At 35.9% G+C, this 72089-nt stretch overlaps 4 protein-coding genes across 4 annotated transcripts; 1 reads left to right on the top strand and 3 right to left on the bottom strand.

Moving 5' to 3' along the window:
* Window positions 1–4655: 4655 nt before the first annotated feature.
* LOC127079905 (uncharacterized) lies at window positions 4656–12516 on the bottom strand. Its single transcript, XM_051020257.1, has 5 exons — window positions 12417–12516; window positions 5443–6048; window positions 5296–5399; window positions 4901–5135; window positions 4656–4678 (listed from the first exon to the last, which is right to left on the bottom strand). Exons 1-5 carry the CDS (start codon window positions 12514–12516, stop codon window positions 4656–4658), a joined length of 1068 nt encoding a protein of 355 aa, XP_050876214.1.
* Window positions 12517–40015: 27499 nt separating this feature from the next.
* LOC127083197 (uncharacterized) lies at window positions 40016–45341 on the top strand. Its single transcript, XM_051023451.1, has 12 exons — window positions 40016–40183; window positions 40266–40368; window positions 40459–40522; window positions 40601–40702; window positions 40783–40817; window positions 41235–41318; window positions 41516–41595; window positions 41674–41890; window positions 43390–43445; window positions 43552–43647; window positions 43732–43912; window positions 44984–45341. The coding sequence occupies exons 1-12, from the start codon at window positions 40158–40160 to the stop codon at window positions 45104–45106; spliced, it is 1167 nt and encodes a 388-aa protein (XP_050879408.1). The 5' UTR covers window positions 40016–40157; the 3' UTR covers window positions 45107–45341.
* A 239-nt stretch (window positions 45342–45580) lies between these two features.
* LOC127083196 (chalcone synthase 1B-like) lies at window positions 45581–47592 on the bottom strand. Its single transcript, XM_051023450.1, has 2 exons — window positions 46945–47592; window positions 45581–46808 (listed from the first exon to the last, which is right to left on the bottom strand). Exons 1-2 carry the CDS (start codon window positions 47120–47122, stop codon window positions 45817–45819), a joined length of 1170 nt encoding a protein of 389 aa, XP_050879407.1. The 5' UTR covers window positions 47123–47592; the 3' UTR covers window positions 45581–45816.
* Window positions 47593–48839: 1247 nt separating this feature from the next.
* On the bottom strand, window positions 48840–50785 carry LOC127083195 (chalcone synthase 1A). The gene is made up of 2 exons (NM_001426883.1): window positions 50235–50785; window positions 48840–50124 (listed from the first exon to the last, which is right to left on the bottom strand). The coding sequence occupies exons 1-2, from the start codon at window positions 50410–50412 to the stop codon at window positions 49133–49135; spliced, it is 1170 nt and encodes a 389-aa protein (NP_001413812.1). The 5' UTR covers window positions 50413–50785; the 3' UTR covers window positions 48840–49132.
* Window positions 50786–72089: the final 21304 nt, after the last annotated feature.

Below are 72089 nucleotides of genomic sequence, written 5' to 3'. Positions count from 1 at the left end.
GAGACGAGACCATGTAGTTTCCTGAGTCAAGGGAGAGTAAAGATTTGAGATTTATATCCGCCAACCAAGCAGAGATGTCCTTGAGGCAGGATGCTCAAGTGCTCATGATGTCTGCTTCCCTAAAAGTAGAGAGTGAAGTTGACCTTGTTAATCTTCCTATTGTTTGTGAGTTACCAAATGTTTTCCCTAATGATATTGGTGATTTGCCTCTTGATCGCAAAGTCGAGTTTGCATTAGATTTAGTACTTGGTACTAGACCTATATCTATGTCACTGTATAGAATGTTTGCATTAGAGTTGAGCGAGTTGAAGAAGAAGCTAGAAGATATGTTAGAGAAGAAGTTTATTAGACATAATGTATAGCCTTGGAGAGCACCAATGTTATTGGTTAAGAAGAAAGATGGAAGCATGAGATTGTGTGTGGATTATCGACAGTTGAATAAGGTTACTATTAAGAACTGATATCCTCTCCCACTTATTGGTGATCTCATGGATGAGTTAGTAGAAGCTCGTGTATTCAGTAAGATTGATCTGAGGTTAGGTTATCATCATATTAAGGTGAAGACGGAGGATATACCTAAGACTGCATTTAGAACCCGTTATGGACATTATGAATATTCAATTATGCCTTTCGGCGTGTCTAATGCAACATGATTATTCATGGAGTATATGCATAGGATTTTTTACCCTTACTTAGATCAGTTGGTCATGGTGTTTGTTAGGTTTGTCTTTTGGTGATTGGCTGCTTTTTGGAAAAACACGTATTTGCAAGATGTTAAACAAGATGTCCTGACATGTTGCTTCAACATTCGGCATAATCCAACTTGTGTTAGTTGTGAGATTTAGTCTCCTTAATTGTGTTTCCTATAGATTCTCTTAAGATTTAGTTATTTCATTGTATTGCACGTTTTCCCCTGTGATTGAAGAATATTGTATCTTGACTTATACACGAAGGAACAATGTTAGGACATATTAGGAAACATTTGATTTAATGAGAGTCATATCTTCAGAAGATTGGGAGGAGATCTTGGGTATGCTTCATATTAAAGACTGAGGCCTATGCGTATCACTTCTATATAGAGAGGAGTTCTTAACCTAGGAATGCATCAAAGCAGTGTAGTATTGTGTTATCATTAGGGTTTCATGTGTGTTTTATGTGAGCCATTCGAGTATTACATTGATACTTGAATTGGACTGGGTGTATTGAGTTGTAATTTACTATCCCTCAGAAGCTTTTAAGCAAGAGTGGATTGTGTTTTTCCGGTGTGTGTCATCGTGTGATTGAGGGAATTAAGAAGCTTTTAAGCAGAGATTAGGAAAGAAGTCTGTAAACACTAAGGGTTTTCAGGACTTCAAACTAATTCTGTGATAATGGATTTCCTTCTTAGCTTGGTAGCCCCCAGATGTAGGAGATGTTGCACCGAACTGAGTTAATAATTGTTTGTGTTATTTACTGTTTTATTTACCCTACTATTATTTGTTGTGTGATAACGTGAATACCCTGAGGCCGTGACATCATGTTCGACATCAGGGATCTGCTTGCCAGAATTTCAATTGGTATCAGAGTAGGCATCATGCTCTGTCTCTGGGTGAGATTCAGGGAAGATACTTTCTGGCACCATGGACAAGGAAAGAGGATTTATCAACAGATCCCCCATCTTAGATGGATCCAACTATGACTACTAGAAGGAAATGATGGTGGTTTTCTTAAAATCTATGGACAACAAGACATGGAAAGTTGTCATTAGAGGATGGGAGCATCCTGTTGTGAATGACAAGGATGGAAAGGCAACTACTGAACGGAAACCTGAAGAGGACTGGTCCAAGGAAGAACTGAACAAAGCTACACACAAATATCATTTTCTTATTCCATTCATTAATCAGATGCTAGATAGATTGGCGAATAAGGAGTTTTATTTCTTTTTGGATGGCTACTCAGGCGATAATCAAATTACCATCGCTCCTAAAGACCAAGAAAAGGCAACCTTCGCATGTCCCTTTGGTACTTTTTATTTTACAAGAATGCCATTTGGATTATGTAACACACCAACCACATTTCAAAGGTGTATGATGGCTATTCTTTCATATTTAATTGAGAATTCCATGGAAGTCTTCATGGATGATTTTTCTGTCTTTGGAGAATCATTTAAGAAGTGATTAGAAAACTTGGAATTGATGTTGAAAAGGTGCAAGGAAAGCAACTTGGTACTGAATTGGGAGAAGTGTCACTTCATGGTTAAGGAAGGAGTAGTCTTGGGGCACACAATTTATAAGGAAGGGTTAGAGATTGATCAAGCCAAGATTGAGGTTATTGAAAGTTTACCTTCTCCTACCAACATCAAGGGAGTTATAAGTTTTATGGTCCATGTTGGGTTTTATTGTAGATTCATTAAGGATTTTTCAAGGATTACTAAGCCATTATGCCAGCTGTTGCAGCATGCCATGCGCCTTCAGCAAGGAATGTGACAAAGCGTTTAGATTATTGAAGGAAGCTTTGATTTCAAATTCCATGGTGAAACTTTATGATTGGTCTAAACCTTTTGAACTCATGTGTGATGATAGTGATTTCGCCATTGGAGTTTCCATAGGGTAAAGGCCCAACAAAGTCTTCCATACAATTTATTATGCAAGTAGGACACTCATTGAGGCTCAAGTCAACTATACAACCATAGAAAAGGAACTGTTGGCAGTGGTGTTTGCGTTTGATAAGTTTATATCATACTTGGTGGGCACCAAGGTGATATTTTACACAAATCATGCAGCAATCAAGTACCTTATTGAGAAGAAATACGCAAAACCAAGATTGATAAAATGAATACTTTTGTTACAAGAATTTGACCTAGAGATTAGAGACAAGAAGGGGGTAGAAAACTTGGTCGTTGGCCACTTGTCTAGGCTGCCCGAAGAGGTCTAGACCCCTAGTGAAAGAGATATAAAGGAGGAATTTGCTGATGAGAAATTATTTCTGATGTCATCTGTCATGACACCCTGATATGCTGACATAATGAATTATTTTGTGAGTGGGTATGTTCCACATGAGTTCAACTCACAACAAAGGAAGAGTTTTTTCCATTCATGCAAGAGCTATTATTGGGATGAATCGATCATGTACAAGAAATGTGTTAATCAATTACTCAAAAGATGTGTTGACTACTGACAGCGTGCCACAATGCTCCTTATGGAGGTCACTTTGGTGGAACCAGGACAGCAACTAAGGTGCTACAATCAGGTTATTTTTTGGCCATTTGTATTTAATGATGTTAATGATTTAGTTAAGGCTTGTGATAGATGCCAAAGGACGAGAAATATTTCTATGAGACAAGAGATACACCTTACTAACATTTTAAAAATAAAAATATGTATGGGGTATAGATTTCATGGGACCTTTTCCCCAATCCTTTGGAAATATCTATATTTTGGTAGTTGTTGATTTTGTTTCCAAATGGACAGAGGCAGTGGCAACCCCCACTAATGATGCAAAGGTTATGACCAAGTTTTTAGTCAAAAATATATTTTCAAGGTATGGCACCCCAAGAGCCATCATTAGTGATAAAGGAACACATTTTTGTAACAAATGTTATGAAGGTTTATTGATCAAATATGGGGCGAAACACAAGGTTGCCACAACCTACCATCTTCAAACAAGTGGGAAAGTTGAATTGTATAATAGGGAGATCAAAAGAATTTTAGAAAAGATGGTGAATGTTACAATAAAAGATTGGTCTAGACATCTTGATGATGCTTTTTGGGCCTATAGAACTGCTTTTAAAACACCATTTGGAATGTCTCCCTATAGGCTTGTGTATGGAAAGGCTTGTCACTTACCAATTGAATTGGAACATATGGCTTTTTGGGCTATGAAAAGATTCAATTTCAACTTGCCATCTGTTGGGCAAGCAAGGATGTTGCAACTTAATGAGTTAGAAGAACACATATTATTTTCCTATGAAAATGCTGAACTATACAAGGAGAAAACCAAAACATGGCACGACAGAAGGTGCCAGAAAAGGGAGTTAGTGGAAGTACAAAAAGTAGTCTTATTCAATTCCATATTAAAACTATTTCTAGGAAAATTGAAGTCAAGATGGTCAGGTCCCTTTAAACTTTTGAAAACTATCCTTATGGGGTTGTGGATCTCTTGAATGAACAAAATGGAAATGAGTTTAAAGTGAACGGATAAAGAGTCAAGGCTTACCATGATGAACCCTCTAACAACACTAGGGTTACCATAAATTTTGATGATTAATTGTATGATTAAGTCAGGCTATAAGACTAAAAAATAGCGCTACAGGGAGGCACCCAACTTAATGCAATTTTTGTTTAATAATTTTCTTTGTTTCAGATGATTAGTGTAGAAGAAATAATTAAGGGAGGATCTAACCAGCTCTGTCATAACTGTGACAAGTCTTAAAAAGTGACCTGAACGCAATTACATGAAAAAGGGAAAAAAGACTGATGGGAAATTTGAATTTGAATTGGTTTGGCCAAGAAGGAAAGGTTGAAGAGAGAGATGTTGGGTAGGCGTGCAACAGACAATTATCCTTAAGCCATGTGCATGCTATGCCTATGTCTGATGCAATCATGACACGTCAGCAGAGCAACTACTTTGTATGGGAAAATGCCTCTTTTTTCGCTTTGCTTGTCTTTGATCCCTCTTTATATTGGATGCTCATTAGACCCTGAAATTAGCAAGAAAGCATAAACCAAAACATAAAACATGACAATTGAAAGTAAATTGAACGAAATGCAATAAATGATAAGAGAAAACGACTATAATAATGATGCAAACACCACTTATCATCGAACAAACTTCTTCTCCAGCAACTCTTCCAACTACTTATTCACTTCATTCAACTCTGAAGTATATATCCTATAAGGATCCATCTACATCGGAATAGTACCTGGTACTAAGTCTATAACAAACTCAACCTCGCACTTCAGTTGTAAATCACTGATATCGTCTGGAAACACTTTCATGAACTCACACACTAGTAGTAACTCATCAATCACAACTTTACCTTCATACTTCATAGAAGCAAATATCATAAACACCTTAACTTCATCCTTCATGAACTCATCTACTTGCTTGGGTGACACAAACAACTTCGTCACTTGCATCAAACTCTTGAAATGATACTGACTTATCGAAATAGTTGATATTAACATGGTTGAACTCCAACAAGTTCATTCCAAGGATAACATCCAGTTTATTCAACGGTAATCAAACTAAGTACATCCCAAAACTCTTACCATAGATCGTCAGAAGACAATTCAAACAAACCCACGAAGTGGTTACCAGACCCAGAGTTGGGGTATCAACAATCATACTGCCAACCATAGAAGACAATTTTAAACCCAATTTCTCAACACATTCAAGCGAAACAAAAGAATGTGTTGCATCTGTGTCAATAATAGCAATCAATACCAATAATAAAACACGTACCTCTAATCAATATGTATGAAATAGTAATCTTTGACCTAGTCAAAGCAAAAACTTCCCCTTCAGATTGAACCTTCTTTAGTTTATGGCAATGAGTGCTAATGTGACCCTGTTCGACGCAATTATAACAAGTCGACCCAACACTCTTACAATCTGCAATGCGGTGACCTATCTTTCCATATTTCAAGCACCTTAAGAAGTTATTTTTGCATTCATTAGCACAATAACTTAACTCACCACACTTGAAACATTTGACAGAAGCAAATGTCTCTCCTCTACTTGGCTTTTTCTCATCAGAAGCTTTTTGCTTCCCTTTGTCAGTTGGAGCAATATACGGTTTTCCACAATATTGATTCTTCCCTTTCTTCTCACTAAGACTCTTATAGTGAGCAGAATGAGCCCTGATATCCTCATCATAAATTCTACACTTATTTTCTAGCATAAGAAATTGGTGAATCTCATGATAACCAATACCTTGCTTGATTTCAGGATGCAGTCCACTTTCGGACTTGATGCACTTCGACTCTTCAGCAACCACACCATTGTAGCATGGATAAAACTTCACCAGTTCTTTGAACTTAGTAGCTGTTACACTTGGATTTTTAGCTACTATAAAGTCAACAAAGAATGTCAATGAAAAGATGTTTATTGTGAGAAAACATTAATGAAGTGTCTTTAAATGAGCATTAACGGTAAGTCGTCGACATACCAATAATGAAGGATCGACCGAGATGTCGACACATCGAGACATGGTTTGGAGGACTTAGGGATAAACCCATAAGACCCAAATCACTGGGAAATATGTCTAAAATGTCGAGAAGGACAATCGACAGAAGTCTTCATTCCATCAAAAAGGACCGGTCGACTAAACAACATGGTATAAAAAACTTGGTAGTTTTATAAGTCGTGGGTTCGTGATAAGCATCCTCGACAACATGTTAGATCAGTTATCATTGAACGTTCTTGAAGAGGTGGGAAGTATTTACCACTCAACATGGGTTGCTAGCAGAGCATCTTGGAAGACATGTAAGCACACTAGTGGGAACTTGAAAGATTGAACGTGGAATAAATGCAACAAATCTCCTAGTGATCATAACCATTGTCGACAAATACTTTTAAATAGAATAGATAGCCAACTCATACATGGGATCAGAGGTCACAAAATTTCATACATACTCTCCATACCACTGGAGTACCCAAGTCAAAGAGCGAAATAATTGAGCGAGAACATGTATGCGTCTGTGTCCACCCTTTTTTCTTAGTTTTTTTGTCTCCGTAAATGGAACATGTACTTTTTCTTTTGCTTTATTTAATGTTATTTACTTCATTTTACCTTATTATTTATCACAACTTGACTTCATTTAAATTCTTTTGCTACACTGCATTCAATTCACACACACGTGTGTTCAAACAAATTATTTGTATAAATTGCTTTGGAGAATTTTCAAGTTAATCTCACAGACTTTCAAACTCGTGATTGTTTACCAAAAACACCAGTAAACAACAACATACTCAACAAAATTCATATTTCCTGCTTTAGTTTAAGGAACTTTATCACCTTCTTACTACACACATCCTGGGAAAGTACATCTCAAGAAAATGGGTGTTGAATATAGACCAAGTAACCTTAGTACCAACCACTTCCAATCTCTGGCGTGTGTTATCCCACCAGTCTTCAGCCTCTTCCGACAACATGTGAGAACTTAACTACACCTTCTGAACTTCAGTGCAAGCCATCACTCAAAAATTCTTCTCAATCTCTTTGAGCCCTGCTTGTGCACCCTCCAGATAATAACTGTCCTTGAAAGTCGGTGGATTGTTTCTTAGAAATTTCCCTAATCCACGAAACTCATTACCGACTTGATTATGCTGACCCTACAGCATTTAAGCCATAACCTTCAATGCATCAACAATCGCCCAGTCGTTTCTTCCAACCATTATGCACACCAATAAACAAACATTATAAGAAACAATGCATCTACAGTGTTCACATACTCGTCGCATACAAGGGATCAATTAACATGTCAAAACCTGGCCGGATGAATCGACCTGCTCTGATACCACTATGTAACACCATAAACCCAAAAACTTTTTTAAAAAGGTTTACATGAAAATTTAAGGTGTCACCAAGGACAACCCTTCGAAACACATCAAATCATTTGAAAATATGCAGCGAAAAAACATTTAATAGCAACTTCATAAACAAAGTAGTAAACTTCAAAACAAAAAAAAACCAATATCAACTCAAATCATAACAATTCTCGTCCCTAATGTTACATGATCAGAGCACTAAACCCCACTAATTTATGATAAAGCAATAAATAACAAAACAAAGAGTAGCTCCAACAAGCCACCTTCCACACACAACAATAATTATCAGTTCTGAGTATCACCAAGATGTTCATGGTGGACAACATAAAGCAAAGGGGTGAGAAATAACACTCGAAACGAATAGTGTAAAGAATGTAAAGGTTGAGAAACATACAACATAACACACACTCAATTCACAATCAATGTCACCATAGTCTCACACTGATTCATAACAACATGTACACACACACACACACACACATATATATATATATATATATATATATATATATATATATATATATATATATATATATATATATATATATATATATATATATATATATATATATATATATATATATATATATATATATATATATATATATATATATATATATATATATATATATATATATATATGAAATGCGACTCACGATATGACGTGACACCTATGCATGTGGTACCTGTCATACCCCAAAATTTGCCCCACTTTTTCATTTTTATGTTTGGCTTATTGCTGCTTTCCTCTATATACACAGTGCTCTTATTAACCAGTTATTTAGATACTTTCATCTTCATACTCATGCCAGGTTCATTGCATATCATCCATTTGCATTTACATATTCAAGGATAGGAATCATGGATTCAAAGTTTTTCTAATTATAACTGACCATGAAACCCTAATTGCTTGGTCTTTTAGCATTTATGGGACATGTGTGTGGCATTTTGGTGTGGATTTAATTAGGACTTGCAAAGGCCCACTAGGGTCAACTATGGAGGTTTGCATTGGATTCATTGGCCTCTAGATGGATTTTCTTCCATATTTTAGACTTTTAAGTGCTTGATTTGGTTTTAAGGCAATGCATGAAAGAAATTCAAAAGCCATGATTCAAGGTCAAGGGTCAAGCTCATATGGCAAGGGATCAACACAAGGTCACAAATTAGAGGAAAATTCATTAAGATCAAGTTACAAGTTCATTTTCACTTGCAATCATACAAGGGTTCATATCCAATTACACTATACAAATCTAAACCTACACACAAAAATATCACAACTTTGACCTATAGTTGACTTTGGTCAACTATTGACTTTTTGGTCAACCAGATGACCAAAGTCAACTCTACTAATCCTAATCCTAGTTACATAACTTTCTTCATTCTCAAGTTATGCATGGCCTTGTTCTTCATAACTCTTGATTTTGTTGCCAAAGCTCCAAGTCTTCAATCCATGCTCAACCTTGCCCTTCCACCCGACATAAATATTCCACCATTAACAAATCAAGCCCATTTCAAAACAGTTCAAGCAATTGTCCAACTCATGGCATGCAATAGTTAACATTCACTAACTCAATGATGTTTCAAACTACAACTTAACAAGCCATGCTAACATAACATGAATTGATAACACCATTACATGTTAAACCAAACAATATGGAGGGGTACATAAACTTAGTTCTAATTAGGAGCATCCATAATTTAGCAAGCATGGCATAATGAAATATTAACCAATTACAATCCAATACTCGTTAAGCATCCTAGTAAGCATCTGAGAACTAACTAATCCAAACCACATAATAATTAGCATGACAGATTTCATTCAATTAACCAACTAAACCATTCAATAAACTAACTTCAACTAACTATTTCACAATTAATTATTAACTAGTTCATCTTGGATAACAGTTCCATTCGAATACACTACCATAATAGATTAAATAATTCCAAATCAGTTAGCAGCTAAACGAAGCCAATTGCCCTAACCAATTAAACCAGCCCCTAACTGTCGGTTTAGTTGACACCCAATCTAACTAACTTACCATCCAAGTTAGTTGCAAATTAACTTATAACTGCCAATAACTAACCTGGCAGCTAACTCCTACTAACATAACAATACAAACATTCACTAACAATTCAAAAAGAATAAGCCTAATATCAATAACTATCACATTTCTAACTATCAAACATTAACTAATAATAACTAAATCCTACTTGCTTACTAATTATCACAGTTAACAAGTCAATTAATAGTTCAAAATAACATCAAATATAAATAACAACTAACTTATCCTAACTAACATCTAATTATCATTCCAACTGATCCATAAACTAACTGACTAACACTCTCACTACAGTTAACGCAACATGTAACACCCTTCTAAAATACCCCAAATATTTAATTAAAATAACAACATATCAATCAGAGTAATATGCAATCAAGGGTGTCACACAATTATTTCACACCATTCATCATAATATTTAGTCATGCTCATTATTTAACTCAAAACATAAAGTATTGCACAATACGCAGCGGATAGAGATCAAATCTATCATTCAAAACATGTAACACATTACATGTAAAATGGTTCACAACCAACAATAAAACAATTAAAAACATCCCGTCCCGATGTTACATCTATCAGAGCATGACCCACTAAGGAGACTACCCTAGACTCCAAGCATTAGCTTCTACTCAACTCATTGCTCGTTACCTGAAAAATAGTTGTAAGGGTGAGTTCCTCAATCGATATAATAAGCATTATAAAATCTCATGTAATGTTAAGTAAATAACACATTAATCACCCTAATCGTATCACACATTCAGTAACGGCACATCAACTCAAATATCATATTCAATACCAACACAATTCATACTCATACTCAATGCCAACACAAACACACAACACACGTATAATACTGGAATACATCCATTCATATTATACGCCATACATAATTTATGCAATGAGACTCCACACATGCGGTACCGACTATTCTTGAACATATAGTTCAAGCTCACCGATCAATCCAGATACGGCTACTAAGCTCACTAGTCCCACTCATTTGAGACCTAGTGACTCACTCACTAATTCCTCACTATGGGAATTAGCTACAGCCCCAAAGGCTATGCTATGCACACTAATCACCTAGCATGCAAACATCAACAACAACTCCACAATGATTCACTCACTAATTCCTCACTATGGGAATCAGCTACAACCCCAAGGGCTATGCTATGCACGTTAATCATCTAGCAATGCAACATCAACGACAATCCACAATGGACATATGCTCACACTCTAAGCCATACAATAGTCCATTCACAAATACATGCATAATATATACATTCACAGCATTATGCATACCATCAGACATCATCAACACATGTATCAAAACATCATATCATGTCAAATAATTAATCACAGTATTAGCACACTCTACTAATACCCTTACTGCTCAAGACAACGGGAAATAATCCCTATTACATCGTACACCAATATAGGCAACCATCAATTTGGCACACAACATTTTAAATAACAATTTTTCCACTTTGCAACAGTGTTAACCGGTTAACGCCTTGGGTTAACCGGTTAACGCAGGCAGAACACGCTTCCTGGCAATTCACAACAGTGTTAACCGGTTAACGCCCTGGGTTAACCGGTTAACGCAAACAGAACAGCAGATTCTCAGAAACACAACAGTGCTAACCGGTTAACACCCTGGGTTAACCGGTTAACGCAGACAAAACAGCAATTTTACACAACTCAAAACAGTGTTAACCGGTTAACACCCTGGGTTAACCGGTTAACGCAAGACAGAAAGCTGTTCCTGCGCTAACACAAGGCAGAATGCAGAATTTCCGCATTTTCCGCCGTTGGAGGACTTCCGGACCTCCGATTCCAATTCCGTGAAAAGCTATACGTTCGGGAAATCACTACCCATCCGATTTCCGATTAAATTTCAGATTTAACACAACTTATTCATCACAATTTTCAGCATTCCTAATCCCAATTAGGGTCAATTCAACGGTTTATCACTACCCATTACATGCTAACCCATAATACCCATTAAACGACGATAAACCCCCCTTACCTGAGTTAATCCGGCAACTTTGAGCTTTCAAGCTTTTCCGTTCTCCAACCCTTGCTCTCTAGCTCTTCCTCTTGCTCTGCCTCTTTCAGCCGCTTCTCTGAGTTTCACGTGAAAACCTTATTTTCCAAAATGAACTCTTTTTACTTATTCCAGCTTATATATATTTTCAACTAATTATTATTCCAATAATAATAATAATTCAATAATTCCAAAATAATAATAATAATAATCCAATTATCTAATTAAATTAATAAATATATTATTAACTTAATTCAAATAATTACCATATTATTATCGGGGTGTTACACAACAAGCCTACAACTAACTAAATCTCAAATTCTTAACAGTGTTAATTAACACTAACTAACTATTACTCGTTCTAGAAACAATTTCCATCCATCTTACAGCTGCCCTAAAACCTCTAACTACCATGCCCTAACAACTGACGAAAATAGTTATGAAAATCTCTCTAAATAAGACATTGTAAATCATTGGTCAATATCTTAATCATCAATTCATCACTCTCAAATCACTTTCCTTACACTTTGCAACACTCTCTTCCTCTCATCTCACAAACTACTTAGAGTTCGCAATTACCATTGTTGAGCAAAACTTCACCTTGAAGTTTTGCTTCAACAGAGCTTGGCCTTTCACTCATCCCATCTCTCTATGCAGAATGTTTCTCTGCATTTCTACATTCTCCTCACATCAACAACACCACTATCCATATCCTACAGACTAACATTGAAGAAGCATAAGAGATTATTGCAAAAAGTTGAAGAATTAGAAGTATTTACCTGATTCTTCTTCCTCTGGTCGTCTATCTTCATCAACATCTTCATCTTCAACAAAATCCCAGGGTGAACCTCGACCCTGTAGGTTGGTGACATCTTCCATTTCTTCTTCTTTTACCTCAAACTAGTTACCACAATGTAGTTTCATAGGATGTGAATCAAAGCCTCATGCTTGCTTGCTCTGATTCCCCTTCATGGCCATTTAATTCATGTTTAGAGTTTTGGGGTTCTTGAGTGGATTTTTGGGTTTTAATAATTGCATAAGGTTTTGAAGGAAATTGATAGTAGAAATGGAAAGGGGAGAATGAGACGGGCATGTTGGTGTTAGTTTGGAGTGATTTTGGGTTGCTCCGCTGCCTCTGGCGCGACAGAGCGATTTTTGGTTAGGTTAGGTCATAAGAGAGAGGGAAAGAGCTTTGATGGAAGTGAATTGGAAATGAGAGTGATTTGAGCTTCTCCGTGCTTTCCCCTTTCATGCATTAGGCCTCACTAAGGGTCAAGCCTGTGTGGCTTTGCTGAATGCACATTCATTTTACTAACAAATCCCTCATTTTGAACACAAGAACCACAAAACCATGGGCCTTCTAGCCTTGATAGGCATGCGCCTCATATACAATGCACACACCCTTGTTACACTCTGGACCTCTGGTTTTTTTAGTTTTGATTTGTCTTTTATATATCATTTTGGTTTTTTTTCTTTCTAATACTTTTTAAAACTTTTGTTAACATATTGTCGCATACGCGAAAAACAACCGGCGGGAAAAAGACACAGAGCCGCCACCGTGCGTTATTTATCCCAAAGGAGGGAAAGGAAACGCTCGAAGTAAACTTCGAAAGGAAATGGTCTTACGACCAGAGATTGCAAGAATCGGGAGTCGGTTACGCAAGGGGAAGGTATTAACACCCCCTCACGTCCGTCGTACTCGACGGGATCCACGCTCGAAAAGAATAGAAGAAAGGTTGCTAAATAACTGCTCAAAAACTGCACAAAACTGGAGTGAAACACGGGAAAGACGGAAGAAGCGGACTCGGCAGGATATCGCATCCTGGGCCTACGTAGTTTGTCAGACATAAACATCAGAGTCGACGTAGTTCGGGGGAACGGGAAACGTGCTCGCTAGGACATCGCGTCCTATGCATACATATCTTCCCTAACCAGAGGAAGAATCAGAGCACTCGTAGCTCGACTAACACACGCCGAAACAAGACGCTGAAAGGACACTGAGACGTCAAACGAAATACACAACTGGAAACTGAATGCCAATCGCTGGACTTACATCAGACTCCAAACAAACAACAAACAAACGGGAAACCGAATGCCAATCGCTGGACTTACATCAGACTCCAAACAAAGAAACACGAACAGGAAACCGAATTTCAATCGCTGGACTTACATCAGACTCCAAACAAACGCACGAACAGAAGAAGGGTCTCGATTACAACTAGGGCAAGAGAAAAGGGAGGTCTCGATCGCAACGAGGGCGAGAGAACAGAATCAAAGTTAGTGGTTAGTCAAACTCGACAAGACATCGCATCTCGTGCCTACGTATCTCATCTGGACACGAGAATCAGAGTTGTCGTAGTTCGGCTAAACTATTTCTATTTGTTTTGTGTTTTTTAGGTGAACGACGTTACTACACAATCTACCGGATGCTCGACCTTTGGAGACTTACTCACCTGTAGTAGAAGGAGTCAACGTGTCCTTAAGAGGGGATAAAGTTTGTTTGTGTTTTAGGAAAGCTCACGCAAGAAAGGAAGTCCTAAACGAAGGAACTGTGCTACCTTAATTGTCATGCAAACTAGACTATGCGAAGTCTAGCAATCCTATGGGGATACAATCACACCATACAAACGCATACAGCATGAAGTAAACATACCAACAAGGGGCTCAAACATCAAGGGTGAGGCTTTAGTCAAGGGGTCATATCAACCTCGACAAACAAGCCGGCTGTAGGGTATCTGAGGGCTCTTAACCACTGACATTGACCGTCAGGGTGAGCAAATGAAAGATAATGAGGATTGGCCCTCATAGCTCTTAACCCGGGCCTGGGTGAGCTTGAATCAATGAAAATGTGGGAGTCCAGAATGTGGGACTCTACTCCACTTGACTGACTCTATATACAAGGATCTTGGGTGTTTATTCAAATGCATCAGCACGTAGTGCGAGCAAGATGAAAGACTCAACTGAATAGCAGAGGATTGATTGCAAATCCCTTCTATCTGCCAATTGCCTCTTCGCTTAGGAGGACTTGAAGTACATGGCACAAAAGTAAACAAACACAGTCATTGCCTCTTAAGGAGGACTTCAGCCAAATGCCTGCCAAACAGAAACGACAGGGCTTCCAGACTACATGGAGTTAGAGGATGATTACCTAAGTGGTATGCCAACCACAAGCAAAGCAAAGCAACTCAAGCAATGAGTTAAAGCTACTAAAGTACCTGTAAGAAAATCAAACAAGTCAATATTCACATTCAGACAAACCAAACAGACAGTCAACAGTGAGACAACCAATATACACAATGCAAGTCAACAACTCAAATGAGTTCATCACCAAGGAACCTACAACACAAGAAATGTTAGTGGACAAAGAATTTTGCATCTCAATTCATGAGATCAACATAAACCATTGGGACTAGGAGCTTGAACCTGAAATGCAAAACTCAAAAGATGAGTACAAACCACTAGCACCAAGGCTAGGGTCAAAGGCTAAGTAAAAAGTCAAAACAGCAACCAATATTCAACATGAAGCATATTTATTCAATCAAGAACATGTCCTAAAAAGGACCAAGCCTAAATCAAATGGCAAAGTCATCTCATGAGCAAGATATGGCAAAGGCAATTACAAAGCTCACAATTGGACATCAAGAATCAAAATTCCATATTAAAACATAAATGAATCAAATAATCATGAAAATTTTTATGAGCACACAACATGTCAAACACAATCATCATGCCAAAAATTAGAATCAACAGAGCTCAATTGACCTAGAAATGAAAATGAACAAGTATGACATCAAATTGTGTGACACACATTGTCACACCATGCGTTCATGTGTCTAAAACAGAAATGACAAATGCTAAAAATACCAAACCAAGCCTCAAAAATCATGCAACATGTTGGGAATCAGCATACCAAATTTCAAATCAATTGGCCAATGTATGAGCATTCACAATAGAATGAATGAAGCATGTCACATTTGCATACATGTTCAAATAACAATTCACCATCCAAAATCCAGAAATGATAAAATCAGGAAAATCACATCATAAAATAATAGACATCTCAATGAATATGTGAGAAAACATTTGGAATTATTTGGATTTGTTTTCAATTTATTATGATTTTTTGAAGTTGGATGCAATAAAATGGAATTAAATGTGAAGCATGGAAATAATGTTATTGAATGGAAGTTGGAGGAATGCTACAGGCAAGAATCGAACCACGTATGCATCAAAACGACCGCGTTTTGGATAAAGGAAATAATGTGAAGATATTTAACGACCGCGTTTTGGATAAAGGAAATAATGTGAAGATATTTCTGCATTCGCTGGGAAACGAAGGAGGTATGGCGCGCTATACAAAACGACGTCGTTTCAGCATGCGAGTCCTAGGGTTTTCAGACGGCGGCGACACTGTTCACGCACGGTGGTTTCCACCGTCTTCTTCGTGAAGACGGTGGCTGTACAGTAATGCTCAACAATTTTTTTGCATAAACGTGCGAAAATTATATGGTTGAAATCGTCTTGAAACCAGGAACACAAATCTACCATTAATTTCGGCTAAAACTCCATGGATCATGAGAATCGAACAAGAACATTTTCATGCATCAAACTTTAAACATTCATATCTCATGCAATTCTTGTCCGTTTTCAATGAATTTTATATCAGTGTAATCAGCAATCCAAGATTTACAAGTCTATGCACAGAAAAAGAAGAATTAAGAGGTTCGAATTTCCAACCTCTTGAAAAACAATCAATGGCAGCAGTGGATTCAAAGGCCTAGCAATGTCCAAATCTCCTCTATCAGTTGTATATTGAAGCTTCAAACACGAATAGAAGCCTGAAATGGCTTGGATCTTGATCAAATTGCAACTTCCATCTTCATGTTCTTGAGCTTGATGTGCTTGAATCTTGATGAAAATCTTCAATTCAGAGCTTGATCCTTCATCAATAACACTTGCTGAACACAATTATGCAATAAAAATCATATGCAATATGGAGAATTTTTGAATTTGGAATGAGAGAAAAAATGGAGGGAAATCTCAAATCTAGATCTAGAAGTTGTTAGAATGAAAATTCTGTTATGATTAAGGCTTTATACTATCTCCTAATTACTTTGCTAATGATGATTTGCAATGGCTAATGAAATTTTAATGCAAAATGAGGTGTAATGCAAAATTGGAAAATTCACCCTATGCATGGCAAATATGAACGTGAACAGTAGCATGCATGGTCCAATTACACTTAAAATGAGCTTATGAACATGTTGGAATGGTTAAAAAACTCATATGATCAACCAAATTCAAATTTGGGATTTTCCCTCCAAAATGGGCATGCATGAACAAATGATTATATGAGATAATTTCATGCAATGCAATGATGTATTTGGAAAATATGAGTCATAAGGAGCATAATGCAAAAAGATGCACTCAAATTGGAGTTTTGAATCAAAAGTTATGGCATTTTGAAGTTCCATGCACACTTGACAATGATTTGATCATAACTCCTTAACCATTCATCAGATGCTCATGATCTTGGACTTTTTGGAAATGGGAGAGAGAGATCTTCAACTTTAATGTGGAAAAAATTTTCATTTGAAGCTTCTTTGATGTTGGAAAGTCAAGTTGAAAATGGTCCAAAAACTTGCCATTTTTGGAAACTTGAAATTACAGGTCATTTTCCATTTTGGGAAACTTTTAATCTGGCTTCAAAATCTTCAAGGTAGATGTTTGACATGATGAATAAACCTCTTTTGGACATGAATGAAGTGTCTCAAACCATTTCTCCACCTCCTAGCCCTCAGTTGACTTTCAGTTGACTTTCATGGGCCTCAAATGACTTGAGAATGCACTGTGGACTTTGGGCCTCTAATACTTGGTCAAGTTGCTTCAAAATGAACCCTTGGTTCATATAAGCTCTTTAGAATACCCATGTGGCCTTCAACTCAAGGAGAACCTTGCCTTTTGCACTGATGATTCTCTTGATGCCAATGTGGAATGCAATGATGCAATGCAAGATGCAATGTTAATGTAATGTTAATGACCTAAGAATGAAATGAATGCATGAATGGGGGGTGCAAATTTGAGGTGCTACACATATTAGGTATAGATAATTCTTGGTTTTTCTAAGTCGAATTCCATTTTACATTTTAGAAAACACATGCCATGATTCATTTTAATTCTAGATCATTTTTAATTTTAGAATTTTTAAGCATGATGACATCTTGATTTTCTTCTTGATTTAAATCCATAAAAATCTATGTGTTTAATTTACATCCCTGATTGGTGGACTGATCAAAATACTCTTTGATTAGGTAATCATTTGATACATGACTACCTCTTGTCCAATCAAGTGACCATAAGCCTCTTGATCACTTTAGGGGACTATACCCTGATACTGGCACTTATTTGATCCATCAATTCAAGTCAAGTTAAGTTTCACCCTCAAGGCTTTGAAGACTTTAGACATTAATACTGGAGCACTATTCAAAGCATAACAAAAGTTCTTCTTCAACGCTTGTAGATCATGAGGAGTATTACACACCACGAGCCTTAAGAAGTAGAGAAGGGGTGAGAGGGATAATTCATATCCTTATTCTGAATATCTTTGGATACGAGATGAATGACCCAATTGTTCAAAGTATTCTCCTGTACTCATAAAAGTTAGTGCAATTCGAATCAAATAATTGTCAATTCTCCTTCTTCACAAGCAACATTTCATCACCAGGATCCATAAAAAGAATCTAATTCAACACTTGTCAATCATGATGAGTGTTATGTGCCAAGAGCCTTAAGCAACGGAGAAAGATGAGAGGGAATTTTTCTTATCCTTTCCTAGAGTACCTTTACGTATGAGGTGTAAGCCCTAGTTATTAAGAGTATTCGCCTCCGTTCATAGACTTTAGTTCATCGAATCAAACAATTGTTAAGTCTGCCTAAATAATCTTCATCAACAATACACTTTATCTTTGGATCAAACACAACCATCCTCTTTGATATCCATACATTCTTTGGGTTAATCACCTCATGGTTAAACACTCATGTACGAATCAATATCTTCATGAATTGCCTTATCGAGTTACAGACTCTAACAACTTCTCATCTTGCCCTGTAGAGTTACAGACTCTAGCAAATCCCTTTTCCTTTGTTTGCCCTGTAGAGTTACAAACTCTAGCAAACATTCATGCATTTTTTCCCTGTAGAGTTACAGACTATGACAACCTTTATTTTTTCCTTATAGAGTTATAGACTCTGGCAAAGCCCTTTTCCTTTGTCTGCCATGTAGAGTTACAGACTCTAGAAAACATTCATGCATTTTTTCCCTGTAGAGTTCCAAACTCTGGCAACCTCTCTTTTTGCCCTGTAAAGTTACAAACTATGATAACCTCTCTTTTTGCCTTGTAGAGTTACAAACTCTGGCAAACTTTCATGCACTACCTTATAGAGTTACAAACTCTGGTAACTTTTTATCCTGCCTTGTAGAGTTACATACTCTGGAAAATCTTCATACATTTCCCCGTGGAGTTACAAATTATGGCAAACCTCTTTTCTTTCATTCTTCCTTGTAGAGTTATAGACTCTGGCAAAATCCTGCAATCCTTGTATTGGCCATGCCATCTATTGGTTAACACCATATTATTTGATTCAAATACCACTTTCTCTTTCTCTTTTGGGATAAACATCACCTATTGGTTAATGGCACACTCATTTGTTCTTATTTGGCCAATTACCATCTATTGGTTAATGTCGTACTCTTTTTATTCAAGCAATTTTCTTCGCCTTTTGGAAACCTAATCAACTCTTTTTTCCTTTTTCATCCTTAGTTTCACGAACTATGGAGCTCTGACTTCCTTATTGCACAATGAGGATACGTAGGCACAAGAGTTCGAACCATTGTCCAACACACTAACTATTAAACCTTTTTCCCCTTATTCCCTTTTTGCAAGTAATCTTTAGATATCACATCCATTCGAGCAAAGAACAATCAAAATGATTCCCGTTGAGTACAACGAATGTGAGGGGTGATAATACCTTCCCCATGCATAACCGACTTCCTTACCCTTTTTCTCTTCCCCTGGGTTTTATCGATGTTTTCCCTTTCCTTCTGGAATAAATAAAGTTTATAGCGACTCTGTTGTATTTTCAAGCGCGTGATGTGCTCAGGTATTTTTTGTGGCGCGATAGTTGGTGACTCAGTTGGGGAGTCCATAAGCAAGTCAAGCCTAGTTTTGTTTGTTTCCTTATTTGTTTGAGTGTTTACCTTTATGCTTTACTTTCTTTATTATTATGTTATTTATCACATTCTTTATTTCTTTAAATATTCGTATTCTGCATACTCTGGATATCTGCTTTATTCTCTATTGTGGGCTGGGATGATGTTACATGAGAGAAAAGCTTTATACCCGAGCTTGAGCATAAACACAATATAGTATTATGGCAAGAGTCGTGATTGACCTACTTGGAGTTAGTCCTCGATCAGGGTCAGCACAAGACGTCTCACATCGAGTAGATCCTTTTAGGAGCATCATTGTTTGACGAGTCATTCGTCTTAGGCAGTGGTATCTCAAAAGGGTCCTTGACTCTATAGACCTTTTTAGGGTTACCTTTAAAGAATAGTACACACCTGTGAGAGGATGTTGGGTTTTTGAGGGAAACCGAGACCCTACATACCTTTGTGCTCGCGTAACATCGAAACTTTGAACCTACGTTAAGAAGTATTGACAAGTTATATGGAATATGATGGATATTGCATTTTGACTCTTTGTTTGTTGGGGAATTTATCTTTATTTATTTGTTTCATTTATTGCATCTTTATTGCCTAACAGGCTGTATATTTGTTATATATTGCATTGTCGGATGGGCTTTATAATTTGAGAGAAGCTCTATACCAAGCTTGAGTATATACACGTGATAGACTCATGGATAGTCGTGTTGACTTACGTTTTGCGTGTTGGGTTGGCACAAAACCCACACCCATACTAGATTCACTTGGAAGTACCTTTGTCCTGTGAGAATTCGCTACAACAAGGTATTTTCATTTGGATCGATGACTCTAGGAGACCTTATAAGAACTACCTTCTTTAAGACTAGAACCTACCTGTGAGGGGATATGTGATCTTTTTTTTGTAGGAAATCATAGACTCTACATTCCTCAAAAATCATGATTGCGTCGAACTTTTAAATTTGCATTGAGAATCATATACAGACTATCCGAAGTATGTTGAATTTTAACCTATACTAGTGCATACAACTATTGCATCACTATATGTATACCTAACTTTTGAACCTAAATTATTGCATCATCAAGCCTTTGAATCAATGCCAGAGAAAGCTCACATTTCCCTTCCTCATCCAGAAGACAACGATTCCCTGATGTCGATCACCAAAGAATCATGGAACAGGTTGAAAATGAGAACACTGTGTGAAAGGAGAGCTTGGATCACGTACAAGACAGGGTTGACATGATCTTAGAACTATTCTTGGACAACATGACAACAAACTTCTCATACCGAGTTGCGATTGGCGAACAAACTGAGAATGGACTGAAGATGGACAAAATCTAGAATGCAATTGCAGGCATTCTGCCAATTTATCCCCAAGAGCGGTATCTCCTACCATATCAGAAGCCCGCTCAAGGCAATAGGAAGCAAAAGCAAATCATCAAAAGGAACAACGATCAAGAAAGAAGACATCCTCACTTTGATCAAATTCCATTTTCTTATACGCATCTACTGCCTATTCTGATTCATATTGGGGCAATTGTACCTAAAGAGGTCGAGCCTGCCAGGTTTCTCTATCGTCCTGAGCATGATCCTAATGCCATATGCGGATATCATGTAGGATACGTATGGAATTCTACTAAGACTTGATATGTTTTCAAGAATAAAGTCTAAGAGCTCATCAATAAGAAGTTGATATGGTTCATACATATGACTACTGAGGAACCTATTGAGAATGAGCCTGAATATAGGGGTCCTCCTCTTCATATGCAAATTCCTCCTTCACTGGTCCAGCCTGCTATGCACTATTCGTATCAAGGATTTCAATTTTCTTACCCTGGAATGCTTTTTTCCTATCCTGGGGCACCTCCTACTACTGTATTTCTACGTGCTTATCCTGGGGAACCATATACTTTATATGGGCTCCACTATGCTCATTCTACCAACCCGGGTACACATATGGTTAATCCTGGCTTGATTTATCCTTCTCAAATGATTCCACAAGTTGTTACTCCTCAGATTCAACCTCAGTTTCAAGTATCTCTGACTCCCATGCTATGCTACCATTTCCCATATGTTATTGTAACTCAATATCAACAACCTCCACAGGCTCAAGCTTTTCAAATTCAACAAACTTCACAACATAACAAAAATCAAGGTCAGAGGTAGCATAGATAGAGGAGGCCAGAAAGTTGAGACTATCAATAGTTCAAAATACAACACTAACTCATTACTCTAAACATATACAAACTCAAACTAAACACTATACATGTTAACAACTATAAACTCATAACAACTTAACTCTCTTAATTTAATCAACTCTAAAACATATCACTAACTCAATTTAGAGTTATTTATAATTATGTTTAATTCCTTAAATTGCTAAAGGGTTTCTCAAAACTCTAGACTAAACTCTAAAATTGTCTCACTTCAAAATAGTACCAAATATTATATATTTATGATAAAAATATGAAACTTTCCATTTTAAAATTTCTTTAAACCCTCTTCCAAACACATTTAACCACACTTCAAGTGGAGTTATGAAACTCTAATTCTATTCGTTTCAGTTCAACCCTATCGCAACAAGTCTTGCATAAACTCTAAAAAAAACACATGTCTAACATCAAAATAGCATGGAAAATTATATACTCATGATGAAATTATGAACCTCTCCAGTTAAAAATATCATTAAACCATTTTTTTAACGCAACTATCCTCACCCCAAACAGACTTACGAAACTTAAGTTACGCGTGAAACATGATGACCAACGCATGACTAAAATTGACTATGCCTCTGGTATAAAAACAAGTGAACTAATACTATTGTAGTTCCCCTAAACCCTACTTTATCACATAAAAACAAATATTATTGCGTTAGTTTTATAACACAACTGGTGGCACCTTAATCAGACTTATGAAACTCAAGTTATGCATGAAATAAGACGATTAATCCCCTTCTATATCTACCCACGATTTTATGTATTTTTCTATTTTTGTTTTTTGATAAAAAAACTATAGTTTTTTTTTTTAATTTTATGATATTTAACAACATATGGGGAATCATACAACAAGGTTTTACGGGAATTCATCGATAAACACATATATTTGGGGAAAATAGATTAAAAAGGTTTTTTCCAAAAAGCATTGATAAACACATTAACAGTAACATACGTCAAAATTAGAGTACTACACAATCAATCGCCTCAAAGGATTTTTCCCAAACCCTTTTTGGCCAAAACACAGAAATCACATTCATACCTATTTTTCATTCAATGTTCAAAACGCAGACCACAATAAATGCCTATATTGTTGGTGTAAGCCCTAAAGGCCAATACTTTTGGTACTTGTATTGATTATTTATTAATAATAAAAGACTTTTTCTTTATTATGTTTGTTTAATAAAGTCCCAAGAATAGTTATTCCATTTAATGTATCAAGTGTGACTTAATCATGAGATCCCATTAAACATAAGGACACTATTCTTAAAGTATTTGTAGTCGAGCTTTATTGTGAAGTGAGATAACGTTAAAGCATTAAAACTATTATGTATATAGACTGATGATCACATCTCATGGATCATGGATAAGGAGTTATCAAGTCTTAAACATAGGTATGAATATTATGAGTAATATTTATACTGGATTGACCTGCTATGAGAATACTACATAGAATGTTATGCAAAGTGTCATAAGTTATTCTCATGGTGATAGTGGTGTATACCACCCTTCGACCTGAAACCACTATGGACCCTAGATGTAGAGTCAAGTGCTTTATTGTTGATCAAATATTGTCCGTAACTGGATGACCATAAAGACAGTTGATGGGTACTCCACGAAGCATGTTGAGGGACATGAGTAACCTAGATAGAATTTGCCCATCCTGCATAACATGATAAATGTTTAAGGGCTCAATATTGAACTGGACAAGGATGACACGGTCTATGTCTTGTGTTCAATATAGACATAAGGGCCAAAAGGGTAGTTTTACACACAATTATTATCATAAAAAGGATTTGTCAAATCACATGACATTTTCGTGTCTTGGATAGCAGTGATGTGTTGCTAGATATCACTTATTATGTTAAATATGTGATTTAATATAATTGCCAATTTTGCGAAAACCTACAGGGTCACACACAAAAGGATGAATTAATGAGAGATAGAGTAAATAAGGAACACCGTAAGGTAGGGTGCACTTAAGTGAATTGTAGAACATCGTAAGGTACAATGTACTTAAGTAGAATACGAAATGTGGTAAGGTATCACACACTTAAGTGATTTTCGGTATACCATAGGATATGAGCCATATACACTTAAGTGGGATTTTTAGCTTGCATCCCACACAAGTGATTCTATAAATCTAACCCTTGTGCACAAGTATTTCACTTGATGAAATTCCGTTCCTCTCTCTCTCTCTCTCTCTCTCTCTCTCTCTCTCTCTCTCACTCACTCAAAGCCTTCATTCGTAGCAGCTAGCACTGAGACTAAAGGAATCCATTCGTGTGGACTGAGTAGAGGCGTTGTCACCAGTTTCAATCGCCACAAGAGATAACAGTTTATATCACTGGTCATGCCTATTCGTAAGGATCACTAAAGGAAAATTTTAATTTCCGCTGTGTTTTTTATCGCAATTTTCCTTCAGTGGTATCAGAGCCACTTACGAAACCATGCATCTGATAGTTGTTTATTTTTTGTATTTTATGTATTAATACGATTAAAAGACAGAATGAATTAAATAATAAACGAGTAATTAAATTTGGCATCATGTGTGTACGATTCGAATGATTGATGTTGACTATGCTTCAGAATCTGACGTTAGTATGGTGAAGTAGCGATACACTGATCGTCCATAGGTTACATAAATGAGATTGATCAATTTATATATATGATATAAGTAATTCTTATGCAAAATATGGTATATATGATATATTGTTTCTATTTCGTCCATTCAAACACTTAATCATTATTATTCCTTTGAGAGATCAATAGTCATTTGCTTCAGAATCCGACATTAGTATGGTGAAGCAATAACGTGTTGATCAATCACACTGAATTATCAATCGAGGTGTGTTTGACGGTATACAATTGCTTCATTAGGGTTCATGACGGTACAAGGATTGTGTTGTCAAAGAGTTATGCGATTAGGGTTGTAACTGCACAAAAGTTGTGCTTTAAAGTATCAAGTGTTGATGCAAAAAGTGACGTTCAAATGAATTGTTCATTAAAGTTTTGCTCCAGGGCGCTGCCCCTGACAACCCTTTAGGGGGCGCTGCCCGGGCAGCGGAACCCCGGGCCAACTCTGTGTAGTGTGATCAATTGCTGAAATTTAATTTGGTTTATTTAATTAAAAGAATTTAAATTAATAATAATAATGTGTTTATTATTATTGTATTGTGGTGATCAGTTATGACCTTAGTTTTCCTTTATTTTATTTTTGGGATTTTAAAATACGACATGCATGTCGTGCCTCTCTTTTAATCTCTTAATGTAACTTCTTTTCTCATCTTACTCCCTCATATGTAAAACGAGTTTCTTTATGTAATATAATGTTATGAAGAAAGAGAAGAATACAATATCAAAGGAGGACAACCTTGAAGATCTTGCTTGGAGAAGCTTAGATCGTTATTAGGTTAGCTTAGGTTCTCTCATTGGCTTGGGAGAACAATTGCGCTAGGGGCCATAAATGTTTCATTTTGTATGTATGTTGATGCATGTGAATGTATGTTGATACATGTGAGAGACAATTTATATGATAAACAAGCCTATGAGATCAAAATAATCACAAATTCCTTAAAATTAAATATTAAGTTTATGTTTTTCAAGTTTTAGCACTCATCAAGACTAGTATCAAATAATATAAGTTTCGCCTGCGGGAGGTGCATGTTCTATATTAGTAAGGCGCGATGGGATAATTGTAATATCCAATTGCTAAAAAAATGGGTCAAACTTAACTAAACAAATTATAATAAGATTATATACGTTTAGAAGCAAGAGTTGGAAATGATCCATATGATGGATTGGAATAAGGAGTTATTCACCCAACTAAAATATTTGAGAGTTGTATTAGATACAATTGGAAGGAGTTCCTACCTAAATAGCCTAGTTTTGTGTAATCCGCCTACGCGAACTTAAAACAAAGTGAAATTTGGATCTCGATCCACTAGAAAATCTTCCAACGGAATTTTCTGAATCAAATGGTGAGGATCATTTGCTTTGAGTAAAATAGTGGGAGCCTATTTAATTAAAAGCCTAATGAAATATGTTATTTTAATGATACTTATATTTTCATATTTTTCATGTAGATTACCATGACAACAAACACCTCTAGCAACATTTTGCGATCAATCCTTGATAAGGAAAAATTGTCTGGGACAAATTTTCTGGATTGACATCGAAATCTAAGGATTATCCTCAAGCATGATAAAAAGTTATATATCTTGGAGAAACCTGTTCATGAAGAGGAACCTCCTAGTTCTGCACCTAAGGCAGAAAGAGATGCTTATAAGAAGCATGTCGATGATGCTAATGAAGTTGCTTGCCTCATGCTAGCTACCATGAACTCGGAGTTACAAAAGCAACATGAGAACATGGCAGCGTTCGATTTGATCAAACACCTGAAGATGCTCTATCAAGAGCAGGCAAGGCATGAAAGGTTTGAAGTTTCAAAATCCCCTTGTCAAGGCAAGTTAGTTGAGGGAGCCCCTGTAGGTCCCCATGTGCTCAAGATGATTGGGTATGTGAAGAACCTGGAGAGGTTGGGTTTTCCCCTCGGAAAGGAACTTGCGACTGATTTGATCTTGCAATCGTTGTCAGAGAGCTTCAATCAATTTGTCCTTAATTTCAACATGAATGATATGGACAAAACTCTTCCTGAACTGCTAGGCATGTTAAGAACTGCTGAGCAGAATCTGAAGTCAAAATGGAAGTTCATTCTGATGATCAGAAATGGAAAGAAATAGAACAAAAGGCCCACCAAGTAAGGTGGTAAAGGAAAAGGCAAGGAAGTTGTCAAACCCAAACCCATTGCTCATGCTTTGAAGCCTAGTGGAGAAATTGCAAAGGATGACACTTGCTTCCATTGCGGTAAGACTGAACATTGGAAGAGAAACTGCCCAAAGCACATGGAAGATAAGAAAAATGGAGTAGAGACTTCAACTTCAGGTATTTTTGTTATTGAAATTAATCTATCTACTTTTGCATCATGGGTATTAGATACTGGATGCGATTCTCACATTTGTACCAATGTGCAGGGGCTAAAAAGGAGTAGAGATTTGGAAAAAGGTGAAGTTGACCTACGAGTTGGAAATGGAGCAAAGGTTGTTGCTTTAGCTGTAGGAACTTATGTATTGACTTTACCTAGTGGTTTAATAATTCAGTTAGAGAACTATTATTATGTACCTGCAATTAGTATGAATATTATTTTCGTTTCTTGTTTGGACAAGTTTGGTTTTTCATTCATAATAAAGAACAATTATTGCTCCATTTATTTAAATGGTATATTCTATGCTACTGCACAAATGAACAATGGATTATATGTCATTGATCTTGAAATGCCTATTTATAACATTAATACTAAAAGGATGAAACCTAATGAGTTAAATCTAACTTACCTTTGGCATTGTCGATTAGGCCACATAAATGAGAAATGCATTTTCAAACTCCATAAAGATGAACTCTTGGACTCTTTTTATTATGAATCATATGAGACATGCTCTTGTTTAATTTGAAAGATGACAAAATCTCCATTCACAGGAAAAGGTGAAAGAGCTAATGATCTTTTGGCCCTCATACATACTGATGTATGTGGACCACTGAATATACTAGCCATATGAGGTTTTCAATACTTCATCATATTTACTAATGATTTCAGTAGATGTGGTCATGTGTATTTAATGAAACACAAATCAGAGTCCTTTGAAAAGTTCAAGGAATTCAAGAATGAAGTACAAAACCAACTAGGTAAGAATATTAAAACTCTTCAATCAGATCGAGGTTGTGAATATTGAAGCCTAGAGTTTGATGACCATCTGAAAGAGTATGAGATTCTATCCTAACTTACTCCTCCTAGAACACCCAAATGGAACGGTGTATCTGAGAGAAGAAATCGAACCTTGTTAGACATGGTTTGATCCATGATGAGTCACGTCGATCTTCCAAACTCCTTTTGGGGACATGCACTATTGACATCAACTTACACACTTAACAATGTTCCATCCAAAAAGGTTGAGAAGACACCATATGAGATATGGATTGGTAAGAAACCACATATGTCTTACATGAAGATTTAGGGTTGCGAAGTTTATGTGAAACAATAAATTGCCCAAAGACACAAACACATATCAACAGTGAATCAACTGTGTTTTTATCGCAATTTTCCTTCATATATGTCATAATTTCATTACTTAAAATTGCTCAAAGACACAAACACATATCAACAGTGAATCAGTAACCTCAGGGGTTGACTCCTCACCATCATGACTGCTTAGAGTCGCTCATTAGTAAAGAAATTTCCCCCTTACCTCAAAGTTGAAGATTGATGGAATTCTTCCCTGGTTCTTAAGATCGCTCCAAAGTGTTATCTTCCATTTTCCAATCTGTCTATTTTAGTAGTTATGAATTGATTGCATTATATTTTAAGTTATTTACTTATGTTCCTTTTAACGAATTAGAAATGCGGTGATTTTTCGCTTATGAACTTGAATTGTCACCGAGTTTGATTAAGTTCAAAATCTTTTATCTTTGTTTTAAACAAGTATCTTTAATAATTTCCGAGTCACGTATTGGATGAAAATCCATGGCATTGCAATCCCTGAAAAGGGAGCCAGAGACTTGATGATCTTTGGCAAATGTACCAATAATGTCGAAGTATTAATAAAAATACCGTCTCCACGAAGATTGTAATTTAAGAAGAGAATCATGTGAGAATGTGAGTAATCAAAAGGGGGGGGGGGTCGTTAGAAAATCGATTCTAAAATGAGAAATTAAAAGAATGAAATTCAATATGAGAAAGGCGATTATATAATTTATATCGAATCCTCTTATTTTACATGTTGATGAACTGTGCACTTATTGAGTTTCAATTAAGTTATTACTTCATTGTGAATTAAACTGCACCCAATTCATTGGTGTGCAACTCACTAATTTATACGGTAATCCCCTAATTCCTTAGGCTAATTCAAAGTTAAATTAGGCGTTCTAAGTATGTTAATTCGTAAGCAATGACTTCTAATTACCTATCCTTACAAAGCCGAATAAATTTCCTAGATCAAATAAGTTGACTAACGGTCATAAATCTCTAGTGTGAGATATTGGATCGAACTCTAGTATGATCGAAGGGTGACTTCTTGGTTCGACAATTCAATAGAACCTTAACACACAATTGAAGTTTGTTCACATGTTGTAGTCGAAATATGTTAGGATTGTTAGCATGTCGAATTGAGCCTATTTGTTATGCTCAATTGTTTAAGTTAGCCTGTTCTGTAAGTTAGCTTGTGTAATGGGTCTGTGTGTAAAAGCCCATTAGTTTAGTGTGTTAGTTTTTTTTATAAATAACATACTAGTCTCTCATCGTTGAATAAACACAATTCCTAATTAGGGTGAGAGAGGTTATTGGCTATTTTGCAACACTTGTAATATTGTTTCAAAGAGAAAGTAAAGAATGTCAGTTTATAATCAATTTCATTGTGTTCTTATTTTTCTCTTTTTCTACCCTTGTGAGTTTCTTACCGATCAAGAAACCAATTATACTTTGTAATTCCGACATCGTTTTCACAACACCGAGGTATCTAAATCGATTTGTACGTCCGTAAGCGACAAAAAATATTAAACTCAAGAAATTTTTTAAATAACGATAATAACAATAAAAGTCTCAATAAATCTCAAACAAACATATGATCCAACAAAGTAAAAATAAGGTTCATCTCAAAACCATATAATCTAGAGAAACTTAACCACTCATTGATAAATTAACAAGTCCTATGAGTTGATAAGTATTCATTATCAAAATCTATGGAAGAATTTCTCTCTAATATCTCCAATGTTCTTCAAAATTTTCCCTTGAATTATAATAATTTCTACTAAAAATCCAACCATCCTCAATAATACTAACAAAGTAATTTAAGGTACTCTAAAACTCAAATAAATTATAAAAATCAAAATTAGGATGTTACACACAACACAATAGCTTAGGATCCTCACAAATATATCATTATAAAACTTATATTACATCGCGAGTAATTTCTATTTAACAATTTATAAATAAAGTTTCATTTATCAATTTAATAAGATATAATTCAGAAACATGCAAGATGATTTAGAACGTGAATGGCATGTCACTTGAAAAAAAACATCTCAATGTATTTTTACCTTTCAAAAAGATAATCAAAATACTAAATTCATGGCTAAGTTTGGAGCTTGGGTTTGACGTTGACATTATGATATTTAATTCTCTTTCTTCTGAGTTGAACAACACCCTCGCAATCGACACTCCAAGTATTTTTGTTTTGTTTTGAGATTATAGTTTTTTTTCCTTCTTTTTATAACTTTGTAACTAAAGAAAATATCATTTAACACATAATTTTTTTATTAACTTGAATATATTCTTTAATTTATAAAAAATTCTCAAAGTTACTTACAAGTCAAAACAAATATTTATTTTTGGTCAAGTAGTATGTATAGTGGCTAGAATTTCAGCCTTTAAAAATTAATAAATAAAATATCATAAATTTAAATCTGCACTCTTATATCTCTGTGCATACATACCATCCAAGTTGTTTTAAAATAATTAAATTAAAAAAATATATTTAATAGAAAAGAATGAAAATTAAAAAAATATATTTAATAGAAAAGAATGAAAAACGTCTCTATAAAATTTGATTTTTTTTAAAATAACAATCTTTTTCAAATTAAATACTAAAATAATCTATTTTTTAAATTAATTATCAAAATAATCACCTTTCATTACTGATGCGTCAGTTGAAATGGTGCATCTAATTCGCACTCAAAGGAGGTGCCCAAGTCATTGGAACATGCATGCATTACAAATGAGCATAAACGTCAATGACCTAGGCGCATGCATGCCTTGAAGCCACATGCATTGGCGCATGCATATACTGTTGGTGTAAGCCCGCCAATACTTTTGGTACTTGTATCGAATTATTTATTAATAATAAAAGGTTTTTTTTATTGTCTTTGTTTAAGAAAGTCCCTAGAATAGATAGTCTATTTAATGTACCAAGTGTGACTTAATCATGAGATCCCATTAAACATAAGGACACTATTCTTAAAGTCTCTATAGTCGAGCTTTGTTGTAAAGTGGAATAACATTAAAACATTAAGACTATTATGTATATAGACCGATGATCACATCTCATGGATCATGGATAATGAGTTATCAAATCTTAAACATATGTATAAATATTATGAGTAATATTTATACTGGATTGACCTGCTATGAGAATACCATATATAATGTTAGGCAAAGTGTCATAAGTTATTCTCATGATGATAATGATGTATACCACCCTTCGACCTGAAACCACTATAGACCATAGATGTATAGTCGAGTGTTTTGTCACTGATCAAACGTTGTCCGTAACTGGAGGACCATAAAGACAGTGAGTACTCCACGAAGCATGCTGAGGGACATGAGTGACCCAGATGGAATTTGTCAATCCTGCGTAACAGGATACATGTCTACGGGCCCAATATTGAACAGGACAAGGATGGCACGATTTATCCCCTGTGTTCAATATAGACATAGGGGCAAAAGGGTAATTGTACACATAAGTATTATCACAAAAAGATTTGTGAAATCACATGACATTTTCGTGTCTTGGGTAGCAGTGATGTGTTGCTAGATACCGCTCACTGTTTATTATGTTAAATATGTGATTTAATATAATTGCTAATGTCGCAAAAACCTACAGGGTCACACACAAAAGGACAGATTGATGAAAGATAGAGTAAATAAGGAACACCGTAAGGTACGGTGCACATAAGTGAATTGTAGAACATCGTAAGATACAATGTACTTAAGTAGAATACAAAATATGGTAAGGTACCACGTGCTTAAGTGATTTTGGCATATCATAAGATATGGGCCACATACACTTAAGTGGACTTTTTAGCTTGCAGCCCACACAAATGGTTCTATATATAGAACCCTTGTGCAGAAGCATTTGGACAGTTGAAATTTTCGTTTCTCTCTCTCTCTCTCTCTCTCTCTCTCACACACACACACACACACACACACACACACACACACTCAAAGTCTTCATTCGTAGCAGCTAGCACTGAGATTGAAGGAATCCGTTCGTGTGGACTGAGTAAATGCGTTGTCACCATTCAACGTTCGTGATCACTCCTTAGATCTGCATCAAAAGTTTCAATTGCCACAAAAGGTAACGGTTCTATCACTGATCATGCCCATTCGTAAGGATCACTAAAGGAGAAATTTTTAATTTCCGCTGCGTTTTGGATCACTATTCTCCTTCATACACTACATCAGTGTATGCGCCAATGCATGTGGCGCATGCACTTTCCATTTTTATTTTAAATTTTAAAATTTAAATTAATTAAATTAAATGCTTAAATTAAAAATTATATTAAATTATAAAGTAAAAATACATAAAATTGACAAGAAAATCAATGACTCGTCCGATTGAAACGCCCCCTTGTTCCACATCCAGGTGCGTTGGTCTGTCTTCGAGGTCTCCCATAATTTCCCTGAGGTGTTTGGGGTCTTTGAATACTAACATGATGCAATGGTGGCTGATGTGAAGGTTCAGTGGAAGGTCCAGCGGTACTTGATAGATTTGTCATCATTTGTCCCCAATAGCTGGAGGGTTGTCGCCAACGACGCTTCCGTAATTGAGTTCGGTGCCCATGTTGTCGTAGTTAGGTCGTTGTGGTTGGGTGAATTGTGGACGATATGGTCGCCCAAATTGAGACATAGAATCATTTTGGAAACGAAGCAATGGTTCATATGGTGTACTAAAGTCAAACAATGGTTGGGTGTTATGGCGATGGGATGTTTGGATGTTCATTGGTGGGGGGCTACGATGACATGACGCTGAATCATATGAATCATCTGGGCTATAGACTATTGTGGTGGCTGCGTATGGTTGTTGGTGGTTAGGATTTGATTCCTAGTTTTGAGTTTGGGTGTGTGACACGAATTGGTTGCGATGTTGCGTGTTTGGTGGTTGGGTGTATATGGTAGGGTGATGGTGTGAGGTTGGCCGTTGGGTTTGGGTGGGTTGACATTGTTCTTGGACAAGGATTTATTGTTGGGCGTTTGATGACGAAGCTCATTGGCGTGGATCAATCAAATACCTTGGCTCAGACACAAACTGTGGTGTTGTAACCGACCTAAACCATTCCATATAATGTTGAGTTGGTCTAGCACCATGTATGACTGGTTCGTTTAAGACGTGTTACCTTCGATTCCTCTAATGACAACACATCTCATTTACAAAGTCTCTCCAGTCAGAAAAATCCCATTGGCCATCGACTCTTTGTTGATGCCAATCTCCCAAACACGTGGGAAGTTCTGGAATTAGTTGCTGCATACCGAACTGCAGTTTTACACGGTCACTATGGTGCATCTCCGCAGTAGTGAACCAGATAATTGGTATTTTGTTGTCCAAACTGCATCATCATCATGGTTAAACGGATGATTAAGACCCATGTATGGCCTCTAGATAAACTGTACAAGAATATGACATGATTAGATGATATATAACTGGATTTTTTTTTAAAATTAAATGTAGAGTTGTATAGTAGTATTACATCGTCTGGTCCAATGTGGTCTAAAACATTGCGATAGACTACTACAACGTGTTTTGGACACCTGTTGTAGTTCATCCCTTTAACTGACCACCTAGATCGAAAAGATTGGAAATATATTATTTACAGTTAGTTGTAGTATAAAGTCTAATAAATTAGATGGTAAAATTTTAAACTTACTTTGTTGCAAAAGGGAATGTGAATGGCTTCTTGTTGACTGGGTGAGTGACATCAGTCTTGACCAACCCCATGCTTGTAGCAAATAGGCGCAAGAATAAAACGTACAAGTATTTTTTTGGAATTTTTACACAACGAAATATATAGATGGGACAAAACAGCTGAACCATGACTACATGTGCTTAACTTATTTATGTTTTGTAACAACGACAAATACATAATATTTACCGTATTTAGGTGGGACAAATCATCTACAAAAATTCGGTGTTCTTTGCAGACAACCAAGTAAAGTTTTATCAGTTCAAGATTCGAGATGGTGACGATGTTCAACATATGTTTCTCAGTCATGAACAATCTGGGTACAATGATATATAATTATATATATATATTAACAACATCAAGTGTCTCAGTTCGTTGATCCGTCACAAGTGTTTTGTGAAACTGATGATGACGAACAAGTTGAAGTCAATGTTATTGACGATGAAGAAGAAGAAGTCGAGTTATTGGTTGATTCAATGGTGAATGATGAAGAAGAATAAAATCCAATACTAGCTAGTCATGTATATTGTCCACCTCAACACATGAGAAGCTTGAATTTGGGTGCAGATGAACCTTTATCAGATATATTTTACAATCCTTATATGCAAATTCAAGGATCATTGAAAGAAGAAGACACATTTCGCACAAAAAAAGATTGTGTCAGAGCCATTAAAAAGTATCACATGGAATTATCAGCTGATTATAGGGTTCGTCGAACTAATGTAACAAGGTATAATATTTATTTTCGAAATGAGCTATCCCTGCTTCGGTTGTCAGCATCTTACTGGAAGAGGAGTGATTCTTGGGAGATTGGTTCTCTGGGCCTAGTTCACACATGCTTAATCATGAACCCAATGCAAGATTATCACAAACTCAACTCTCAGTTAAAATGCGATGAAATTTTGTCTGCCATTAGCGAAAATCCATTGTTAAAGGTGAGTATAATAATCTCATATATTGTAACACAATACAACTATACTTCGTCATATGGGAAGGCTTGGATAGCTAGGACTAAGGCGGTTGAAACAGTCTTTGGCAACTGGGAGGAGTCTTACAAGTAACTCCCTAAATACTTGGTGGCTCTTAAACATTATGCTCTTGGGACTATTATCAATTTGGAAACGTTGCCGGTGTATATCCTAAACGAGATTTGTGCTATTGGTAATGGAATATTCCACCGACTCTTCTGGGTGTATCGACCATGCATAAAAGGTTTTGCTTTCTGTAAACCTATTATACATATTGATGGTACATGGTTGTACGGGAAATATAAAGGAACACTACTGATGGCAGTGGACAGACTAACACACCTGGATATGAAACGCCCCCTTGTTCCACATCCAGGTGCGTTAGTCTGTCTTCGAGGTCTCCCATAATTTCCCTGAGGTGTTTGGGGTCTTTGAGTACTAACATGATACAATGGTGGCCGGTGTGAAGGTTTGGTGGAAGGTCCAACGGTACTTGATAGATTTGTCATCATTTGTCCCCAATAGTTGGGGGGTTGTCGCCAACGACGTTTCCGTAATTGAGTTTGGTGCCCATATTGTCGTAGTTAGGTCGTTGTGGTTGGGTGGATTGTGGACGATATGGTTGCCCGAATTGACAACATTGAATCTTTTTGGAAACGAAACAATGGTTCATATGGTGTACTAAAGTCAAACAATGGTTGGGTGTTATGGCGATGAGATGTTTGGGTGTTCATTGGTGGGGGGCTACGATGGCATGACGCTAAATCATATGAATCATCTGGGCTATAGACTATTGTGGTGGCTGTGTATGGTTGTTGGTGGTTAGGATTTGATTCCTGGTTTTGAGTTTGGGTGTGTGGCATGAATTGGTTGCGAGGTTGCGTGTTTGGTGGTTGGGTGTATATGGTAGAGTGATGGTGTGAGGTTGGTCGTTGGGTTTGGGTGGGTTGACATTCTTCTTGGACAAGGATTTGTTGTTGGGCGTTTGGTGACGAAGCTCATTGGCGTTGATCAATCAAATACCTTGGCTCAGACACAAACTGTGGTGTTGTAACCGACCTAAACCATGCCATATAATGTTGAGTTGGTCTAGCACCATGTATGACTGGTTCGTTTATGATGTGTTGCCATCGATTCCTCTAATGACAACATATCTTTTTTACAAAGTCTCTCCAGTCAGAATAATCCCATTGGCCATCGACTCTTTGTTGATGCCAATCTCCCAAACACGTGGGAGGTTCTGGAATTAGTTGTTGCATACCGAACTGTAGTTTTACACGGTCACTATGGTGCATCTCCACAGTAGTGAACTAGATAATTGGTGTTTTTGTTGTCCAAACTGCATCATCATCATGGTTAACCGGATGATTAAGACCCATATATGACCTCTAGATAAACTGAACAAGAATATGACATGATTATATGATATGTAACTGAATATTTTTTTTAAAATTAAATGTAGAGTTGTGTAGTAGTAATACATCGTCTGGTCCAATATGGTCTAAAACATTGTGATAGACTACTACAACGTGTTTTGGACACCTGTTGTAGTTCATCCCTTTAACTGACCACCTAGATCGAAAAGATTGGAAACATATTATTCACAGTTAGTTGTAGTATAAAGTCTAATAAATTAGATGGTAAAATTTTAAACTTACTTTGTTGCAAAAGGGAATGTGAATGGATTCTTGTTGACCGGGGTGAGTGACGGAAGTCTTGACCAACCCCATGCTTGTAGCAAATAGGCGCAAGAATAAAACGTACAAGTATTTTTTTGGCAGTTTTACACAACAAAATATATAGATGGGACAAAATAGCTGAACCCTGACTATATGTGCTTACCTTATTTATGTTTCGTAACAACGACAAATACATAATATTTACCATATTCAGGTGGAACAAATCATCTACAAAAATCCGGTGTTCTCTACAGACAACCAAGTAAAGTTTTATCAGTTCAAGATTCGAGATGGTGACGATGTTCAACATATGTTTCTCAGTCATGAACAATCTGGGTATAATGATACATAGTTCTATATATATTAACAACATCAAGTGTCTCAGTTCGTTGATCCGTCACAAGTGTTTTGTGAAACCGATGATGACGAACAAGCTGAAGTCAATGTTGTTGACGATGAAGAAGAATAAGTCGAGTTATTGGTTGATTCAATGGTGAATGATGAAGAAAAATAAAATCCAATACTAGATAGTCATGTATATTGTCCACCTCAACACACGACAAGCTTGAGTTTGGGTGCAGATGAACCTTCATCAGATATATTTTACAATCCTTATGTGCAAATTCAAGGGTCACTGAAAGAAGAAGACACATTTCAGACAAAAAAAGACTGTGTCAGAGCCATTAAAAAGTAACACATGGAATTATCAGCTGATTATAGGATTGGTCGAACTAATGCAACAAGGTATAATATTTATTTTCGAAATGAGCTATGCCTGCTTCGGTTGTCAGCATCTTACCGGAAGAGGAGTGATTCTTGGGAGATTGGTTCTCTGGGTCTAGTTCACACATGCTTAATCATGAACCCAATGCAAGACTATCACAAACTCAACTCTCAGTTAATATGCGATGAAATTTTGTCTGTCATTAGCGAAAATTGATTGTTAAAGGTGAGTACAATAATCTCGCATATTGTAACATAATACAACTATACTCCATCATATAGGAAGGCTTGGATAGCTAGGACTAAGGCGGTTGAAAAAGTTTTTGGCAATTTCCTAAATACTTGGTGGCTCTTAAACATTATGCTCTAGGGACTATTGTCAATTTCGAAACGTTATCGACGTATATCCTAAACGAGACTTGTGCTATTGGTAATGGAATATTCCACCGACTCTTCTGGGTGTATCGACCATGCATAAAAGGTTTTGCTTTCTGTAAACCTATTATACAGATTGGTGGTACATGGTTGTACGGGAAATATAAAGGAACACTACTAATGGCAGTGACATAATATGGCAACAACAACATTTTCCCAATCGCCTTTGGCCTAGTTGAAGGGGAAACTGCTTAGGGATGAAGTTTTTTCCTAAAAAAATCTCCGATTGCACGTTGCTCCTCAGCCTAACTTATGTTTGATCTTAGACCGACACCCTTTAATAGTGAGTGCCTACAAAAACATTGATAATGGCTGGTAGGATCCTCCGTCGACGCATGTCTACTACATTAGACATATCGCTCAAAATTTCATGTGGGATATCAAAGACAAAACATTGCGGAAGAAGGTTGTCAACGCAGGGTATGCGTTAATAGGGTGTTCTTTCAAACACTATCGCGAAGACATCAGATTGTCAAACGTAGATGCAATAAGGTGGATCGACAATATTCTATTGGAGAAGTGGACTATGGCATATGACAACGGTCAGCGTTGTGGCCACATGACAACAAATCTTGTGGAATCAATAAACTCTGTCTTCAAAGACATCCGAAACCTACTTATAACCGCTTTAGTGCAAGCAACCTATTTCAGGCTAGGGACACTGTTTGAGACCAGACGTTCCAAATGGAGTTCAGTATTATAATCTGGGAAGTCGTTCATTGATGCTTCAATGAAATTCATTAGCGAGGAGGCTGCCAAAACTAACACACATGTGGTCACGGTGTTTGACCGTACTAAAGGTTGGTAAAATGTTGCTGAGTTCATGAATCATAATAAAGGCATGTCGATGGGACATTATAGAGTGAAACTAGATAGAGGTTGATGCGACCGCTGAAAGTTCCAAGCCTTTCGTATGCCATGCTCCCATGTCATAGCGTCATGTTCAAAGGTTCGACGAGATCCATCCTACTTACTATCTGACGTTTACAAAGTCATAAGCCTTTCCAATATTTACAAAATTAGTTTTTTAGTGGTAGCAAAAGAGGATTACTGGCCTGCATATCAAGGGGACATTCTCTGGCACAATGAAATAATGCGAAGAAAGAAAAAGGATCGCCCAAACAACACCCGTATTCGAACCGAAATGGATACGGTGAACAAAATGGTTAGATTATGTAGTTCATGTTGTCAGCCCGGTCATAATCGTACTAACTGTTCTAGTGTTGGAATAAGCCCAACAAGATAATTTTAATTGTAACTCTTTTGCTTTATATTAAAAACAACATTCATTTCATATGATAACTTTGTGAGGAAATACCATCACAAATAAATACAACAAATAAACAACACTTAAACAACAATACAACAAATAAAATACCATCACTAACAAATACAACACATAAACAACATAACTATGCCATTACAACAACATAACTATACTGTTACAACCATTAAAACAATTTTGAACATAATATACATCATCCTATGAACGTCTCTATCAGTCTTAACATCCACCCATACACGAACTTCTCCATTTTGGTTGAACGTGGACTAAAGCCATTGAATTCTTCTGATCCTTTCACCCTTTGCAATTCTCCATCTAACCAACGATTCAACGTCTTATTAAGACATTCAAACGTTTATATATTTCAAAGTCGGATCTTTATCGGAGGCTGCATTGCTGAAAAGATTAAATCAACATTTCTCTTGTGAATATATGAATATTTAGAGATTTTAAAGAAAAAAAATTAAAGGAGATTGAAGGAAAATGGAATGATGGTAAGAAATTGTGTGAAAAATTATGGGAGATACACATTGTATTTATAGATTAGCACACACCCATGCATGCGCCATTGTCCTAGGCGCCACACACACATGACACATGCATGCGACAATATATGTGGTGCATACTCACATGCCTACATACATGCGCCAATGCATGTGGTGCCTTCACATGCTTGGCCGCATGCATGCGCCAATAGCTTGAGTGCCTCATTTGAATGCTAATTAGATGCATCAGTTCAATTGACGCATCATCAATGAAAGATTATTTTGATAATTAATTTGAAAAATAGATTATTTTAGTATTTAAATTGAAAAAGAGAAAAAAGAATATGCACAGACAGTGTAAAATATTTTTACACTGTCAACCAATGAGACCCGTGTATCCCGCCACATCACACTTTTATTTTTAAAATACTGTTATGATTTGGCAATATAAAATATTTTGATTGAATGTTAATGTAATACTTTTTTACACCGAAAATGCCCTGCCTTTAAACTGATTGAAAAAAAAGTGGTTATTTTAAAAAAACATTGATAAAATTTGATTTCAAGTCATTAATTAGTAAAGAGGTGGGTCATATTAGTCAAATCAACCTCCAGTAGGAATGCTAGGTAAGTAGTAGAACTAAAATGTTAGCAAAATATGCAAAATTGGCGGAACAAGCCATAAACATAATTTGAATTTTAGAACCATTTTAGTTGTTGATTGATATGGCAGAACCAAGTGAGATCCACAGGTACTTCATTTCTTCCATCTTCTTCTTCTGATTCCGTCTCATTCACTTTAACGCCGTTATTCCATTCTGCAAAACCTTTCAGTCAAATATCAGAGATTCACAAACTTTGCCGTTACGACGATGACGAAGAATCAAACCCTTCGGATTCCCCCGATTTACTCCTCGACTGTGCTCTTCATGTTCAAGTTACGCGCGTTTTCTCAAATTCTCACTCTCACTCTTACCCTCACACTATCAATTTATTCACTTTTTTCAACTATCATTCTTTCTTACAGAACACAGTGCAACAAATTGTATCCGAATTCTCTGATTTCGATTCCCTAGGGATTTCAGATTTCGGTAATTCAATCAAATCTTTTCATTTTCGTTTTCCTTATGCAATTTATGTTATGCGGATTTTAACTTGCGTTGCTGTAGATACTTATATAGAGCATTTGCAAAAGGAACTTAACAATGCAGAGGTTGAAACCACCAATGTAGCTACCGAGATTGAGCATCTTGCAAAAACTAATAAGGAAGGTTAGTCTCACTTGCATTTTTTTTGTTTGTTTCACATAGCTACATTGATCGTTCCATATAATTTTTGTTTTTTCCGCCAGATTGTATTCAGTTGGAGGGCAAACTCGAAGAATTGGTATGTTCTTTACAATTAGTATATCACATCTGCTTGCTAATTGAGTAATTTCCTAACAAGCAACTGATTGTGTTGTGTTTTATACTTTAGTTAATGTTAAACACTTCTGTCCGCAAATAATATAGGATTCAACTAACTAAATCAGAGAATTGAGAAATAATTAGTATTTGTTGCGGACTTGTGTTAAATTATTAGCATTTTTCAGTAAATAAATATTTATCGAAGTCAAAAATTTGATGGGGCAATGAAATTTCGCAAAAGGGTTTTATAGATAGGGACAAAACTAGTTGTATACGTATGTTCATTATGAAGGAACCCTGGTGAGTTAAGTATATCCATCCCTTTGTCTAATGAGGGGAAGGGGATTTTCCACTCAGTAATCATGTTTTGATATTTTTTTTTTATAAATAATTATAGGAGCAGATGACAGCTGAGGCTAATGAAGGAAGTGTTTCCCCAATGCTGCTAGACACTGACATGAATCTAGGCGAAAATTTGGAGGTTTGTTGATGACTATGCACTATTACTTTCTGTTTATTTTTATTCTTTTTGGCATTGTATTAGTTTCAAACACATGTGGATTTATTACTCAACGAACACTTTTCTGCTTCTTTTACAGAGAATCATTTTGGTGGTTATTTACTGTAATTTTTACACTAAGTATTTATTTGATTGAAATATTTCCTTGTGTGTTGCAGCATTTGGAACTTGAAAATAAGGTTGATGAAATGAAGTCAATTCTGGAGGCTGTGGAGTGTTTGCAGTGTAAGGTTGAATGGTAAGTTCAGCTATTTCACTCACACTTTCAGATGATTATCTTTATACTATGGCTTACCGATTCTGTCCCCTTTTTAAGGTTTAATGCTCTAGAGCAGATTGACGATGCCTTGACTGGTCTAAAAGTGCTTGCATTCGACGAGAATTACATTAGGCTGTCTTTGCAGACTTATGTCCCAACGGTAGAGAGCATTTCATGCCTACAGAGAGTTGAAGATACCATTGATGCATCTGTGCTGAATCACGAGTTATTGATTGGAGTGTTTGAGGGGACCACAAAGTTAAAGGATATTCAGGTTTCAAAGCTGACCACCATTTCGTTCTTTGACTTGTTTGTTACAAACATTGTTTATTAGATTAGACAATCGTGTTCAGCAATGATATGGATAAATACTGATATGAACCATCAAGTCTGTTAGGAAAAAGGGACAGTTTGAGTGTTGCCATCTAGATAAGCTCCTATGAATTATGAAAGACTTTTATGTCGTCAAATCAAATAATGTCTGCTTTGAAGTTGTTTCTTGTGGTATTTTGAACTGGTGCTTTGTGTTTTTTTGAAGCAGACACTGACCAAGAAAGTTAGGCTCAATTGCATTTAGTTTGATGGTGATATTGATTTTGATATTCCATGGCTTCATAATTATCATTAATATCTTGTTAAAAATTGAGATTAGTTATCATTAGATACTATTTTTTTAGTATCTTAAACTTTGTGCTTATTCCACATTTTTTGATGGATGAGGGTGTAAATCTCAGAATTTGCTGGATATATCATGTAATGTGGTTATATCGTCGGGTTTGCTTTTGATTTATGTCTGCATTGTAGTTACTTCTTTTTTTAGTTTAGCTTAGTAACTTTGCTGTAGATGATTAATACTGCGTAAATGTTGTTTTGTACTTGTAACATTAGGTGTTTTTTTTTAAAACTTAGTCATGGAGTTATTTTTCTCATTATATTGTACGGAAGTATCACATCTAATATGTAGTTGTTCGTAAAAAGATTCTGTAGTAAAAGAAGGATCATTTGGCAATTTCATTACCCCAGACATTTCTGGATGGAATCCTTAGCATCATACTTTTATGCTAACTTTAGATTTCATGATGAAGACTTAAGAAATGGTAATTATAAGATTAGGTCCTGAAGGAACTTATTTCTATTCATTAGTACTAACGCTTCATATTTCACACGTCATCCTGGCAAAACATAGCAACATATATCATTCCTATTAGGGACCACATGTCAGAGGGGGATCCCAATGAGGCAATCATTTATCACAAGTCTAATGGGCCCAAGACATGGAGGGTATATTCTAGAAGGGGCAAAAAGGGTAATGAGAAATAATTCTGTTAGAGTGGATTGATGAGAGAGATTGATGAAGCCGTTTTCATTCTATAAGGAATGTAGGAGAGGTTGAGAGGATTATCCTTGAGAATCTAGCTGTTAGATATGAATGGAAGGCTCTAGCTTTCCATAGGAGCTTGCTCTGTGTCAGAATCAGGGATCATTTCCCTCTCTGTAATTGTCAAAATTTACCATTAATAAACATCATTCTTCTCTATTTTTCTGTCTCTTGCTGTGTTGCTGTAGTTTACTTGTTTGGGTTCCCAACAATTTCCCCTTTCCTAATCTCTTCCTTTAGTAGGAGATTGTTGAATGCTTTTGATATAATTCCACTTGGTTATACTTTAAGAACAGCATATAAAAGCATTAACTTACTCATTAGTTTAGCATAGCATTTTTAGAATCCTAGTTAGCTCTTGTTGATTTGTTATCTACTTTGGTTTTGTTTTTTAGGTTTTTCCTAGTGATATATATGTGGATGACATTGTCGATAATGCAAAGTCTATCAGGTCCGTGGTTTCCTTCTTTTCTCTGTTTAGGTTGACTTAGTTCTCACCTCCTTCCAAATTCCTTATGGCTATAACTCATACTTTTTGACTATCATTCATCATGCAGTAAGTCCTCATTGCAGTGGTTAATACAAAAACTGCAAGATAGAATTATACTAAGCACACTTAGGTGTCTTGTGGTAAAGGATGCTAATAAATCAAGGTGAGACTATAGTCCTTTGTATTTGATGTTATTAATTTGGATTATGATTTAATATTCTTTTATCTATTTGTTATCTCAATGTAGATATTCTCTTGAGTACTTGGACAAAGATGAGACTATTGTAGCTCATTTGGTTAGAGGAATTGATGCATACATAAAGTTGTCTCATAGCTGGCCAATTTTTGGTTCTCCATTGAAGCTGATATCTATCAGGGGGTCAGATATTTTGAAGAGACGTTCTCCAAGTTTTCACTGCGAAGTTGAGGTGAGATAACTCCACAGTTAGTTATAAAAATTTCAGATATTATTCTTCCTTGTGCTATATGGATGTGTAAAAGCATTCTCAATGCAGTATCAAAGTTTTCACCTCAAATTGTCGTACTTAAATTGCTTGCTGAATCCACTGAAATTGTGGAGTAGTTTATGCATGTATTTTTATTTGTTTTGATAATAATTGGAATATCAATTCATCAACCTAGCCAATATGCTAGTCGATTATATGTTACTTCTAGTACTCAAAAACATCTATATGATAGTACTGCGATATTTGTGAAACTTAATTGTACTATTACTAGAGTGACCTTGGTAGGGATAGGCTTTATCAAATTTTGAAGAGTTCAAGTCTAGACTTCAACATAGCCCACCTACTTTCAAATCTTTTGTTTGAAACTATGTCAACCTTAGATGCAAGTTTTAAACATAAAGAATTAGCTCAATATAGGTTTATAAAGAAGCTGTAAATGCCCGACAATTTGATGTATCATGATACTATCTCGTAGTTCCTTTCAATCACATTATTTTGGTAAATTTATATTGAACATTACTTGGTAAATTGCAGTTGCATTGATTCTTGTACTAATTTTACTTGGAATATGTATTTTTATGAAGAGTTTGCACTTATGATACAAAATTGTGGTGGAAGAATGAGGGTAATTTAAAGGATATATTTTGTAGGTTAGTAGATTAACCCGTGAGCTTTTAAGAAATTAGCAGGTGGCTACTAATTACATGTTTTAAAGTCACATTTGGTGCGTGGTGTTCTAAATAATTGGAAATTTGTAGAAATTGAAGCTTCTTTAGCCATGTGAAAATAAGAACTTCAAAAGTATTGCACAAGTTAGCATGTCTTATGGCAGCCCCTTGATGTTTTGCTATACTATTTTTTAAACGAACGAGTGTCTGTATTCTACATACATACAAGTATCTATAATGAAATCTTGTCTTATATATTTTGGTTAAATTCAATTCCTTGAGGGCATTATAAATAGTGCAATGGCTGGAACTTGGAAGATTTGTGCACTGACTTTTTATTTCTTTTGGTGGATTGACTTTTCAGAATTTGGCCAAGAAATTAGATACTCATAATCAGCAAAATATACTGGACTTTGTTGATGCTGTTGAAAAAGTGATTATAGAACAGTTGCAGCTTGATCCTAGAGCTGGTGCTGGCTCTGGCTAAGGATGTGCTCACAACTTTGATGCTCATTGTAGATGCCTCCAAAATCTGTATGTTTGAAGTTTCGTATCTTGTGCTCATATTCACTTTTTTATTTGCTGAAGAAAAATATTATAATTATCCTGTTAAGATGATTTACTGCAATTTTAAACAGGAGTCTGACACGCTAAACTAGTATATGTAACATTCGAATTGTCAGGATCAGTTAATCAGATATTGTGTAGAATTAATTTTTTTACTTGAGTAGTCCCATAGATCATAAGAAATTAGTATTTTTTAAATGATAGTATGTGGCAATGATTGAAAAGCCTATAGTTTTCATTTGCGTGCCTTCATCAGTTCAAAAGTATTAGTACTTCTACCCCTTTAGTCACATCCTGCATGTACATGTCTTATTTGAAAGTGCTTTTCCCTATTCAATTTAAATAATACCTTCAAATCCTTGTCCTAATTAAAAATAGTTAGGATATTTCAAAGTTTAAATGTATCTCCCACTTGGAAATTCATAAAAGATCATGAAATTGCAAATTGATGAATATCTTATATCTGCATTACAAATACAACATGGAAGGGGCACAGTAAGCAACACCACATTACATCTAGAATAAGAAAACAAAGTTTATTCAAATTCTCAGTGAAACAAGTGAAGATAAAATCCCCCCAAAACGGAGTAAGAATTAAATAAACATATAATTATAGCACATCTAGGCAATTTAAGTGGCAACACTGTGGAGCACTACAGTCTCAACAGTGAGTCCGGGTCCGAAACCAAACAGTACACCCCATTCCAACCCCTCACCTGTTGTTCCAAGTCCGTCTTCTTTTGACTTCCTCCTCATCTCATCCAAGATAAATAACACACATGCACTTGACATGTTACCATACTCACTAAGCACATGCCGAGTGGCTTGCATTTTCTCTGGCTTTAAGCTTAGTTTGGCTTCCACTTGGTCCAGAATTGCTGGTCCACCAGGGTGTGCGATCCAAAATAAGGAATTGTAATCAGAGATACCTAAAGGTTGAAAGGCCTCAACAAGAGCTTTCTCAATGTTCTTTGAAATGAGACCAGGAACATCCTTGAGGAGATGGAATGTCAGCCCGACTTCACGAAGATGACCATCAATGGCTCCTTCACTATCTGGAAGGATCGTTTGTGCTGTCCACACCAATTCAAACAAGGGTTTCTCAACTTGTGGTAATGGGTCCGAACCTACAATCACAGCTGCTGCACCATCTCCAAACAATGCTTGCCCCACAAGGCTATCAAGATGAGTATCACTTGGTCCACGAAAAGTTACTGCAGTGATCTCTGAACAAACCACCAACACACGGGCACCTTTGTTGTTTTCAGCCAAATCTTTAGCCAAACGAAGCACCGTTCCACCAGCAAAACAACCTTGTTGGTACATCATGTAACGCTTCACATATGGACGAAGGCCCAAGAGCTTTGTGAGCTGATAGTCGGCACCAGGCATGTCCACACCACTGGTGGTGCAAAAGATGAGGTGGGTGATCTTAGACTTAGGTTGACCCCATTCCTTGATGGCCTTTGTTGCTGCCTCTTTTCCTAGCTTTGGTACTTCCACAACCACCATGTCTTGTCTTGCATCCAATGAAGGTGCCATATACTCACATACACTTGGATTCTCTTTTAGAATTTCTTCTGTCAAGTGCATGTATCTCTTCTTTATCATTGACTTATCACCTGAAAAATCATATGCAATTTAGTTTTAACTGTTTTGCACATGCTGAGAGTGACAGTACAGTTTTAAGGAGCAAAACAAAACAACGTAGTACAAGCACATAGCACAAAAAGATATGGTATGAGATAGATATCTTACACATGCGCTGGAATTTTTCTTTGAGTTCAGTCTTATGCTCACTGTTTGTGATGCGGAAATAGTAGTCCGGGTAAGTACTCTGATCCACACAGTTTGGAGGAGTTGCAGTGCCGATTGCCAACACAGTTGCAGGGCCTTCAGCCTTCTGTGCCTGGCGTATCTCATCAACTGTCACCATTTTCTTTCGTTGAGTCTAAAAGTTGTCAGCTACGAAGAAAAGAATGTGAGTACTGATAGGTTATATCTATCAAAGGATTGGAATGGTTGATAGCTTGGCACGTTTGTTGTCATGCCGCAAAGGAAGGACTCGAAAAGAAATCAAAGGGTGTGTTGCAATATTGCTCCTTAAGAAACGTATGTATATACATACACACACATGCGGATGAACAGGGTGGAGAGAAAACTGGTAGATGAAGCACATGTTTAACTCACCAAATTTCTAGCAAACTAATATACTGATTGGATATAACAACCTTGTAATTGACAAATGAATGGTTTTTGGAGGTAGGTGAGTTATCTTCCACTTGCAAGTTGCAACCTCCGCATGACTGCATGGACTGAAGGTTTTGTTACATACCAAACTATATTAAAGATGGTGGAAAAACTTAATAGTATTTAGAAGGAAGTTTGAATGGTAAAAATATATTGTTGTTTTGATGTGTTAAAATAAAGCAGCCAGGAAACTGAATGGAAACAACCAAGTATATGGCTTGGTCACATATATAGTTCCAGTGTTAGGTGAGAGAGACTGCTAATTTTAAAATCAAAATGGAATAAAGTTATCATCTTTAAGCTTTTTATTTATAATATTAATATGATTAGTGCTTTTGAATCTGCAATATGTTTATAGAGATCAATCTCCACATGATTTTTAGTCCCTAAAATAAAGTTCTGCAAGAAACTTAATGAGTTTGTCCTTTACAAACTCAATTTGTGTAATCATTTTTTTATTCTAAAAAGTTATTTTTATAAATATCAACAACTTGTTTATATTAATCATAAATATAAATAATAAATATTGTTAGAGATTTAATCTTGGATCAGCCGTTTATACCATTTATCTCAACTAATACATATCAGTTTATCCCACCCATTATCTATATAACTAATTGAATCTTAATTTGATTATCTTTGTTAATTCTTTCGTATCACAATTGTTTATATATACAATTTTTTTTGTTGTTATTTTTTGAAAAAGTTTATATATCTTTTTTATATTATCATAAACTATTTATGATCTCATGATACTCATTTTCTCTATATAATGTATAATTAAATATATTATTGAGAAAATAGTAGTTAATGTTAACTTGAATTTTGAATACGATAAATAAATGGATATTAAATCGAAAACCTCATTTTTCATTAAAAATATTAAAAATAAAATACGCCAAAAATAACCGTTAAATAATCTTCATATAAAAGTATTTTTTCAAAAAAGTATATCAGTATTTTTTGTGAAATAAGATTAAATACAACAAAAGTAGGTATGCATTCTTTCCAAAGAGTGTGATCCATAATTTGTGGTAATAATCTCTCTTAGTAATTTTAGGTAGGATATAAAATTAATCAATCTGATTATTAAAATCAGTGTCCTTATAATTTTATAACTGCTTTTTAGAAATAACTAATACATATTTAATTCTTATTGGAAGACATATTTAGTTCAAAATTGAACTCTCATTCTCATGTTATTCCACTCTTTTTTTCTATACCACTCTTCTCTGAATCTTGAGGTAATGTTGCATGTGTGCATCTTCTTTTTTATTAAGCTATTAATTAGTTGTCAGGGTCAATTATTCATGAATGCTCCAGTCACCAATTATGTATCTTATTCAATGCTTATTAGTGCATTATTTCAAGGAACTAAATGTTAAATGAAAAGTTATACTAAGATAAAAAAATCCATAGTGAAATCATGTTAAAAGAAGGGATTCATGGTACATGTCTGAGGGATTTGTTATGAACCAAATCAATACATTATTTATTTCTGAAGATCTTATCAGATAACAGAAAACTAAAGGTTTATATAACACACTAATAATCATGGATAATTAAAGGGATAGGAAACATGTGAAAAGTGATCAATGAGGCAGGGAAACACAAAGAAAGAATACATTCATTTTTAGGTGAAAAAGAAAAGAGCATGGAGCAAATAGAACATGTTGCCTTAGTAATATGTGATGATTTAGGTGGCCACGCTATGGAGCAAAACCGTCTCGACTGTGAGCCCAGGTCCAAAGCCGAAAAGCACACCCCATTCAAGTCCCTCACCTGTTGTGGCAAGTCCGTCTTCTTTTGACTTCCTCCTCATTTCATCTAAGATGAATAACACACACGCACTTGACATGTTACCATACTCGCTAAGTACATGTCGAGTGGCTTGCATTTTCTCTGGCTTTAAGCCTAATTTGGCTTCAACTTGGTCTAGAATTGCTGGTCCACCTGGGTGTGCAATCCAAAAGATGGAATTATAATCAGAGATATTCAAAGGTTGAAACGCTTCAACAAGAGCTTTCTCAATGTTCTTTGAGACGAGACTAGGGACATCCTTGAGGAGATGGAACGTCAGCCCCGCTTCACGAAGGTGACCATCGATAGCTCCTTCACTATCTGGAACAATTGTTTGTGCAGTCCATACCAATTCAAACAAAGGCTTCTCAACGTCTGGTAACGGGTCTGAACCAACAATCACAGCCGCAGCACCATCTCCAAACAACGCCTGTCCCACAAGACTATCAAGATGAGTGTCGCTCGGCCCACGGAAAGTAACTGCAGTGATCTCAGAACAAACCACCAACACACGAGCACCTTTGTTGTTCTCAGCCAAATCTTTAGCCAAACGAAGCACCGTCCCACCAGCAAAACAACCTTGTTGATACATCATATAACGCTTCACATACGGACGAAGCCCTAAGAGCTTTGTGAGCTGATAGTCAGCACCAGGCATGTCCACACCACTTGTCGTACAAAAGATGAGATGCGTAATCTTAGACTTCGGTTGACCCCATTCCTTGATAGCCTTTGTTGCAGCCTCTTTTCCTAGCTTTGGCACTTCCACAACCACCATATCCTGTCTTGCATCCAATGAAGGTGCCATGTACTCACACAAACTAGGATTCTCCTTCAGAATCTCTTCAGTCAAATGCATGTATCTCTTCTTAATCATAGACTTGTCACCTGAAAAATATAATACGCAGTTTAACTATTAGTCTTAAGTAACACTTAAAATAGAGACATATAAAAAAGACGTATCACTGTATCATGTATCATGTATCAGTATATCTTACACATGCGCTGGAATTTTTCTTTGAGTTCAGTTTTGTGTTGGCTGTTTGTGATACGGAAATAGAAATCCGGATATGTACTCTGCTCGACGCAGTTTTGAGGAGTAGCAGTACCAATTGCAAAAACAGTGGCAGGGCCTTCAGCTCTCTGTGCCTGGCGGATCTCATTAACTGTCACCATGTTGGTGGTGGTTAGAAGGGATGAAAGATAGGAGATGAGAAAGTGTTGTGTGGAACATGATCTATATATAGTGTGGCTGGCTGAGTAAGTAGAAGGAGAAAAATAGTTAGATGGAGTTGAATGTGTTACATGACAACAACGACTAAAGAAGCATGATACTGGCCGGCAAATTCGTATTTCTTATAGTATAATAATAAATAGAAAATTATGTAGCTAGTTGTTTGTGTGAGAAATGAAAATGGTAAGAGAGATTAGTGAAAGAATAATGAAAATGAGTTAGGTGAGGGAGGCTGAGTACGGGCTTGGCAGACTCCCTCGCTTACCAACCTGACAAAACCACATTTTCTTACGAGTCAGTCAACCATTTGGGGGTTATTCCACGAGAGGTTACACCTTTTTTTTAATAGGAGTTCATCACTTATTATATAAACTTGCCATTTTTAAGTATATTAAGAAAAATAATATTGTCATGATTTTATTGTGTGTAAATATTTTTAAGTGATATTATTTGAACAGACACTATTATATATTTTATTCTAATACCATATAAAAATATATTATTTATCATTCTTATGTGACAAATAAATAAAATAAAATAATAAAAAACAATATGGTATAGAAATATTTTTGTGGAAAATAGAGAGAATAAAATAAAGATTAATATCATTTGCGGGTTTTATTTTACCTCTATAAAAGAATTTAGATTTCAACATTGTAATATGCAAATTATCTTAGGTACCTCTAGCGGTAAATTCATGATCATCAAGCTATGGATAAGCAAGACATTAAATAATAAGAGTCACCACCGCACTTTTATTGTTTTCAAGGGAAAAGGGAAAAGTACGAACAAAACCCAAAAATAAGAAGTTTTCAAATCAAAACTAATAAAATGTCAGAGATTACAGGTAAGAGGGTTGGTTACACAAAGGGAAGGTGTTAGCACCCAAAGTGTCCTAGGTACTCCTAGGGAGCCCTTTCTTGTGTGCATATGTATTTTGTACAAAGTGATGTTTACAAACAAATAGAATGGGGGGATGAGAAAAGAATTCATTAATTATATTTTTGTGTTTGACAAGATCTTCAGACTTGTGCCTACGTACCAACATAAGAATGAGGGATCAAAACCTCGTAGTTCGTGATACAAATTTCAAAGTGGATGCATTGCTTTTAATCAAAAAATAAGTTTGAAAGGCACCAGGGCCTAGAAAGTGGTTTGAATGGGTTAGTTCTTTTTGGTTTTTGAAAATTTTAAGCCAATTATAGTTAAGTTTATTTACAAGTTTGATTTAAGAAAAGAAGTTTGAAAATACAATGGCATAATACCAAAGTTTCTAATTTGCAAAAGGTCTAAGTTTAGAAAAAAAATTCAAACAAAGAAGTTTTTAAAAGGAGGGAGAGATTTTGAAATTAAAGAGACGAGGAAGAGATGAAGAGACTAGTCCTAAGCATAAATTTAAAAGTTAAGAGTTGAAAAGATCTGACAAACGGGCTGCAATCCAATAGGCAAGAATGCCATATAGAAACCCAAATTCCCTTGGACATTTGAATTAAGCAACAAATAATGCATACAATATTAACGTGAAGAGCAAGACATCAAATAAAGATAGCCACATCCAAGCTTTAGCCACTCCATAATCTCCTTCAAATTTGCTCATGTAGCAGATGAATTCCACAAGTCATAAGTTCAAAATAACAGCTTCACAATGATCATGTTGCAGATGAACTAAGATGGATCTTCAATGATGTATCAAATGAAGTTTCAAATTACAAGCACTTGGTTAAATAAAAGTTGGCATTGACCAAGTCCTTTTGCATAAGGATGTTGTCTAAATTCTAAGTCCAATTGTCCAAGATCAAACCAACAGTCCACACAATAGTTTTTTAGGGTTTTTTGTTTCTTATTATGTACATTAATTGTCAAAGACCACACAAACAAACAAAGTATACACAAACAAGATATATCACACAATATGGTTCAAGTGGACAAAGTGAAAATACATTAATATAGACAATTAGAATGGTATGAATAATGACAAAATGAATAGAGCTTAAAAATTAAAGTGCATTAAAAGTAAATGACTTGAAATTAAATGATAGTTGTTAATGAATTAGGAGTTAGTATTGTTTTTGCTTTTGATTTTCATTTTAAGTCATTCTTTGGAGAACACTCAACCCACTTATCACAAGCATGAATCCTTGAACCAAGACATCTTTCAATGGAAGGAAAAAAGACCAAGTTTCCATACAATACCATGAAAGAGGGGAGACTTACAATCTCACTAACTAGAATGCTATGCTTTTTTTGTGTAAAAAATTTAGCGCTATGTTAAGCAATCGTAATTGGACTTATGTAGAAGTCACAACTATTTGAGGCCGGACAATAGAATTTTGGTGTTAATGCATGTTAGAGACATAGTATAATGGACTATGCTCATGAAACATACCACACACAAAAAGAATATGCAAAAGAGGTGACCTAATCTCATCCATACTTATGTTAATTTTTCAATCAACTAGCCTTAGGACTTTGAGATATCATAGGCCAAATAAAATGGATGCATAAAGAAAGGGAATTAGATGAAGAGGGAGGTGAATAGATCAAAACTCAAATTGGTCAAAGGAGGACTTTTACCAAATTAAGATCATTCATTCATTTTGGGAGATGGAATGTACATTCCATCAATCCCCTAAATCCAATGATCTTAACCTAGCAAAGTAAAATCAACCTTGACCAAGACCCAACAACACAAGTCAAACTTATATAAATCATCAAGATAGCTCAACATAATTATTTGACATTTATTCAATTTAAAAATACTAAAAATAATGCATTAAATTAAATATGGTTTGTCAAATTCCTAAAATCTCATCAAAATACCAAAGAAATGGCCATGAGATTTATCATAGGTCAAACAAGGTCAAATGACCTTGGAGAAAAATTTTCAGAATTTTTGGAGACTTAAAAGTATTTTTAAACAATTAAAAATATTCACAAAATCAATTAAATCATGAAAAATATTAATAATGATCCAAAAAATAATTTTAATTCAAAATATGAAAGAAGAATTTATTTAAATTTTTTTGGTGAAACTCTCATATTTTTTGGATCAATATTAAAATTAATATGAATTAATGAAAATCAAATGAAATAAAATAAAAATAAGAAAATTAAAAAACATGGACCACTTGATCTCCCTCATTAATTGAGGTGACAGATCAAGTGGTCTAAAACGCGCGTTCCACCAAACACACGAGTTAGCGCGCCACACCAATGGTATTCAAAAGCAACGCTCAAGATTAAAACAATTTAAACAAGATCAATGACTTAGAACCTGTCCAGCACACCACCGACGCTGGACCTCCGGTCACCTTCTCAGGCGAGGTCCACCGGACTAGTTCACTAATCACCATCACCAAAATGAAAAAAGAGGACATGATCTGAAAAAAAAAATGACGTAGAGCACGAATCTGACCTCAATTTCAACTAACTCCAAATATATAGAAAGATATGAGGAGTTGAATTTTGAGGTGTGTCAACTGAATTGCTTCGATTTGATCTCAAAGAAACCCAATCTTCTTGCCTACATTGGTAGGACTTCAGACAACCAAAGATCCAAGAGAATTGATGAGAGTTGAGTGAGAATCGAAGAGAAGAAGATTTCTGAAAATTACCTTCAATGCTGTGCAGAAATGGATCTTGCTTGCTTCAAACTTGACTTGATCACACTTGAGGAGCTTGCAGAAGTGGTTTGGCAATGGTACAAAGCTTTGGATCCTGGAGTTTTTGAATCTCCAAACAGTGAGATTCAAACTTAATTTTCAAGTTGAAAATTCTCAGGTTTTCCTTTGAATGGTGAGGGTTTCAATTGGGGGGCAAAGCTGGCGCGCAAGGTGTGTTTGAAATGAGCTCAGAGGCCTTGTATTTATAGCATTTGGGATTGATAATTGCACACTTGAAAAATTGCTAAAAATGGCAAGGGTGATGCACAAGCTTGCATGAGTGTGTACAAGCCCATGAAGCAATCCATTATGATCCAATTGCAACTGTACTGAAGTTTAAATCATGCTTGAATGACAAGGCAAAGTGAAATGGAGTTTTAGACATTTGATTTTCTCCAATGATGCAAACCAATTAAGACCATGCGCAGCCCTAGCAAACCTCATCCAAAATGCATAAAATAGGGTTCCTCGGAAAGCTTAGATCAATGAGAACAACTTTGATGTTGGACACTTTTCCAATTGGAACTTGGATCATGGTGAATTTTGAGGTGGAAGTTTGGAAATTTCAACATGTTGAAATTTTTTCTAAGTGTTAAGTCATATATCTCAATATTCCACCTTGCTTAACTTTTTATGTGAGCTCCAAATGAGAAAAGTGTCTTCATAAAAGTTGTATATCTTTCAAAGAAATTCAAAATGGTCACCAATTTCATGTCATTTGGATTTAGAATGATAGAGTTATTCATTTTTGAAGTTGAGGAAAATCACTTGTTCAATGGTATAGGTAAAAAATGACCTATAATGTATCCTTATATCACATGCTCATAAAAGTTGATTTATCTCTCACTCCAAACATTAAAGTTTAAGTAGACATCTTGAATTTGATTGTGCAACTTGGAAATCTTTCATCTTATAAAAATTGAGCAAGTTATGGCCTTGGGAAGTTGACTTTCAAATTAGGGTTTAGACAAAATAACCTATAATGTTTCATCATAGAAAATAATTTTCCAAGAAAAACTAGCTCTAGGTCTAAACATTAAAGTTGTTTTTAATGTCATTTAGAGTAACTTTTCTCTTGAAATAATTTTCATATGGTGAAAATTGTAGGAGATAGGGTCTAGGGAGACACAATTTTGATCAGATGAATTCATCTGGCCAACCACCACCAACCAACTTGTTAACTTCCAATTCTCTTGACTTTCTAGGTTCATGGTAGATCATATATGCATAATATTATGAAATTTTAAATGTCCCTTGAGAAATTTGATCAATTGGTGAGATAGCTTGTTGGAAAAGTTACTTAAGATACCCAGTCAAACTAAGGTTTCCAAGGCAAATCACCTCAAAATTCTTGAAGAATGCTTGATCAATATTACATGTAGAGATCATTGGGACTCATATATGATGATTTGAGACATTGTGAATCAATACTTGGTTGTGCTCTTAGCTATGAGGGTCTTAAACCCTATATGTGAACTTGATAGATCAATGGGGATCATGCCTTACCTACAAAAGAGTTAGGCAAATGCAAAGACATATTTTTGGTATTTTGATTAGTAACAAATGATAATATACAAGTATGATACAATCACATAGTGCTTGGTGATCTATCCCAAAGCAAACCCAATGAAAGAGGGGTAAGGAGGATGCCAAGGTATGATCCCAATGCCAATGCATATGATGAAATTGCATGAGGGATCTTAGGGTCAAAATTAGGGTCTTACAGCTGCCCCTATTTAAGGATATTCTAACTGAGGAGGTGAAGGTTAAAATCTTCATATCGACTCAGTAGAATGGGCTTAAATAACAACATAGAAACAAATTTTGGTCCCTAAGAGACCCCATGATGCATATGATATGAAATGTAAAATCGAATTCTCTGTGGGGGAAGTGTTGTCACAAAGGAAAAGAAATCAGAGAGACCGAAAATCTGCAGGAGCGCAATGCATTCCGTAAGGAAAGCTCACCGGGGAAACAAAGACTCTAGGGGGGATAAAAGGGTTATACGTAGGCCATACTACGATTTAAAACTGCTGGGGGACTCAGAGGAATTCCATAAACATGGAAAGACTCGGCCGGGAAACAAAACATCTGCAGGGGAAACGAGTAGATTAGGGTAAATCTGACGTACTTGAATCATGTAGGAAAAGAGATTTCACTAAGGAAATGCACACTCAACTCAACTGGGGAAGAAGTAAACTTCAACACAAGAGGAGCATAAATCTATTATCCACTACCTGTTACTGGGTAAGGAGATAATAGAGATCTGACAGAGAGGACATCCGTCATCGGTTAGGATGAACATATCAAGGATGACTCGCTGAGAATCACCAGGAGGGAGTATTCATTACCGGTTACTGGGTAAGAATAGCCTTACCGAGGAAAACTGCAGAAAATAGGATTTACAACTACCAGTTACTGGGTAGAAGACCAAAGATGAGAATACCCGTCACCGGTTAGGGTGAACATATCAAGGATAGACTCAAAAGGGAAGAAAATTCGTCATCGGTTAAGATGAACATATCAAGGATAGACTTGCCTGGGATGTCAAGGAGGATATCTGTCATCGGTTAACATGAACATATCAAGGATAAACCAGCTGAGCAAAACGTAGGAATTATATCTACTGAATGCTGGATAAAATACCATCAAAGAGAAAATTCGTCACCTGTTAGGATGAACATATCAATGATAGACTCTATTGAGGAGCAAAATAGGAATTATATCTATCAATTACTGGATAAAATACCACAAAGAGAAAATCCGTCATCGGTTAGGAAGAACATATCAAGGATAAACTCTGCAAAGGGGAAAGAAAAGAAGGATTTACAACTACCGGTTACTGGGTAGAAGACCGCAAAGAGAAGGAAACCCGTCATCGGTTAGGATGAACATATCAAGGATTAGCTCTCTGGGAACAAAATAGGGATTACAACTACCTTTTTACTGGGTATAATACTTCCATAGCGCATGATCCTCTTGACTACTTCCATATGAGACACCTTCAGTCTCTCCATGAATGTACTCACAATACCGACACCAATTGCTAAGTCCGGTCGCGTATTGCACAAGTAACACAAATATCCAATCAACCTTCTATATTGAGTTGGATCAACATCTTCCTCATCCTCATTCTTAGACAATTGCAACCTTTCAGCTGGAGAAATGACAACATTGCAATGCTCCATTTCACACCTTTTCAATATCTCAAGAGCATATCTCCTTTGATTCATGAGCAATCCCATTTTTGACTTATGGAACTAAATGCCAAGAAAATAAGTCATGAGACCAAGGCCCGTCATCTCAAATTCATGCATAACTTTACTCTTGAACTTTGAAAAGCAATCACCATTGTTGCATAAATCATCCACATATAGAAAAAGGATGATTACTTCTTCACTAGCATCCATCTTCACATATACTCCATGATCCGATACATATTTCTTGAAGCCAATGCCCTTTTAGGAAACCATCAATTCTTTTATTCCAAGCTCTTGGAGCTTGCTTTAAACCATATAGGGATTTCCTTAACTTGTAGAACTTCCCTCTTGACCTTTCACTACAAAACCACGGGGTTGTCATACATATACCTCATCTTCAAGTGGTCCATTCAAAAATGCGGATTTGACATCCATTTGGTAAATAGGCCAATTATGGTTATTTGCGATACCAACAACAAGCCTTATGGTTTCAATCCTAGCAACCAGTGCAAATACCTCCTCAAAGTATATACCTTATATTTGCAAAAATCTCTTAGCCACTAATCTAGCCTTATGCTTGATTATCTCACCATTGGGATTTGTCTTTACTTTGAACACCCATTTCACACCAATTTCCTTATTCCCTTTTGGTAGATCAACAAGCTCCCAATTACATTTTTTCTCAATGGATTCCAGCTCCTCTTTCATAGAACAAATCCACTTTGGATCACTTAAAGCTTCTTTCGCATTAACGGGTTCAGATTCGACCATAAATGCAAAGTGAACGAAATCACCATCATCATTGACCTCGTTGTCACGAAATAACTCACAATCTTGGAGTCTCTAAGTCAAAACCTTTTTGCTTGTTGACCTCCTAACATTTCCTTCATCACGGGCTTCGACGACATGCTGTTATGTACTTCCTGCAACCTCAGAACCCAAAATTTTATACCTGTAACCGGTTACAGGATTCTGGTAACTGGTTATAGTCTGCATGTAACCGGTTACAGACTGCTGGTAACTGGTTACACCTTGTTTCAGCTGCTTTATTTCATTGATTACAACATCTCGATTGATCAAAATCCTCATGTTAACAACCTTAAACAATTTGTAACCACCGATGGAGTGATATCCAACAAGAATCATCACCTCTCCCTTGTCATCTAACTTATTTCTAAGTTGATTTGGAACATGTCGGTATGCAATGAAACCAAGAAAGTTCAAATGGTTCATATTTGGCTTGAACCCCGACCGTGCTTCCTCTAGTGTTACATTTCCCAGCTTCTTAGTAGGGTACCTATTCAACAAATAGGCAGTTGTGGATACCGCTTCTCTCTATATCTCCTTCAGCAAGTTCTTCCCCTTCAACATGCTTCTCACCATGTTCATAATCGAACGATTCTTCCTTTTGGCTACACCATTTTATTCTGGTGTATATGGTGGTACTACCTCATGTACAATGCCTTTTTGATCACAAAACTTCCCAAAATCATTTGAGACATATTCGCCTCCACCATCCGTTTTAAGCACTTTGAGCTTGTGATCACTTTGCCTTTCCATATTGACTTGAAATTCTTGAACACTTCGAATACCTCATCCTTTCTCTTGATTAGGTATGCCTATAGCTTCCTATTATAATCGTCGATAAAAGTGACAAAGTATTTATTGCCACCAATGGAATTTACTTGCATTAGTCCACAAACATCTGAATACACCACCTCAAGGTGATTATTGGTTCTCTGATCTGCATCATTGCTAAATTTTCACTTATGTTGCTTAGCTTGCACACATTCTTCACACATTTCAGCTGGTATGTTGATAGATGGCAGCCCTGTTACCATATCGTTCTTTTGCAAATTCTTGAGATCTCTAAAATTGAGATGCCCAAGACGATAGTACCACATCTATTCCTCTCTACTTGCTCCAGTAGCAAGACATCTATGCTCTATAACCTTTAACTCAACCTTGAAGATTCTATTGGAAGCCATAGATGCTTTAAGGACCAAAACTCCCTTTGCATCCAAAACACGCAACCCCTTGTTTTCCATATGAGTCGTGTACCCCTTTCTCAAGCAATTGGCCAATGCTTAGAATCTTACATTTAATTCCTGAAATATACAATACATCTTTGATTAAGTAATGCCCTCCATCCCTTGTCATGATCAAAACATCACTGATACCGTCGGCCATTAGAGTGGTGTCATCAACAAACTTTACTTTGTTCTTCATGGAACGATTGATTTTGACAAACCAATCCTTTCTTCCCGTTATATGAGTTGAACAACCCGAGTCCAAATACCAATTATCACTGCATTGAACTCCCTTCATACTTATCATGGCATTTTCCTCTTCACGCAACGGGTTAACCATATCACTGAACCGGCCGCATCCTAATTTTTTTGCATTCTTTGAGTTGCTGCAGCTGCTGTCCTGCGGCTGTGAATTGCTACAATTTGCTTACGTGATCATGACCAAGAATGTATTCTCTTCATCAAACTCTTGCCTTTTAACCTTGGCTTCATCCCTTTGAGATTCCTTCTTGTTTGCATTGCATTCTTTCGCAAAATGACAGAACTGTTGACACTTGTAGTATTGCTCCTTGCTCTTGTCAAATCTCTTTCTTTCGCCTCTAAAGTTGCCATGACCACCTTATTTTTTGTAGCTTCTCTCACCCATTTGACTCATAAAATTCTTTGAATTTTGGGACTCTTTTCCACCAAAATTTTGAAAATTCGCTTTGTTCTTAAAGGGCAATTTTCCTTTTGATTTCTTGTCCTTCTCATTGAAACGAGCTTGCAAAGCTATCTCCACCTTTGCCTTATCGTTGTTCCTCTCCTTCATCCTTTTCTCATGAGCCTCAAGAGAACTTTGCAGCTCCTCTTTAATCATTATCGCAAGATCCTTCGACTCCTTAATCTCCACAACTATGTTATCGGATTTTGGCGTTAAATAATGCAAGATCTTAACAATAACATACTGCTTCATAATGGATTTTCCACACGTCTTCACTTGGTTCACCAAGCGAGTGATTCTCGTCACAAAATCGTTGATTGACTCATTTTCCTCCATTAGAATCAATTCGAGCTGTCGTCTGTGAGTTTGTAACCTCACCATATTTGCTTTGTCAGCCCCTGCATAAGCTTTATCTAATATCTTCCAAGCTTGCTTCAATGAATTGCAATCACCAATCTTTTCAAAGTTGTCACCATCAACACATTGATGAATTAAGAACAACGCTTTGTAATCCTTCTTCTTCTCTTCTTTATCTGTTACTTGCCGCACTTCAGTAGCATTCTAAACAAGAGGAGTAACATTATTCTTGATCACCTCAAGAACATCTTGGTAGTCAAATAACACCTTCATTTTCTTGCACCATTTGTCATAGTTCTTCGCATTAAGAATGAGTAAATTTGCAAGGATTCTTTCATTGGGAACTAAATTCATGTTGCACACAAGATATTTGTGGATCTGAACCAGGCTCGTGATGCCAAATGTTAGAACAAACAACCACAGAGTTGATGAAACTTGGAATGAGTAAATTTGGTATATATATATATATATATATATATATATATATATATATATATATATATATATATATATAGAGAGAGAGAGAGAGAGAGAGAGAGAGAGAGATTTCATTATCTAGGGTAAGAGTGCACCCTACACACTTATATATATATATATATATATATATATATATATATATATATATATATATATATATATATATATATATATATATATAATATATATATAGAGAGAGAGAGAGAGAGAGAGAGAGAGAGAGAGAGAGAGAGAGAGAGAGAGAGAGAGAGAGAGAGAGAGAGAGAGAGAGAGAGAAGAGAGAGAGAGAGAGAGAGAGAGAGGAGAGAGAGGAGAGAGAGAGAGAGGAGAGGAGAGAGAGAGACGAGGAGAGAAGAGAGAGAGAGAGGCGAGAGAGAGAGAGAGAGAGAGGCGAGAGAGAGAGAGAAGAGAGAGAGAGCAGAGAGAGATAGAGAGAGAGAGAGAAGAGAGAGAGGAGAGGAGAGAGAGAGAGAGAGAGAGAGAGAAGAGAGAGAGAGAGAGAGAGAGAGAGAGATTTCATTATCTAGGGTAAGAGTGCACCCTACACACTTATATATAAGTTACACAATAATTGGAATGTAAATCAACCAAGTTCAATAGCAGAAAACATAAAAACTCAGGGATGTACCGGTTACGCCAAAATAGATAACCGGTTACACCTGACACTAAAATAAAATAAAATCAATTCAGCTTCAGCTTCAGTGGTAATCAATTACACCATTTCTGATAACCGATTACCCTTACGAAAACTTCATTTTTCAACTATTTGAATGCACATTAACTCCAATTGTAACCGATTATCAAATTCTTCAAACAACTTCAACAATTATGTCGAAAGAAAGAAAATAAAACAAAAATGTCAGTCTCGTATAAACATTGAAAAAATAAACAAAATTTTACTAGCTGTATAAATATCTTGACAATTCAAACCTAACTTTTGAATTTATATAGAATTGCTTGCAAGTCTAACCTTTGCCATTAAGGAAATCTTATGACTTATTTTGTCAAGGAACCCTACATGTAAGACTTTACTCATAAATATTATTGAGTCTAGAATTGTTGACATGATCTTATCTAACAAAAAGTCTCTTTCTTTCTGTATGATTAATTCATATCCTAAAAAGAAATATAGTAAGGTTTAGAAAATTAAATGAGTTATTTAGTTGTGCAGGTCAGATAATACCATGCCAACAATTCTATACTCAATGGGGGAAAAATAGAATAATATTTTTATTTTTTGTTTCATGTAGACTAAATAATATCAATTATTGATGAATAACGTCTTATTTTTTCTAATGACATAAATACATTAAACAATCAGTATAAAATACAATTAAATTACAATAAAAAATGAAGAGGTGATATTTTTGCAACTAACTTGAATTTCTTTTTAACATTGGCTGTATTTTGATCTGGCGTGAGAAATACTTTTTTACAACATTTTTATTTAAATTTGATGTAAAAATAGTTACTACCAATCTAAAATGCATTCACTCTATATTCATTTGCATTCACGTCTTTCTTTTTCATTTTGCATTTCGTTTTCTTTATTTTAAACTTATTTATACACATTAAATACAATATAGTTTTTAATGAAAAATAATAAACTACGTCGTTTTTATAATAAGAAGGCCTAAGTCCAAAAAGAAAATTAAATTTGTAAAGATGATTCTGATTAAAAGTTAGTCAGTTAGTTTGATTCTTGGGATGAAAACTTAAAAGTATTATATGTATGCAAGATCTTAATTGATGAAGTTTATCAATAACCAATGTTATCTATAGTTTCTTATAGAGTCCGTTTGTTTTGATTTTTTTTAAATGATTTTTATAATATAACATATTTTGATGTAAAATAATCTTTCAAAGAATTTTTTTATAAAAGTTTTAAATAAAAATTTGATTTAAATAGTTGTTCTTAAAATATTATTTTAGAAATTTCGTCATTTTATCGAAATTTTTTTTATATCAAAATTAAAAAAAAATACTTAATTTTGAAGCTATTTCAAATAGATTTTTATAAAAATTATTTTTGAAATAGAACTTTTTGAAAAAACTGTGATTTTGACTATACTTTGATCTTCAATAATGTAGTTTATGTTATAGTATATCAAAATTAGTCATTTAATTTATAAAAAACAAATTTAGAAAAACTTGTATTATTTTGAAAAATATTTTTATAAAACCATTTTTAAAAATACAAAGAAAAAATTCATTTTTTTAAAGCTAGAACAAACTGACCCATAATCATTACAATCCTTTTATTTGTTGTAAACCGTTAGAAAACATAGTCTTGTTTGTTTTATTGGTTGTACACCGTTAGAGTTAGTTATACTCATCACAATCTTTTTTTATTTCTCTCTTTGTCTTATAAAATTTGTTTCCTTGAATTGGATACAAATTTACATTTTGCATATCATCATTTTCAAAGATTGATGGCTTTTATGATCATTGGGTATAATTGATGGAGAATATGGCGCGTTCAAAAGAGTATTTGAGTTTTATTGAAGATGGTATCATGATGACACTTATGAATGTCACACACGAGCAATTGAAACTTACTACTGAAACCAAATTAAGAGACAAAAATACAAGCTCTTCGCAGAGAATTTGAGATTCTTGTTATGATTGAAGGCCATATTATCACAAATAACTTTGTTAAAACACTTGAAATTCTCAATATGATGACTATTCATGGGGAGTAGATGGTTGAAATCTCGTTAGTTGAGAATATTGTTCTATGTGTTGTGTAAGTAATATCGTCAAATGGTTTTGATGATGAGAACTCATATGGTTTATGATGATGAATTATAATCAAAGAAAAATATACCATGGTTCGTGATGATGATATTTGATCAAAGATACTGATATCATGATTCGTGATGATGATATATGATCAAAGAAAGAGATATCTTAAGTATCATCAATCAAAGGTTCCAAGTTTCGGTTGAAAGTGCTAGACAAATGTTTTTTAACCAAATAAATGCTACTATACTAACGGGAAAAAATATATACATCTAGGGGGTTAGACCTGATCCAGAAAAAACAAAAGAGAAAAAAAAATTATTACTGAAACTAGAACCTACCCGCAAACTGGGCGCCAACAATCATCAAAGTCGAGGTCAAGTAAAATTGTAATTCGGAAAATCTAACATGTCTCTGAAGAACTCATCCCTAATGAAAATTTGTAACACATTCCACCTTTGAAAAACAATATGTCATAACCCTGAGAAGCTAGTTTATCCGCGCACCTGTTTCCTTCTCTAAAAATGTGTGTGCAAACCAAATTTAAAAGAAGATTCTTGCAATTTGACCACCTATTTCGGAGATCCCAAGGAATAAATTCTTGACAAATGTTAATCAAGCAAAGGGACTTGAAGATATGAAGTTGACATCTCAAAATTTTTAAGATGTGAAAACTACCATGATCTTGCGCTTAACGTTCTATCTATTTTGTGATCAATTCATTGTAAATGAAACAAGAGTAAGTCTTGAATTACTAAAGCAAGTGCTTAAATTACAAAGAAGTTTTAATTAAGTGATGTCAAAATTCAAATTTTCCTTTTTTTGTTACGTTATTCGATTAATTCATGATTTTAATCGATTAAAATGATAAAAAACCCATGGATTATTAACTTTTTTATCTAGATTTGTTTCATGTATAGAAGAGGTTTCTCCTCATTTTAAAAAACACCAGTTTTCTAAATAAAAATTTTATTCTATCTTTCTTTCTTGCATTATTTTATAAAGTTATTTTTCACTCGAGTGTCGCATCCGCGAAAAACAACCGGCGGGCTAAAACAAAACAAACAGAGCCGCCACCGTGCGTTATTTATCCCAAAGAGGGAAAGGAAACGCTCGGAGTAAACCTGGAAAAGACATGGTCTCGCGACCAAAGAGAATGGGATCGAGAGTCGGTTATGCGAAGGGAAGGTATTAGCACCCCTACGCATCCGTCGTACTTGACGGGATCCACACTAAAAAAGAATAGAAGAAAGGTTGCTAAAGCAAACATCACACACACACACACACTAAAACAACACAGGTGGGAGAAAAGGGGAAAGGGCTCGCTAGGATATCGCATCCTATGCCTACGTATCTCATCCGGAATGAGAATCAGAGCTACCGTAGTTCGGCTCACGCACGCCAAAACAAAACACACACAAACAGGCAAACATGGAAAAACCGAACGCCAATCGCTGGACTTACATCAGACTCCGAACCAAACAAACCCACACTGGAAACCAAATGCCACCTGATGGACTTATATCGGACTCCGAGCACACAACAATAGGATACAGAATGCCAATCGCTGGGCTTACATCCATCTCCTAACACACAAGAAGGTTAACAAACAAACAAGTTACTAAGGAGTCTGGCACTCGAGCCTAATAACTGTCAAGCAAACACACACCAAAAGAAAAAGGGTGCCCAGAGAGATCTCGTACGACCTCCTGCCTACGTACCTCATCTGGTATGAGGATCAGGGCAACGTAGTTCCCCTTAACAGGGGAGAAACTTTCTCCTAACCAGAGACTGGGAAATGACCAACTAGAAGGGAGACTGACTCGAGCCTAATAGTTATCATGTATTCTACAATGGTCCTAGGTTGAGTTTTCTAGCTAACTTGCACAGGCAGCAAGCTATCCTAAACAGTCAAAGCAAAGCATACAAGCACAACAAGGCAAACATACACAATTAACACACACTATACACAAGCAAAGTGGGCTCACACAAGGGTTAGGCTGCAAGAGCAAGCCAACTGTATCAGGGTGATGTTAGCTCTTAACCCTAACATTAAGGGTTAGGGTGAAGCAGATGAAATGGGAAGTGAGGAGTATGCCTCACAGCTCTTATCCCTGGCCTGGGAGAGCCTTAGACAAAGGAAGTGTGGGTTCAGAAAGTTGGAACCCTTCTACACTTATGACTGACTCAACATGGATCTTGGGTTAATATCCACAATGCATCAACACCAGTTGTGTGAGCAAAGGGATGACTCAACTGAATAGCAGGAGATGGATTGCACATCTCTTGTATCTGCCAATTGCCTTATCAAAGGTCTTTTCCTGCTTGGCACAAACATAAACAATCACAAGCATTGCCTCTTAAGGAGGACTTCAGACAGGTGCCTGACCAAATAACAGGCCAGGTCTTCCAGACTACATGGAGTTAGTGGGTTATACCTCAATTGGTTAAGCAACCAAGCAACAGCAAAAGCAAGTTCACAATGAACTATAGCAACTAATGTACCTGAAAACAATCTAACTCAGTCAGTTTACAATTCAGAAAAGAAAGTCAACAGTTAACTGTACACAAGCAATGAGCAATGCATCAAAGCAAAGCACAAGCTCAACTCAAATGAGCTAATACACCTACAAAACAACTTAATGTTAATCAACATCAATCAAATATCAATCCAAATGAGCAAATGAATCAAACTCCTCAAGGCCATATGCTTCTTGTCCTGAAAACCAAGCTCAAACATGAGAAGCAAACCACTAGGACAAGGCCTAGGGTCAAAGAGGGAGAAATAATTCAAAACAGAACATGAAAATTGGCACAAATCAAGTTCAATCAAATTAGAACAATGTCCAAGTGGTCTCATATCCATATCATCAACCAAGTTCATTTCACACAACAAATAGTGCAAATCATGCAAGTTCAAAGCTCATTGGACCAAACAGAATGAATCACTCCAAACTAACTCAAAAACAACTCAATAAATCTCAAGAAAAATCATGGCTGAACAGAATCCATTACATGATCATCATACCAAATTTCAAGTCATTTAGATAAGTGGAAGCATGTCAAATAAAATCCATAAGGCAAGGTATGCAAAATAAGCTCAAAGGAAGCACAAATTCATACATCAACTTCACACAAGCATAAAACAGAATCTACACATGATAAATGAATCAAACCAAAACCATGGCAAACTTCAAAGAGTCTAGAACACATGTGCAAAATTTCAAGCTCATAGGATAAACATCCATCATTTCACAAATCATCTAAGTTCATGACTCTCAAAAAGTCCACAAATGACCAATCAGAAGAGAAAATCTCAAACAAATCAGAAATGCATTCAAAACTTCTACAAAATTTCATGAGTGATCCTAACATCCAGAAGTAGCATCATGCAAAAATTCACATCAACTGAAGTTCATATGGTATGGCAAATAAAATCAGCAAGTTGGACAAGAAATGGTGTGACACACATTGTCACACCTATATTGATCAGATCATATCTCACAAACCAGAAACGCAAAAATTGCAAACTCAATGCCAAAATGTCAATTAGGATCTCTAGTTTACATATATAAATTTTCAGCTTCATTGGATTAAGCATCATTATTTCACAATGAAAATGGCAAGCAAGGTGCAATATATGACATGCAAACATAAACCCTAGGCCAAAAACAAATTCAACCGTGCACAAAAATCTGGAAAAATATCCATAAAATAGAGGACATCATGATGAACATTGTGCAAAAAACCTCATGTGAATTGGACAATTATTTTTGGAGTTATGTTTTTTTGAATGAGGAGAAAAAATTAAAAAGACATGTGAAGTGTCATACATGAACATGGAAGCATAAGATAAAAAATGCCAAAGCCAAATATGAAAAATCCCTCGCCCGGAATCGAAGAGTGTACATGTTTAAACCTTGCGCGCGCTCATTTAAATAGACGGACACGTGGTCCAATGCATGGCGCTATAACATGAAACCGCATGCAAGCCACGCTCAGCAAGATCTAACACGTTTCTGGGAAAAGAAAGCTAGGGTTCTTGCCATGTTCATCACGAATTTCCAGCTCAAGAACAAATCATCACCAAAATGTACAAAACCTATATCATTAGATTCGTCTTTCCAAGCACATCACTAATCTAAACACGATTTCTCCTAATTCTCAACAACATGCACGGATCGAGCCAAATAAGTTTTGCACATCAACATTAAAATCAACATAACTTCCTTGTTTCTTAATGAAAATCAATGCCACAAAGCTCAGACTACTCTACAATCAAAGATCTATCAAAAGCCTAGCATAATTTCATGAATCTTGATCATCGAAAACTGACCTTCAAGAGATTGCAGAAGCGGATTCGTGGTTTTCTGGCCTTGCAATGCTGAAACAGAAGCTCTACAACTCTTGAATAGATGAATGGATGATGGATTGCAGCTCAACAATGCTTGATTTGCTCAGAAATTTTAGTTGCCATGGATGATGCAATATTCCAACAGTCCACGATTCTTCAAGATTTCTTCAAGATCCAGCTTCAATAATCCTCAATTATGCTTGTAGATCAATGCTAGATCATGAACTAAGCAAGGTTTTTGAAGAAATTTGCAGAAAAAAGTGAGAGAGCAAAAGATGAAGATTTTGCAATTTGATCTAGATCTGGTTAGAATGAAAATGTTAATGTGTTTTCTGTTAGGATTATCAATATATATGGTGGATTAATGAAGTTACTAATCACAATTAGCCAAATGCCAAAGTAATTAGTGAGATGCAAATGTTTATGCAAAATTGGTAATTCACCTTCATGCATGCAAAGTGATGCTACAGTGCACAAGTTGATGCTCAATTCACCTCAAAATGTCATTTGGAGCCAAATGCCAATGATACCATGTGTGGAAAATGCTTATTTTTCAAATTGGATTTTTTCCCTCCAACATTCAAATTCGATTCAAATGAAAAATGCAATATTTTTGTGATGAGAATTAATGAAATGTGATGCATGATTTGGATAGAGCATGTCAAAACAAGAAAGTGGCAACAAATCCCACTCCATTTGGCCTTTTGGTGTGAAAGTTATGCACTTTTGAAGTTCAAATTTTCTTGACCAAGATTGATCCATAACTTGCCAACCACACATGAGAAATGGATGTTCTTGGACTTTTTGGAAAGGTGAGAGCAAGATCTACAACTTTCATGTTGGACAAAATTTCATTTGAAGCATTTTTGGACATGTAATTTTGAGGAGAAAACCTTTCCATTTTTGGCAGTTTTGAATTACAAGTCACTTTCTATTTTTGGAAAGTTTTCATCTGACTTTATTTTCTTCAATGTTGATGTTTGAAATGTCAAATGAAACTTGTTTGGACATGAATGAAGTGTTTCTAACCCTCTCCCACCTCCTAAATCCATCAGTTGACTTGTGGTTGACTTTTGTTGACTGATAGATGAATTGGCTATGCATAGATGAACTTGAGCCTCAATCTCCTGATGAAATGGCTCAAACATGAAACCCTAGCTTCCACAAGCTCATTAAAACCATATGATGATCCCCATCTCAATGAAAACCTCATCTCCTTGACAAAACCCTAATTGGCTCAATACAACTGATTAGGGTTGATAAGGGTTGACCAGAGGTCAAAACCCTAATCCAAAGGAACATGATCAAGCACAATGAACCTTTTGATAATGATAAGACCATGATGATGATGATGTACCATTTCAACCAAGATAATGATCCACCTCCTTGAGGAACCAAGAAACCATAATTTGAAGCACCAACCCTCAGATGATTAGTGATCAATCCATGAAACCCTCAGGCTTGAATCTTTTGACCTCTTCATCTTCTAAATAAGACTTAGGAGGATGACTTGCTCAATGTTGCCATATGATATGCAAAGATGCAATGCCTAATGACCTAAAAATGAAATGCAATATGTTAAGCTAGTCCCAAGAGAGGAGGGAAAATTTTGAGGTGTTACAGCTGCCCCTATTCAATCCACTGTGAACCTGTCGATATGAATAGCCTCGGCTTTCAGATGATCAGGGTGAAGAGTGATTGAATACCAAGAACAGACGAACAATTTGCACTCTGATGGGAAATAATTAGCGATGCCTGTCAGAATTGGCAAAGAAGCAACCTCTAAAGAAGAACCCGTCTGGTACGGAAAAAGTCGGCCTGAGTACCGAAACAGAAACATTGATCTGGATAAACGGTAACACAGAGATAACCATGGCCTAAATACCACTCGTCAGTTTGCATACTGCACATCATAGTATGAAAGTATGAATGTCGGTCTGAACACCGGGAAATTAGCCTGAACGCCACTTTGGTCTGAACACCACTTCGGTCCGGATACCGCTTCGGTCTGGACACCACTTCGGTCTGGATACCACTTTGGTCTGAACACCACTTCGGTCTGGATACTGGAAAGCTGGCCTGAATGCCGCAAACTGTAACACCCCGATAATAATAAAATAATTATTTAAATTGAGTTAATAATTTATTTATTAATTTAATTAAATAATTGGAAATTTTATTATTATTATTTTTGGATTATTATTATTCGGAAAATATATATATAAGTTGGAATTTAGGAAAAATCCCATTTTTGGTAAAAAGATTATTTTCACGTGAAAAGGGAAAAGAGGCAGAAAAGGCAGAAAGGGCAAAAAGCAAAAGAACGAAGGTTGAAGGAAGGGAAAGCTTGGAGCTCAGAGACTGCCGGATTAACTCAGGTAAGGGGGGTTTATCATCGTTTGATGGGTCTTATGGGATAGCATGTAATGGGTAGTGATGAACCTCTGAATTTGACTCTGATTGAAATGATATGTGATGAATTTGTGAAATATATTGATGAACGAAAATTGGATGATAACTGATGAAATTCGTAGGAATTAGATGTAGTAAGGTTAGCGACTTGAGAAGTTGAATGTATCTGAGTTGTAATTGATAAAACGAACGAACGTGTATGAAAAATTGGACTGTGAGAGGTTGGATCTGAAGGATCTCGTAGCAGAGAAAACCCATAGCAGATCTGGAAAACTGGATTCTGGTCATACGCGTATGGCACTAGGCAATACGCGTATGGGATGGCTTGAAAATGGGGGTTTTGGCGCTGGTACGCGCCATACGCGTGTGATACGCGTATCCCTGGAGTGGTACGCGTATGGTGTATGCTATACGCGTATGAGTGGAAAGGATGAGGTTTTGAACGTGAAAACGTCTCTGTTGGTACGCGTACGAGGATGTGGTACGCGTAGCATACGCGTATGGGCATGGGCGATACGCGTATGAGATGGGCGAGGAAATGCGCCATACGCGTATGGGCATAGGCGATACGCGTATGGGCAGACTTGTGGTTTTTCTGAACTGTTGTTGTGCAGTTTTGATTGTTTAGGCTGAGTGATGTAACTTAGCTGATATATGACGTAGTAGGGATAATTTCCCGTTGTTTTGAATAACATAGGTATTAGTAGAGTGTGCTAATACTATGATTAATTATGTGGCATGATATGATATGCTTTTGTTGATGATATGTGACGGTATACATGATGATGTGGATGTATGCATTTGTGAATAGACTATTTTATGGCTTAGAGTGTGAGCATGTGTCTATTCTTAAATTGTTGTTGATGTTGCATTGCTAGGTGATTAGCATGCATATTGTGGCCCATTTGGGGTGGTAGCTAATTCCCATGGTGAGGAATTAGTGAGTAAATCATTTTGACTGTTGTTGATGTTTGCATGCTAGGTGATTAGCGTGCATAGCATGGCCCATTTGGGGTGGTAGCTAATTCCCATGGTGAGGAATTAGTGAGTGAGTCACTATGTCTCAAATGAGTGGGACTAGTGAGCTTGGTAGCCGTGCCTGGGTTTGGACGGTGAGGTTGAACTATATGTTCACAAAATAGTCGGTACCGCATGCATGGAGTCTCATTGCATAATATATGTATGGTGTGTAATATGAATGGATGTATTCCAATATTACACGTGTAATTGTGTTGGTATTGTTGTGTTGTTATTGAGTATGATGTTGAATTAATATGCTGTTCCTGAATGTGTGTTTTGATTAGGGTGATGAAGTGTGTTGAATCACTTAATATAACATGATATTTTATAATACTCATTATATTGATTGAGGAACTCACCCTTACAACTATTTTTCAGGTAACGAGAAATGAGTTGAGTAGAAGCTAATTGTTGGAGTCTAGCGTAGTCTCCGTAGTGGGTCGTGCTCTGATAGATGTAACATCGGGATGGGTTGTCTTAACTTGTTTTGAATGTTTTATTGTTGGTTGAGAACCATTTTCCATGTAATGTTTTACATGATTGATGAAATTATATCCGCTGTGTTTTATGCAATTGGTTAAGTTTTAAATTAATAAAAGAGAATGACCTCTATATTGTTGAATGGTGTGAATATTCTGTGTGACACCCTTGAAGTGCATAAT

Source organism: Lathyrus oleraceus, chromosome 5 (assembly GCF_024323335.1).
Source record: "Lathyrus oleraceus cultivar Zhongwan6 chromosome 5, CAAS_Psat_ZW6_1.0, whole genome shotgun sequence".
Lineage (NCBI taxonomy): Eukaryota > Viridiplantae > Streptophyta > Magnoliopsida > Fabales > Fabaceae > Lathyrus > Lathyrus oleraceus.
Note: the sequence above shows the minus strand (reverse complement) of the source record. Positions and strands in the feature narration are given on the sequence as shown.

Bases quoted from the DNA above. Each gene is read 5' to 3' on its own strand.
- LOC127083197 (XM_051023451.1), top strand. From the start codon at position 40,158: ATGGCAGAACCAAGTGAGATCCACAG. The intron at 40,369-40,458 runs GTTACGCGCGTT...TCTTTCTTACAG, and splicing joins ACTGTGCTCTTCATGTTCAA to AACACAGTGCAACAAATTGT. The intron at 41,319-41,515 runs GTTTGTTGATGA...TGTGTGTTGCAG, and splicing joins ATCTAGGCGAAAATTTGGAG to CATTTGGAACTTGAAAATAA.
- LOC127083196 (XM_051023450.1), bottom strand. From the start codon at position 47,122: ATGGTGACAGTTGATGAGATACGCCAGGCACAGAAGGCTGAAGGCCCT. The intron at 46,809-46,944 runs GTAAGATATCTA...ATGATTTTTCAG, and splicing joins AGAAAAATTCCAGCGCATGT to GTGATAAGTCAATGATAAAG.
- LOC127079905 (XM_051020257.1), bottom strand. From the start codon at position 12,516: ATGGAAGATGTCACCAACCTACAGGGTCGAGGTTCACCCTGGGATTTT. The intron at 6,049-12,416 runs GTAAATACTTCT...TTGACTTTATAG, and splicing joins ACCAGAGGAAGAAGAATCAG to TAGCTAAAAATCCAAGTGTA. The intron at 5,400-5,442 runs GTACGTGTTTTA...TTATTGACACAG, and splicing joins TTCATACATATTGATTAGAG to ATGCAACACATTCTTTTGTT.
- LOC127083195 (NM_001426883.1), bottom strand. From the start codon at position 50,412: ATGGTGACAGTTAATGAGATCCGCCAGGCACAGAGAGCTGAAGGCCCT. The intron at 50,125-50,234 runs GTAAGATATACT...TATATTTTTCAG, and splicing joins AGAAAAATTCCAGCGCATGT to GTGACAAGTCTATGATTAAG.